The sequence below is a fragment of the Triplophysa rosa genome, linkage group LG9 (assembly GCF_024868665.1).
Source record: "Triplophysa rosa linkage group LG9, Trosa_1v2, whole genome shotgun sequence".
Lineage (NCBI taxonomy): Eukaryota > Metazoa > Chordata > Actinopteri > Cypriniformes > Nemacheilidae > Triplophysa > Triplophysa rosa.
In genome coordinates, this window is record NC_079898.1 from 10,553,937 (window position 1) to 10,625,632 (window position 71,696).

The 71,696-nt window shown below is 38.1% G+C and overlaps 5 protein-coding genes across 8 annotated transcripts in view; 3 read left to right on the forward strand and 2 right to left on the reverse strand.

Annotated features, from left to right (window-relative positions):
* Positions 1–1,091: 1,091 nt before the first annotated feature.
* zgc:154058 (Transmembrane protein 150A-like) lies at positions 1,092–26,035 on the forward strand. Of its 2 annotated transcripts, none has more exons than XM_057342905.1 (8): positions 1,092–1,425; positions 1,595–1,777; positions 6,601–6,648; positions 7,802–7,888; positions 9,569–9,636; positions 16,619–16,746; positions 23,270–23,447; positions 23,824–26,035. In XM_057342905.1, exons 2-8 carry the CDS (start codon positions 1,713–1,715, stop codon positions 24,060–24,062), a joined length of 813 nt encoding a protein of 270 aa, XP_057198888.1. In that variant the 5' UTR covers positions 1,092–1,425; positions 1,595–1,712; the 3' UTR covers positions 24,063–26,035. The 2 variants fall into 2 exon arrangements, with proteins under 2 accessions (XP_057198888.1, XP_057198887.1); XM_057342904.1 differs by having other exon boundaries at positions 1,092–1,394.
* Positions 26,036–26,441: 406 nt separating this feature from the next.
* mat1a (methionine adenosyltransferase I, alpha) lies at positions 26,442–35,533 on the reverse strand. Of its 2 annotated transcripts, XM_057343034.1 has the most exons (9): positions 35,197–35,532; positions 32,626–32,703; positions 32,294–32,416; positions 31,468–31,580; positions 31,238–31,381; positions 29,506–29,724; positions 28,270–28,452; positions 27,965–28,098; positions 26,442–27,761 (listed from the first exon to the last, which is right to left on the reverse strand). In XM_057343034.1, exons 1-9 carry the CDS (start codon positions 35,270–35,272, stop codon positions 27,659–27,661), a joined length of 1,173 nt encoding a protein of 390 aa, XP_057199017.1. In that variant the 5' UTR covers positions 35,273–35,532; the 3' UTR covers positions 26,442–27,658. The 2 variants fall into 2 exon arrangements, with proteins under 2 accessions (XP_057199017.1, XP_057199019.1); XM_057343036.1 differs by lacking the exon at positions 26,442–27,761 and having other exon boundaries at positions 27,961–28,098; positions 35,197–35,533.
* A 5,095-nt stretch (positions 35,534–40,628) lies between these two features.
* Positions 40,629–43,722, forward strand: selenou1a (selenoprotein U 1a). 2 transcript variants are annotated; one of them, XM_057342120.1, is made up of 6 exons: positions 40,629–40,715; positions 41,968–42,147; positions 42,271–42,362; positions 42,449–42,589; positions 42,694–42,858; positions 42,946–43,722. In XM_057342120.1, the coding sequence occupies exons 2-6, from the start codon at positions 42,003–42,005 to the stop codon at positions 43,039–43,041; spliced, it is 639 nt and encodes a 212-aa protein (XP_057198103.1). In that variant the 5' UTR covers positions 40,629–40,715; positions 41,968–42,002; the 3' UTR covers positions 43,042–43,722. The 2 variants fall into 2 exon arrangements, with proteins under 2 accessions (XP_057198103.1, XP_057198102.1); XM_057342119.1 differs by lacking the exon at positions 40,629–40,715 and adding an exon at positions 41,440–41,815.
* A 118-nt stretch (positions 43,723–43,840) lies between these two features.
* On the reverse strand, positions 43,841–50,336 carry sfxn3 (sideroflexin 3). Its single transcript, XM_057342121.1, has 11 exons — positions 50,206–50,336; positions 49,352–49,527; positions 48,735–48,905; positions 48,108–48,206; positions 47,516–47,591; positions 47,122–47,207; positions 46,869–46,996; positions 46,614–46,663; positions 46,482–46,531; positions 46,344–46,391; positions 43,841–46,254 (listed from the first exon to the last, which is right to left on the reverse strand). The coding sequence occupies exons 2-11, from the start codon at positions 49,513–49,515 to the stop codon at positions 46,158–46,160; spliced, it is 969 nt and encodes a 322-aa protein (XP_057198104.1). The 5' UTR covers positions 49,516–49,527; positions 50,206–50,336; the 3' UTR covers positions 43,841–46,157.
* Positions 50,337–51,550: 1,214 nt separating this feature from the next.
* Positions 51,551–71,696, forward strand: part of pdzd7a (PDZ domain containing 7a) — a 21,711-nt gene continuing 1,565 nt past the window's right edge. Inside the window, exons 1-15 of the mRNA XM_057342128.1 lie at positions 51,551–51,609; positions 52,630–52,852; positions 53,086–53,223; positions 53,355–53,529; positions 54,916–55,092; positions 55,657–55,804; positions 57,220–57,280; positions 58,063–58,524; positions 60,454–60,660; positions 61,709–61,884; positions 62,543–62,634; positions 64,186–64,277; positions 65,131–65,202; positions 66,471–67,043; positions 67,829–67,929. Of these exons, the coding sequence (XP_057198111.1) occupies positions 52,669–52,852; positions 53,086–53,223; positions 53,355–53,529; positions 54,916–55,092; positions 55,657–55,804; positions 57,220–57,280; positions 58,063–58,524; positions 60,454–60,660; positions 61,709–61,884; positions 62,543–62,634; positions 64,186–64,277; positions 65,131–65,202; positions 66,471–67,043; positions 67,829–67,929 (2,658 nt within the window). The 5' untranslated portion in view covers positions 51,551–51,609; positions 52,630–52,668. The remainder of the gene's footprint in view (positions 51,610–52,629; positions 52,853–53,085; positions 53,224–53,354; positions 53,530–54,915; positions 55,093–55,656; positions 55,805–57,219; positions 57,281–58,062; positions 58,525–60,453; positions 60,661–61,708; positions 61,885–62,542; positions 62,635–64,185; positions 64,278–65,130; positions 65,203–66,470; positions 67,044–67,828; positions 67,930–71,696) is intronic.

Sequence of the window (71,696 nt, forward strand, 5' to 3'; positions counted from 1 at the left end):
ATTTACAGGGGTTTAGGAAAATTACAGATGGTTCAATATATTGGTAAAACAAATACATAATCTGAGAGTTTATGTCACATCCATAACGCTGAAATTGTCTTTTGCATTACTCTCTATTTAAGTATAACATTTTCCATGATAAATAACAGTGTATCATCAGCAATGCATGCGGTAACAATTTGGGTCAAAAGATTAATTTAAAAAAAGCACATGAATTAATTTGAGTATCTTTTAATGTTCAATGCCCCCCCCTCTGTTTTACTGACAGTATGTTCTGGAGCTGAACTTGATGATCTATGTTATCACAGCATGATTTGAGTTTGTTCCAAAGAGCATCTTGTTTTTCAGTGGAAGCAGGTAAATCTGCCCTCCTATTTGAAGAGTCAACACGGTCAATGTCACAAATTTGTTTACACTTGATTAAGGACCTAGAAATAGAGCAGAATTTAAAATATTTATTCTTCCTTGTAGAATACTTTCCTCTGAAATGTTGAAACGTTCTATTTATCTCCAGGTTTTAAATAAATAAATAAACAAACCCCAGATGTTCCATGCAATGTTTGGACCCCACTTACATACACAACATATAAGAGAGAAAAATCTATTTATATCCATGCATAAATTGTTTCTCAATAGACATCAATGACATTTTTATTAAAAGGTCTCCTGCATCTTGAATATTTTTCCTGAGAAAACACAAAACTCACAAATTGAGACCAACAATGTCACAAAGTCTGCCATCAAAGTCAAGATTTTAGTGTGTATTTCGCATCAAATTTAGGCTACTCAAATTGCTTATTTTCAATCGAAAATATACAAGCAACCATATGAAAACTAGTCATTTTACTTGTTTCATTACACATGTACTGTTATCACACACGATATTTATCAACTGCCCAATGAATTATCACCTACTTTATTCCGATTATTTTAAGCAAGTGCGTCATATGATGACATGGGCTATCCCAACTTATCTCTTCAAGCTTTCACATAACGCACAGTGTGTGATGTACTACAAACGTATAACGTACAGTAATAGTACAGTAGCCTTGTCGATCAAGAGAGACACCATCATGATGTAGGACCGTGAAACCGTGTGTCTGGAGGCGGAGCTGAGGAACAGCTGGACTGTTTTAAGTTTGCATTCACTCCACACGGCGGGACACGAGATCAGACAGAGACCCTGCAAATCTCTCCTTTAGTGATCAAGCCCGACAGCGAAGAGAAACTACAAAACGGAGATACTCAAAAGTCGCGGATTCTTCGTCGTTTGAGAAGTAACGCTACAGCTTATTGCGGATAGATTGTAACGCGTCTTTCATCGATCCGCGGACTGTCTGTGGATTTTACAAAGGTGACGGAGACTCGTCTGCAGGACCATCAACGAGGGGAAGGTGAGATACGGTCGCAATCTTTTTGATACACGTAAGTTACGGCTTCAACTTCACTCGGCCATTTTGCCGTGTTACTAAAAGGACAAAATTCTGCATGCGCTCGAGACCGACGCGACGCTTTTACAGTGTTTCAGTAATACTCCTGCAACTCCTGCTTTAGATTTGTCCTCGTTGTAAATGTTATTCCGTGTTCCTCGCAGGTATATGATGTATAAAATGAGTGGCTGTGAAGAGAGTATAAATGCACATTGATGAGCAGAGGGACGCGGGCTGGAGAAGGAGAAAGAAGCGGACGCTGTAGAGGATCAAGTGTCGGAGATGTCTCTGTGGATGATCTTACCCGTCAGCCTCCCAGCTCTCACCATCACTGGAATATGGGTCGTGTGAGTCTCTCTTTACTTCATGCTGCTTTTAAAAAGTATGATTTGTAAAGCAAAACAGGGACGAAAGGTACAGCTGTCATGAACACTGGGATTACATTATTTCAGAGGCTTATTGCTGTGAATATGGAGTTGAGTAGTCTGGTTTCAGAATTCCATAATAACCACAAATGTACCATTGTATATAACAGGAACCATAGTTTACCATGATATTTGTTGGAAAAAACATGTTTAATTCAACTCTATTACTATATAGTTTTATTATATCAACAATAGCCATAGTAATTTTCATAAAAGATGCTCTCTTCATACCAAGAGAAGTCTGTTATGTCCCTGGAATAACGTTTTGGAACATGAGCATTACAATTTTCAATGTTAATCTTTATATCTCAAGGTTAATGTTTATAAAAGCATTATAGCAGCTGAAATACAGCCCTGATGCCTTTATCTTCAAAAATGACAGCCATATTCCTACTCACTGGGGAGTGGGCTATTTTATAGACCCACTACACATTTGCCCATAGTTGACTCGTCTTAACTTGCCTGAAAATGACGGAGACTTTGAGGTCAATATTATTAACGTGTTCATAGCAGAGTAATAAAGAGAGATGTCATGATGTTCTGGAAGAGAGCTATGCATGAGCGACCTTAAAGGGATAGTTCACCCAAAAATAACAATTCTGTCATCATTTACTCACCTTCAAGTTTTTCCGAATCTGAATAAATTTCTTTGTTAAGATGGACACAGAGAAAGATATTTTGAAGAATGTAGGACAGCAAACAGTTCTGGGGCACTTTTGACTACCATTGTCATTTTTCCTATATGGTAGTCAATGGGGTCCAAGAACTGTTAGGTTACAAGAATTTGTCCAAATATCTTTCTCCGTGTTCAACCAAACAAAGACATTTATACAGATTTTGAACAACTAGAGAGTGAGTAATTCATGACAGAATTTTCATTTTGGGGTGAACTATCACTTTAATGCCTTTGAATAGAGTGAAAAATTAGCCAGAATCATATTTAAGACGTCAGGGTGAAGGATCTCGGCTCCAGGTTGGATCAGTGTTGTTGGAAGTCTCAGCAATATGAGATGTTTTTGCATTTTCACTTTCTTAGAGGTTGACCTGTTTCATGTCCCTTCCTTCCTGTGCAATGCTTCCATTTCTACAGTGAGCTGAAGGTCCTCTTCCTCTCTTGTAGAACGCTGAGAGTAAAGTGACTGAGGTGGTTACAAAAACCCTGTGTGAGGATAGGACAGCATCAGTGACTTCTCATTTACTATGCCAGAGGGAGAAAGGGAGAGAAAGTGTTTTGGTTTATTATTTCCATGACAGTCTGGGAGATGATCCCAATACAACATGGACCAAAGTCGTCTTGCTCCAGAGGCTTTTCCATTATGCAGGCAAGAAAGGGCTTGTTTTTGTAGCAGAAAATAGCATCTCTAAATATGAGCTACAAAGTTAGAATTACCAAAAACAGTTCAAAGTACATGTGAATCTGAAAAAAAAAGTTTGTTTTGTTCTCACGCTTTATTGTTTTAGAATGAAAGTTAGCTGCAAGCGTTTCACAGTACATAGCCCCTAGATACACCACAGTGGAACGTTTGTTTGAGGCTTTGAATTATTCAGGCTACGTTGTAAAAACGTTTCCATCTAGTGCGAGGGTACATTTCCATGCAGAATTTCCATTTGGACCTTCTTTCTTGCGTTCAGTCTGTTGTTTATGAATTGGGAGAACGTGGCTTACTCATGCCACTGAATTGCGTATTCCCACAATGATGTGCTTTTCTCTTTGGGGTTGAAGATACTGTTTATGCAAACAACTCCGATAGCATTTATTCAAAACAAAGGCTTTGTGTGTCATCTGTAAGTTTTAGGCCACAAGCCAACAGCTGAAATGTCAGTGTTGCCGCAGTGGTTGTTGAAGAAAGATTTGAAATGAAGCATTTTGACCCATTTTGTTTGGGATGTGGCTTTTATCAGATCTGAAGTGCCGGTCATTAATTCTCACACCTGCACAGAGCTGCTGTGAATATAGAGCTTTTGGCATTTTAGTGAATGAGATAAGAACATGATATTGAATGGAAGAAGGGTGATACTGCCTTATGTTTTGGAGGTTTTTTCACGAAAACAGGTCTTAACCTTACGGAGTATTTACCTTTGCTAGTTTTTAGTAAGTTCTGGCCGAGGTTCATAGACAAATTAAATGATAATCAATCACTTTGAAATTAATTAAAGAAATCCATTTTGTAAACAAATTAATATACATTATATTTTACTTTTTCTCATTACAACCATATAAGCCAGAAGGATTCAGAAATTAAAATTTTCATTACATGAACCAAAGAAAGAATCATTTTTCTTTTCATGCATTTTTATTTGTGTGCAGTATAACAATATAGGGCTGCAACTAACGATTATTTTGATAATCGATTAGTTGGACGATTATGTTTTCGATTAATCGGATAAAAAGTTTAATTAGATCTTTTGCTTATACAGTAATGACTAAATCAGAGATGGGAAAAGTATACACAACTGAACTCATTTGCCTTCTCCCAAATTGTTGTGGATGTCTCCCTAATTAACACACCAAGGCTGAGTTGATTCAGGTGTGTCATATTAGAAGCAGCTGACAAACGTGGGAGGGGGCGGTTGGCCAAAGAAATCTTTTTTTTTTGTGGCATGAAAAGTGAAATATTTGTCATTCAAATGTAGTGAAGTACAGTAAAAAGTATCCAGAAAAAATAATACGTAAGTATAGTACAAAAAGTTTACTTCCTTACTTCCCACCTCTGATATAAATAAACCCCCAAATCAGGGTATTTAGCCTATTATGTACTTTGCAAAGTGCAAACGCCACAAATTGGGTTTTACTAAAATAATCTTTAATTTTGTCATTTTAAACACCTCTCCCCTTTAAACTTTAAAACTGCGCGGCTTTGAGAGATGCATGCAAAACACGTCTGACTTTAAAACTGCGCACCTCGCGCTGCACGGAGAGACGCATGCACGGAGAGACAAGTTTGACTTTAAAACTGCGCAACTTGTGCTGCACGGAGAGACGCGCGCGACTTTAAAATTGCGCACATGGCGCTGCACGGAGAGACATTTAAAAGGGAAGAAGACGAGCTTGATTTATAACTGCGCAGCTCGCAAGTGACGTCACAGACCAACTAATCGATAATGAAATTCGTTGACAACTATTTTCATTATCGATAATTATCGATTTTATCGATTAGTTGTTGCAGCCCTATATTCACAAACAATATTTGCATATTGCATATACTAAAAAACAAACATTTTTCAGGTGTGAGGCAAAATAATCACAGTTTTAGTTAAGTTTCATGTTATTCCTGTAAATGAATTAAACTAGATTTTGTTTTCTGTTGTTTCTTTTTTCACTTTGAAGACTTTTTGCAACTCAGTTCTGTAGTGCCATACTCTATTTCGCTCTAAAACTAAAACATACTAAACAATGTGTTAAATAAAGTCGCTTTTTAATCTGACACAAAAGCTGTGCGACTCTGTGGCCAGATTGTGTTTAGTAAAAGACAGGCCTTGTGTTTCCTGTGATGTTGAGAGTGACCTTTTAACGGCCCATGTTTATTAACAACACCAGCCAGGGCAGATGGCAGAATGTTTGTTTACCAAATGTAATTTCTCTCAGAGATGCTCCAAGTGTAACGCACGGCTCAGGTGGTCTGTATCTCTGTGGATACAGACACGTACACGTTTACAAGAAATGAAAACAAAGCTAATTGCTGTTTAGCCCATGGCTGACCCTGTATGCTGTCAGATGCAGTTACACTAGACAGATGCCAATGTGTTTGTGTGTCAACACTGAGATTAGCATGAGAGAAAAATGATATCCATGGACAATCCATATATTTTTTATCTCATCCATTTGTGAGCAACTTTGCTTGCTTGAAAGAATTCTTCATACTCTGTAAAAGTTTGAAGGCGAACATTCCCTTTGACCGTTATCTGATGCCCCCGTGTTCATTGACTTCCTTTGAGGGTCAGTGTGACTGGATCAGGAGGTTGTTGTGTGAGCAAATAGTGACACATAATGCCAGCATAAGCTAAAGATGTACCGTCATATTGACTGTATTTCCAGAGCTGTCCGGTTATTTGGTTTTATGTTGCAAGCAGAATGTCACATCAAAAGGACGTGCACCCCTGATTTTATCAGTGAGGACACAGGCCTCTGTGATGTTCAGTTTCCACAGCTTCATTTGGAAACACTTTGATGTTGTCCATAATAAAAAATTGTTTTATATATTTATTTCGGCTCTTTTAAACGTTGGGTCTGTAATGCTTTTTGAGAATGATCTTAGACCTCTGTGGTTTACATTGTTCTTGTGGTCAGCATAACCTTTATTTAGATTTTTTTGACAGAATAATGGCTGCGTTCTAATGTTTTTTTAATACGTGGGGTTTATTTTTGCGTGTTTTTGTCCATTTTGTTTAGATACTTGTTCAGATTGTGTTTAGTGTGAGATGTAACATTTTCACTTCTTTGTCGAAGGATAAAACATATTTACGAAACGCATTTGTCCGTTTAGGGCTGCTGCTGTAGAAACAACATGGCGAATTCCATGTTAGGGGACCCGCGGTGTATGTAGATAGAAATAGCTCATTATAAAGTAATAAAACATAACGCTTCATTATGTAAGGTTTTTATTCACATCTGAACACATAGTTATGTATATTATATTGCATTTCTGTCAATAGATCCTTCAAAAAGTTACACACTGGGCCTTTAAAATTAGTTCAGGTTTGCAGTTTTTCTGACTAATATGTGTGTCATCATTTCTGATTTTCAGGTATGCCATGGCCTTATACAATCAGCACGTCTGTCCTGTGGACAACTGGTGAGAATTCATTCAGTTTTTAAACTCTATTGTCAATTTGTTTATTTGCATAAGCATCGAATGAATTACAAAATGACATATAAATAGTAAATTAAATGTATTATATTGTTTTATTTATAAATTATTAAATGCTAATGATTCATTAATGCTTCAATAAATGAAGAAACATTTACTGTAAAAAATTACTGTTGGGTACTAAAATCTTATCTGTTATCTATTAATAATTTACTATAGAACATATACTCGCACCTTTCTAACACATGCACATTAGACCGAGAACCCCTAGTGATGTCTCCTACAATTCATGTGGCATCATCAGATGTAATGAGTGATGATTTTGATGTGAGATGTTGAACGAATCCTCGCTCATTAACTTCATTTGGCTCAAGGACATATGAGCGAGTTAAGAATCAAAGCCCTTGTTTATTGTCTCTGTTAATCGCAGGTTAACTTGTGCTTCGTACCATGAGAGCTTCTAGTCAAACATTAGCATATGAAGCACAACAGAGTCTAGGCAACTGCAGTTAGGCTTTGCGCACTACTGCATTTTAATTCTTTTAAAGCCGTAATAATGGCACCTGTGTGCGAGATTTCAATCAGATCAATCAGTAAGGGATTTCAAAGATTTTTTGGCTCATGATGAATATATCTCATCTTTAAAAGTTGTGCAGGTCAACGTTTTTAAAAGCAGTTCTGTTCAACAAACAGGCTAAATTTGCTCTTGTTTGTTCAACTTCAGCTGTTTAAGTCAAACGCTCCACCTTCTGCTGAACGCATGAGTTGAGCTTTACATTCCTGGATAATTTTAACACTGGGATCAACTGTACTCTTTCAGGTTTATTTTCTGATGGAGGTGGAGCATTAGCTCGCTGGTGCGGAGTGTGTTAGCTTTACAAATGAAGTGTAGCTACATTATGTTTGTTTTACATTTCCGCATGGTGTAGGATGAGTTGAAATGTCTAGTGACTGTGAATACACGTTTATACTGGAAATGAACTGTAACATCATCCAGTGTGCAGGAGGAATACAACAATTCTCTTCAGATTCACAACCAAATATGGAATGCATTTAGTATCGTTTTTCATTTCTTGCTAGTGAACGGTCACACCTTTATAATGCATGTATGGTGGTTTGTGTGTTTGTTTATATACAGGATGTATAACCAGACGTGTGAGGTGGATCTGCCCTTCCAGAGGGGACCAATCCAATGCTGTACTCTGGACAACATTCCACTCATAAGGTCTGTACGAAATGACATCAGGACAAACTTTTATTTAACTGTATGAACATTTTGAGTAAAATGACTAAACTTGTTTTTTTGGGCACTGAAATCAGACAGTTTAGGGAATAGGGTGCAATAGTCTAAAATGTATATATTAGAGAATAGAGACATTCTTATTTAGGAATAAAATATTGAATAATATAATAAAACATTGAAAAGTTCAACAAATAAACACAGCAAGTTTTCACCCTATTCATAAAAAGCAGCCGTTCATCTTTTTACCCTGTCTCATGATGCAGTAGTGTATGCCAGCACATTCTTATTCAATAGCTCCTTCCTTTCTTCTGCATGCGTCTCTTGTTTTTCTCTTGTGTGTCATTTCTATCGTCCTCCATCTAAAGGCAAAGAAAGGGTCAGAGAGAAACAGAAATCCAGAACCATTGTTCGCCATGACCTGCCTTGCACCTTTAATTTGAGTTCGAGATATTTTTCCTGCTGTGAGGGAAAGACCCGGAGCTGCTCTTCTCTCTTTAACACAACATTCCCATATGACTGACAAACACTGAGGCTTTAGCAAAACCTTTGTGTTCATTTATTTGACTTTACTAGGCTGATTTATCATCAAAGAGAAACCTGACATCACTATATTATGCATTCTGCAATCACTTTGTAGGGCCTAGACGATCAATAGGTCGTCTGTTTTCTGTGCCTTAGCTGTGATTTATAGTTTTAACTTGTCTTATTTATGTGCATTGGGTGTGCCCATGATCTGCATTTATGCTGTATACCACCAGTTTGTGTGTGTGTGTGTGTGTGTGTGTGTGTGTGTGTGTGTGTGTGTGTGTGTGCGCGTGTGTGTGTATGTGTGTGTGTGTGTGTGTGTGTGTGTGTGTGTGTGTGTGTGTGTGTGTGTGTGTGTGTGTGTGTGTGTGAGGGGGGGTTATTTTGACTGCAAGTTTCTATAGTCGGTAGTTCTTATCCCAGACATGTTCTCATGTAGGTGAAAGGTCAGATCACACACACAGGAACTACATACATTTTTGGCTTATCTTGTGGAACACTTCTGTGTATTTATAGAAAGCGTACTATATTTAATCCTAATTGCGTGCATTGGTGTTTGGTCTTCACAGTATGTCAGATAATTGTTTAAGAGCGAGTTCGTTTAGGAACTTGCCATGCCATGGATTCAGTTTCCAGGAATAGTGATAAACTATTCCTTGAATGCACTCTGAAGTGTCTATGGAAATGCATCTGCCAAATGCATGGATTTACATGCGTTTACTTCATAAGTTTACAGTTGTATGTCCTTTTAAAGGCTTCATGTCACAGTGACATGTTATGGCTTAAATTGTCTCCAGTGGTGATAACCTGCATGTTTAGGAGGAAGATTTCCTTTTATGGATGTTTGTATATATTTTCTGTTCACTGCCGATGCTGTCCACTATCGTTTTTTTGTCTTTTGTCATTTCCCATGCAGTATGACAGCTGTGTGGTAAATGGGTCCTCAAGCCCTCTTTGAGTTTTGCCCCCCTTTTCCCAAAAGAATCCCCAGCTGCCAATGTACGTTCCCAAGGGCCAAAGAGGCCAATCCTTGTTTTCTGCCAATGGGACTTTTTTTAATGTGTGTCTATACATGTGTGTGTTGATATTGTGAGAGTCTTTGGCATCTAACCTGTGCTCTGATGCTTTGATCTGCAGTAAATGTGGGACTCTTCCTCCAGAGAGCTGCTTCTTCAGTCTCATCTGTAGCACCGGATCCTTTATGGGTGAGTTATGGCATATGACATCACTCAAAGTCTGATCACCATTTGCATTCTACTCATTTGTGTGCTGCTCTTTCCATTTTCCATAAAACGTGAATTGTGTGAGTCATGGGTGCAAGCGCCCGCTTTATTTTTCACCGGATGGACGAACAGTCCGTGGGGCTTCAGACTGCAAAACCTGCAATCCTAAGAGCTAAATTGCAAATCTCGTTTTATTTAATCAACAGCATTGAATGGATCATTGTAGTTAAGCTCCAGCTTCCTGTTTTTCCACCCGTTTGAACTATTCCTGAACGTTTTTTGATTTTGGAATTTCAGATGAATCTGTCGTTTACTCCTCAGTAAATGATTCCCATCTGTGCTACAATGTTTCACTGTCTAGGCAGCAATTTAGCTCAGGAAATTGCCGGCTTACAGTGTTTGCAAAAGTATAATATTCACCGCCACAGGTTGATGAGCTACAGTATATACAGTAATTATATAACGGACGTATTCTGTTTATGTTGAGATGTCAGGCTGGCATTATCATCCTAAAGCTAGTTTCCTAAACATTTGCTAAAGTATGAATAGCAAATCTTTAAGCATTGCATACCAGAATAAGACGTCAGTGAATGTTGATGACTGCATGTCTTGGTTGATGATGTCACTTTTCATAACCAAACACAGTGCACAAGAATGAATCATCACTTGAAATGATCTGAATTTCATTTATATTCAGGTATTTCACAGTGGAGGAACAAACTGATTCCTATTATATTCAAAACATCATATTAATATTAAGAGTAGTTAATGGCCATTATTTATGTATTATTTGTTTCTTGGTAAAATTTCTAAAACATGCTTTAAAGATACATTTACATAAGAAGCAAGGTTGCACAGTAAGGTGTTGACTCAAACAATTTTGTCAGATTTAAGCTTTTAAGTAATTGTTAATGGACGGCAAAAATTCTATACTAATACATTCTCAGAAAATAAGTGTTATAATAGACTCTTAAAAATGTGAGATTACCAAATCTTTTATAAAACAGCATTATGAAGATTGATGACTCATATTGCATGTCGTACATTAAAACTCTCTCAATAGTTTCATGGCACTTATGAGGCTCATGTCAACAAACAATCATAAGTAAATTTGCTGTAGTGTAGGTGGCCATTGCCCTACTCTGTGCTCTGATACTGCTGCTCACAGCCAAGTGCAAACTATGCAGCAGGTCTGTGAAAAGAAGAACTTGTAAAGACTCATCGGTTCACTGTGACCTTTGACCTGAGCGTCTGTTCCTGGTGGCAGTCCTCCTGCTGAGAGCTGAAGGGTTGTATTGTTGTGTCCAGTCCTCCACCCTGTGATTGAGAGTGTTGTCCTGCTGTGAAACTCCGTCTCTGCCTGTTTGCGTAAGGAAGTCACCGTTGTTCATCCAACAATACAAGAAAGTGTCGCTTGTGAATTCTTTTTGAATATACGTCTTATATAATTCTGGTATCAAACGAAAACCTCGCCTTATGCTACGTGATTTATTACATCGTGGTTCCCGGACAAAGGGATCTTAGAAAAGTTGCTCAGACCAAAAAGCTCATATTGAGATAAAAATCTCAGCAGCCTGATAAAAATGCATGCCGACCGTCCGATCAAGGGTGACCAGGGGTTCCCTAGGGGTGCATTGTTTTCCAAGTGGCAGGTTATATAATACTCTGTGTTCCTGAATCTGCACATGGTATTGGGGAAACATCTCTCAACATATACCAGCACTGTAACTGTGCGGAAACAGGCTGGAGAAGGGTCACAGCACGAACTGACCAAAGCTTGTTAAGGCTCCCAAAGAGCTTGTAACTATACTTTTACCTTTTTATGTTTTTTTAAGTCCTGCACCAAGGTGTAAACTTTTCATATATGATTGTTACATGGAAAGGAAATTGCATGGGAGATATACATTAACATGCAAAACCCAACAGATTTGAGCATTTAATAATGCTTATGTGTCTTTTTCTCTTTTTATCCACTTGTTTCAAGTGAGGCGACTTTTTGAACAGCTATTTATTTAGCATTATTGATTCATATCACATATTTAAGCTAAACTTTTATTAACTCACGGTGTGCACTATAGTGTCCAGACTCACTGAATCGTCGACATATCGTCGACTCGTATCAATTGTTCATATCACAATAATTACAAGGTTTTTTTTGCGTTGTATGTTATTATCACTATATTGAATTGCATTTGAAGAAAAACCTTAAAATACTTTGTGTTCTTATTGATGTTTAAAAAATGTTTATTACATAAAAAAGAAAACTACCTTGAGCATTTAAGATTTTAAGAGATCATTTGAATAAATCCATACGTAAATAAGTTCCGATTTATATTTAATTAAATAATGATTTATAGACAGCTGAATAAGCAAAGTAGATTCGCATTTTGTGGCAGAACATTTACTGATACAAATGTCTATTTAAAATACAAAACTCTATTATGGATAAGAAATTATTACCATATTTACAATAAGCACTATAAATAAATTTACAGCTACGTATATGGTGTTATATAGCTCTCTGTAATCTGACTCAGATTGGTCATTTCCTAGTGGGACATACACTGCAATCAATAGCAACGAGATATCAGCATGTTAAAAAAAACATGCTTCCCTTCATTGGTGTGCCGTACACTTGCTCTTAGTTATACGAGGCACGGAATGGATGCTCGATGTGTCTCTCTAAAACAACGTTTCTCAGAAAATACTAGTTGACCATCAAGGCGTCTGTGTGCTGTAAGAGTCTGAAATAGCCACAGATTATAATGAGTTATAATGAGATTGTCAGTCAGCATTCTGTGGAACTGAACGTGCATGTTCTGTCTGTGCCATTCATCATTTTTTTCCAGTTTGTACTTCACAGTTTGTCTAGAGAATCACTGATGTATTTAGTACAAACATTATCATCCTTTCAGTTAGAAAAGCACAAGATGTGACCTCCAAAGTGACCTAATGAATTCTGTTGTGATGTTGACACCAACCCAATGACGTATTCAAGACACCCCGTCCTTGAGCAAATGTGTAGCAGAACCGTGGCACATTTTTAGTAATGCTAGACAATCCTATAATGTGCTGCGGGTTTTATAGGAGTTTAACATGGTTTTGTGTCTGAGGTGTGGCTGTAGCTACAGAGCAGAATAATAATGGCCTGCGTCCAGTTGACACCATGTGTTTTTGAGACCCCGCTTCTGTGTCCTGCATTCTGAAGCCGAGAGTTTACTTCCAGGAAACAACGCATACAAACACTCGCGCACACGCACAAATAGATAGACAGTTGAAAAGATCTTGGGTTGTCCAAAGCACAAATAGACAAAGTTGAGCATGTCTGGTATTATATTTAAGTCTTTGATAGTACATTTGGACGATAACTGAACAATAGTAGATGGTTGTGTATAAAGAATACAGATGACAGTGAACAATCACTTCGGTACACAGTTTGTGTTGTTGTTATGCTGTTTCAGCTGGATTTTATTAAACACAGTAAATTACATTTGCCTGCAGACATGTTTGTTTTTCCATCCTCGTAACTTCTCCTAAACTGTTGTATCAGACATCTTGTTTTGTTACTGCCACTAAAGTTTCATACCACTTATTGTATATAAAAACGGTCTGTCTTCCCTGTTGAAGACCAATTGATGGTCTGCAGCATATGTTTTGGTTTCTGATTCTCAGTATACAGGCTTTTAAAATAGCTTAGCTTGCAAGATTTGTTTTCTTTTCCTACTATGGTAGACAATAGGGATGTAACGATTCACCGTGAGCCGGTTGAAAATCGGATATAATGAGTGACGATTCAAATCGGTTGAGGTGTGAACTGAATCGCAATACATTTTTTGAACAGCAGGGGCCGCTATTTTCACTGCAAATCTAAACGTGGACATGCTGATATTTCTTAAATGCAAAAAAATCCAAGAAAAGCTCAGACAGTATTAGTTTGTTTATATTAAAGAGACTTTTTCTATTATTAATTTGTTATAAAATTGCAGTTTAGATTTGTTATTTGAAATAAGACATTATTTTATTATACAAAGAAACGTGAAGCATTTTGTAAAAATAAATCGTGAGTAAATCGTGAATAATTCGCATCGTGAGATCAGAATCGTGACTCGCATCGCATCGTGAGCTGAGTGAATCGTTACATCCCTAGTAGACAATAGCGCCCCACAACTGTTTGGTTACAAATGTTCTCCCAAATATCTTGCTTAGTGTTCTAAAGAACAACAAAACTTATACAGGTTTGAGACAACTTGATATTAAGTGAATGATGATCATTTTTATTTCTGGGTGAACTATACCTATAGGTTTTTTTGCCAACAAAACACAGACATATGACTTAGTTAAGACATAAGACTTACCGCGTACGATTCATGTCCGGCATCTTTTAGCGCTGGGACCGCTCCGTCTATCAGTTTCAAAAGATCTCCAAATCCAGCGTTATATCCAGGGCTGTACAGTGCAACACATGCTACGAAAAATTCTGTCTGTGCTAAGAATAAATTGACCATTGTAGCACGCGTGCGATACAGTTCTGTATAGTTTTTGATATGCGTTTTAGACAGAGCCGCTTGTTTGTGTTAGGTGTAGTTGTCGCAGTGCTTGTTTGTGTGTGATATAAATCAATGCTGCACTGCTATTTTAGTTGTTTTTGCGTTTAAAACGTGGTTTCCTGCACTGAGTCCATATTTAGAGCCCGATGTGGAAACAGGAAATGAAAAGCGGAGGCGCTATCCGGCTTTTTAAAAATGTCACCTGCTTGTTTTTCGTGAATGTGAATGAGCTGCACAGTTTAATGCATTACTACACACGCGTGTGAGGCTCGTGCATTTGTCTGCGTCCCTCTATGAGGACATGAACACATGAACTCCAGAGCTGATCTGAGAGTTTATTTCATAAGCATTTCACTGTTAGAGAAATGATATCATCAGTGTTGGGCAAGTTACTCTGATAAGTAATTAATTACTAGTTACTAATTACAAAATCAATAGTGTAATTAGATTACTGTACAAATTACTCTCTCCAAAAAAATACTCATTACTGATTACTTTCTATATCCTACATCAACTTTGATTAGTTAAGTGATTCAAGGATAGACATGAAACGGCTCTTTTAATTCATTCAAATAAATAATATTAAACTAAAAAAAGTAGTATTATTAACTGACTCAAGTATTACAAATGTGAGAATTATAGATTAAAGCACGATTTTAAAGTTAGGCTTTGAATTTTGATGTCAATTCCACTATTGCACACACATATATTACACACAGTAGTTACACCCAACACTGGATATCGTCAATCATACACTCTTTGTGACGACACGTCAAAATAAAAGTCTGGTAAACTTGAACATCCATATTAAAAACACCATTTTATTATAATATATACTATAATGAATTGTTGTATTCTAGCAGTAAATTGATCAACTGTAAACACTAGAGTATACCTATAATTAATAAACTAATATTTAATATATACATACAGTATATATAATAATATATAAAAATCACCTTTGTATCTGCAAAAGGAGGAATTTTACTTCAGTTTACCATTGTACATAATATAATAGAGTATACAACAGTATGTGGACAAATATATAATTATTGTATAGTAAAAGAACGGAAAACACAGAACTCAGAAAATTTTAAACAGAAAAAACTTGGGAAAAACGAAATTATATGGCCCAAATTTACCCAACTGTAACATGTGATAAACTACACATAAATATTTTTTGTGTATATTTTTCTAATATAACAGACATTTTATACTTGTGCTACAACTGTTTGGCCTGTGCTACAAAACTTTAAACCTCTGTAGCACCAGTGCTACGTGCAAAAAAAGTAAACGTACAGCCCTGGTTATATCCACTGTTTATATAACATTCACCACCAAAATGCAGTGAGCAAACAAACACAACTAAACTTCCATCAGCTGAGTGAAGCGGCATTGATGGGTGTGATGCATTGAAGTGCTCTTTCTCTCACGCTAGCGCGTGCTCTTTCGCTAGGTGGATGACGCGTGGCCGTGCTTTTCGGGAGAATGGCCAATAAAAGGAATAGGATCCCTGTTACAAAACTTGGAGTGCTGGGGGGGTGTATCGAGCACAGAAATACTACGTCATACGTCCAACTCGTTTTTTAACAAGTTGACCATGTTAAGCATGAGAAGACAGCACGTTTAACAGTGTAAAGAAGTCAGAATGCATGAAATAGCATGTTACCCCATCTTTAATTGGATTTGACTATTGTCCAGAGGCCAGTTAGTTGGGAAAAGAGTAAGAGTCTGAAGATGGCATCTACGCTTTGGATAAAAGCGTCTTGCCAAATGAATAAAAGTTTTTATTTTTGTTGGAGTCAACAACCTAGTAAACACTCACATACAGCACAAAGACTGGTACTATATGAACAAACATCTAATGAACGACTTAAAAAGGGTAAATTCATTTAGTGTTATTTGTGCCATGCTCTACCAGTTGCGCAATGACTGAGGTCATGGGTTAATTTTCCAAGGAACACACTGATGAAATATACCATGAGTTGACAGTTACTTTAGATCAGTGGTTGTCAACAGGGGGGCCCAGCTGACTTCCAAGGGGGCCTCAAGATGACCAATTATTTAAAATGAAGACAAAAAGAGCACTGAAAACCAAGATATGTCTCATTTTTTGGCCATTTTTATTATGAATAAACATTTTTTCCCAGTTAATGTTAAGCTCTAAAATATTTTATTTGTTAGAAATATTGAGTTTTTTTATTATTGAGTTCAGTGGGGGAGTCAAAAATGTTGAGAACCCCTGCTTTAGATAAAGGGATCTGCCAAATGCAAAATATGAATTCACATACCTTGGAAATGCCACAGGCTTTTGGTGACATAGAAGTAAAACATATCCATTATTATTATTATGGTAGTTGGTAAACCTTTTTAATCAAATTAAATAACAAAACTTCTCTCTCTCTTTCTCCACTCAGTGATGGTTATTGTGTTGCTGCGTTATGCCCATGTGATAGAGAAGCACCAAAACTGTGTATTAAACACAGCGAGTCTCTCCACCGGCTGGATCTGTGCTGCAGGACTCATCATGGTGGGAAACTTTCAGGTACAGACATGACTCTTTACTCTTTTGTATGAACAGTTGTGTAGTCAGTGGTGTACTCATGAACTCTTTCCAGGACTTCAGGTTGGTCATGTGACAGCTAGAGGAAGCCCCATTCTCTTATACATACACAGTGGCTTCCTGCAGAAATACTTCAGTATGGTCTGGCTTACAGTTAAACTGATGGTAACCCTGCTGATATGACCAGCTGAGACTTGAATGAATTTCTGAATGTGCTGGCTGGTTTGTGTGGGTTTACCTGGTAAAAGAATTGAGCAGAAGCTGGTTGATTGTCAAAATGCATCCGGTTGGTTTTATTTTTAACTGCCTTTGAAAGTGGTTCAAGTGATGTGATTGCGAAACATTTCTGCACATGTTTATTTGTGTTTGAGGGCGTATGGTTGTGTGCGTTTTGCATATATACAGTGTCAAATATTTCTGGAGAATGAATGTCGTTCTTGCTTCAGTTATTCTCAACTTCTGTTCTCCGCTGGATCCTCCTCTGGAGAGTTTAGATAAATGTTGTTGTTATGAGATTTGGAAGGCAGGCTTCATAAACCTCCTCATGCCGAGCCCTGCGCTCCTCCAAGCCCGACATCCTTTACCTTTATTTATGAATCTGCGTGAGACTGTGGCGGCCGCGTTTTTGCAGGTCGAAATGTTTGGACGATTGGCTGCGTGCCCGGCCTGCTAGCGACGTGGGGAGGTCGGCCAACGGGGGCATCGCAGGGTTTTATGGGCTGGTTGCCATAGATACAGAGACGGAGACCAACCATTCTCTTGCTAATGTAAGCGTCCATATCTTAACTATGTTCTGCATCAGAAGCAATGCATAAACGTTTATGTGTGTGTGTGTGTGTGTGTGTGTGAAGGAGAAAGCACAGGTTTGTCCATAGATTTATCTTCTTCACTGAAGCATGCTATATTTATGATGTAGGCAGGTGTTTCAGAGTATAAACCTCTGTCTTTGCTGGATTATGAACTCAAAGAATTTGTCTTATCAGCTATTTTGTTTTAAGGACAGTCATTTTTCATCCACTCCCATGCATTTTTGAAATGTTTTGAAATCCAGCAAAGCTACTCCCCTGGATTTCAATAAGCTTAGTTAGCTGGCTGGCCATTGGTTACATTTTTGTGTTTTATATCCTTGCTTTAAATTGGTCACTGAAATCTGCCATTTATCTTAAAGGTCTTGCTTGTGTAGAAGCACTTCACCCGAACATTAAAATGTTACTGTATACACTAAACGAGTATGCAAAAGGAGATATGTTGCTGATTCTTCTCATAGCTCTTTTCCACAAGTACAGTTCATAGTGAACAAGGGCTGTTAGCCTTTAAAGTCACCATAAAAGTCCATTGTTTTATTTTCCAAGCCAAACAGAGCTTTAATAATGTCGTTTTTGTCTTCTACGGAAAGAAAAATACAGTATACAGTCTACATGAGAGCGAGTAAATAATTACTTTACTTTGAGCCTATTATAATACAAGACCACCCGCTCGCTGTGTGTAAAAAGCAACATTGTGCACAGAGCCGAGACATCCGTGTTTGGGTTGCACATGTGAAGTCTGATGTCCATTAGGTCACGTTTGGTCCTTCCCGCTCTGCTCCTCTGATTTCCTCTCTCGCGTCTGGAGGTGGGCTCACAGAAATGAAGCGGTCTGCTCCTGGAGCCCCTCCCACTCTTCTGTTTGTGTAAGAGAAACGTGAACAGAATGTTCCTGCCCACCGCCTGCCACATTGTGCTCCAGAGGCAGACCTTCATTAGGGCTCGCCGACATGTTAAGAGCGGTGCTGCTTGCCAAATAAAACTCCCTTGACTTCGGAGACAGCGGTAGCTTTTTTTTGCTAGTCTGTTAAGTGGATTGTAGAGGAAAAACTAAGTTTTGGGCATTTTGTTCATTTCATGTTTCATAGCTTTGAGGCTGTCCATATGCTAGTTTAATCCTAAAGAAGGCTAAAATGTACATTTATGCATTTAATATGTTTTGGCATTTAAAATGTGCAGGAGGGAAAGGGATGAAAAATAAGAGTGCTTGGTTAAGAATGCCAAAAAGGAACATTTTTTTTTACATTTATTACGATAACAGATTTCAAAGATTCAAAGAAAGATTGACGATCACCGATGAATCTTCCACGGTTTCACAGTTTTCAAATCTACACCTACTGCCATTTCTAACAGTCAAACCCCAAAAGGGCACTTTTGGGAAAAGTAGCATTGCACCATGTCCTCCCAAATTCCATGAAATGGAGGGAAATTTACTGGAAACGTGGGTCAATGAGTCACGCCGTACCATGCTATATGTGTGTGGAGCACAGCAACCGTGATCTGACAGGCGGAAGAGACGGAATGAGCACGTGGCCCAGACGCCACATCTGTACCTCATCAGCCGGCCCGCCTTCCCTTCTGCCGCTGCGGTGTAAGATGATAAGGGCACCATCAGACTCCCATTATTACCATCAGATAAAACATGTTATGTAACACTGGCGGCACTGTTACAGTTTCTTTTTCATTTTGGGAGAGTTTTGATGGAATTCTTTTCCAGTTTTGTTTTTCAGCAATGTTCCGGTGGGGTTCCACAGAACTTAATTTGGGAAAAATAGGAGGTTATAGAGGCACTGAGCGAGTGAGGAAAGACAGATCAGGCTGGAGATCACAGAGGGTGTTCTGTTTGAATAAAGTGAAGGTACAGGTGTGTGGGCCTCCCTCTTATTCCACAAACCTGTCCGAGCTTGTTGAAAAAGCTCTGCCACGTTGCTTCTCTGCTTCCTGGTCAATATTTTCCACACAACTTATGTGAAATTGCCCAGCAGTTATGCAGTTTTTGAGCCAACCTACGGAATCCTGTCCTGATAGTCATGGTTGTGATTTGCAGTATATTATTTAGAATATTTCTTTTATATACAGTATGTCATGTTTTAGATGAACATTTTGACTTCTAAATTTAAAGGTCGTTTAGAGGATGAATCCCTTTCAAGTAGAGCTTATGTAAGATTTCCAGAGTTTCTGTTAGCATACGTGCATTTTTTATACACGAGTGTGAATGTTTATGTTTATGTGTGTGCTTGTGTGGTCCCCTGTAAACATTTAACTGCACCCAGACGTGTTCGGTGGAAAGCAGGTTTCTCGCTCAGAAGTGAATGGATGAATCATTCAAGATAAATGAACCATCCTGCTCTTTCCTGTGTTAAAGGGACAGTTCACCCAAAAATGAAAATGTCGTCATCGTTTACTTACCCTAAAGTTGGTCCAAACCTGTATTCGTTTGTTTGTTCTGCTAAACACAAAGGAAGATATTTGGAAGAATGTCAGTAACCAAACAGATCTTATCCCCCATTTACTGCCATAGTAGGGAAATAAATAATATTGGGATCAATGGGGGATGAGAACGGTTTGGTGACTGATATTCTTCCAAATATTTAAACTTTCTCTTTAGTGTGTGTGTGTGTGTGTGAGAACAGATTTTCAAGGATGGTAAAGGTATCCACCTTTAATGTGGGGACCAGTATATTGTCAAAATGCAGATAGGTAGTGTGAGTGTTTTGGTAGGGTGAGGGTTAGGGGATAGAATATACAGTATAAACGTCATTATGTCTCTGTGGAAAGTCCCCACGGTGTGTGCGTGTGTGTGTGTGCAAACTGTACATTCCTTCTGTCAGCCTGTGAACGCACAGAGGAATGAGACCCTGATGAACTGCAGAGAAAAAGTTACACATTGATAAGAAACACAATACCCGTGATTCAGTTGATCTAAAATGCCATTGCTTAATACAGGTGCCTCTAACGTTTGGAACTTAAGCCACACTTCCAAAAATGAAACATCATTTATCATTATTTACGTCATTTTAAACCTCTATGAGTTTCTTTCTTCTGCAGAAAACAAAAGAAGATATTTTGAAGAATGTAGATAAGCGAACAACGACAGTGACTTGTATTGGTTTTGTGTCCATACAATAGAAGTGAATGGGTTCCGCCCACTGTTCAGTGACCAACGTTCTTCAAAATATCTTCTTTTGTGTTCTGCAGAAGAAAGAAAGTCTTACAGGTTTAAAACGACAAGAGGGTGAGTAAATGATGACAGAATCATCATTTTGGGTGAACTGTTCCTTTAAGATGTTATTTTGCTATTCTGCAAATTGATCTAGTATATTTGAGTTTCCCTACAATGGAGTAAAATTCATACAGTGGAACAAAAAACATTAAACATTTGAAGAATAAACATTGAAAACAACGAAACAAAAAAACATTTAAACACTTAAAGTAGTAAATATGTCCCTCAAGAACTGACAATACAAGGAGAAACAGAGCTAAAAACTCTTCTTTCAGGCAGGCATTTACCACATGTTAAAGCAAGTCCATATGAGCGAAGCATCTTTCCTCTGTTACTAATTTGCAGCTCAAGGCAAAAGAAAAGAAGCTACACTAATACAAAGACTGCCTGCAGTTAACTGTGTGTCTATGCCGTATCTCTGTGTTTGTTTTAATTGAAAAGTGTTAGAAAAGCTCACTGTGTGCTCAGGTTTGGACTTGAAGCATACAAGCTGGACAGTGACTGGCTTTTTATTTTTTTACAGCTTTTTTTAATCTGTCTTGAGTAATACATCATGCACTGGCATTTTGTGTTTCGGTGGCATGGATCACATGGTCACACGCTTCTTCATTGTGCATTGTGCCGGTTACCCACATGACATACTGCTTCCTCCGTCCCTCTCTTTAAAAGCGCATACTTGCATACCTCAAACATTACAGAGTTGAGAACATGTCCTTGTTCTAATGACAGTGTAAGCTCAGAGAACAGCAGCTGTTTAGACACCAAAGTGAAGGGGAAGTCTTTGCCTCGGGGAACTTACACAATATCATTGACTGAACTCACGAGCGCTTCCCTGACAATACCTGGACTTGATTTATTGTTTCAAAAGTTACTGCTGCAACACTTGATACTTTGCTTTTCAGTGTGAAAAAAAAGGAAGTAAGGAGAGTAAATATAGTTTCGGTTTTGGTAATATTATTGGGAAGAAACCTCAGGTAAACCTGTCATCTGCAACATTGTAACTTTTCTGGCAATTCAAGCTGCTTTGTTATACTATTTATTTAAAGTTTTAACGTTTATTTCTATAGCATTTTTATACTCTTGCAGCTGCACATACCTTTAGAAGAATCGTCTACACTAATAAAAATGGACAAATGCACAAAGGTTTCAGACAGGTTAGGGGATAAAAGGTGTGTTTAAAGCTCTGTAGCTGAACGCTGCATAGTATATCATTTTAAAATAGCATGTGATATGGTAAATGCTTTAAACTGTAGTATGTGTTTGTATGAAGTTGTCACTGTAGCTGTGGGTGTTCTGCTGCCCTCTGCTGGTGTGGGAGTTGTAACTATTCCTTAAAGTGATCGTTCTCCCAAAAATGAATAATCTGTCATCAGCAGAACACAAAAAAATATATTATTTGAAGAATGTTGTTCACCGGCACCCATTCACCTGCCTTGGTTTTGTGTCCATACAATAGAAGTGAATGGGGGCCTGCGCTGTTCGGTTACCAGTTTTCTTCAAAATGTCTTCTTTTGTGTTCTGTGTTAGAAAGAAAGTCATACAGGTTTGATATGACAAGAAGGCGAGTAAATTATTTTCATTTTTGGCTGAACTGTTCCTTTAAGCAATCGAATCACAAACATAGCACGCAAAGCAATATGTGGTGAGTGAAGAAAAACTTGCAGCTATAAAAATGGAAAATCTGCGCAAACAAGTTTCCTCTTATGCCCCAAATATGTTCCATGACAATTTTAGGACTGCATGTGGTTTCTTAGCAGGCTGGATCCAGGACCTACTGTACTGGAATCATATTTCCCTACATAGTTCTAACCCATCCCTTCATTTGTTTCGAGCACACAAAATTAAAGCTGTTCATATTTGTGCTGAAATAAGATGCATTGTTTGAAACAGTTTTAGTTTGTTAAATCATACAGACTCAAGTTTCAACATTGGCTATAAATAAGTCATGTGTACTTGACTTGCTAGCGTTTGATTGGTTGCTGTATGAGTCATATGGTTGTTTATTCTGGGTCATGTTAAAGAGTTTAGAGTGGTGGGCTCTGAATGTGAATTTACTTCCTAGACATAGTCAGAAGAAAGAATGCAGGGGAAACAAAATCTAAAAAATCCAGGGCGTTTTTTCCCCAGCAAACTGAATAAAAGGAAAAACTAAAAGCAGTTCGACAAGAGATTGTGTGTGAATATGTGCGTGTCTACAGCAGATCTGACTGTACATATTTAAATAAGAAAACAGTCAAATGCTTTTGTTCCTGTGAAAAACTATTTCTAACCATTCCCAGTTTTGTCATGTATTGTGTATTATGTTGTGGTGTTTCGTGAACAATTTCTATATTTTAGCTGTTGGAACAGCATAAAACATAATCAATTTCTTCATTCATCAACTTCCCCGTCGCTAAACCACATCCCCAGCGTATGATGCGTTGGGTCTGTTTCTATGTTGTCATCTTACTGAGGTGTATGATTGTGTTGCTCACAGGTGGATAATGCGAAGGTTCTTCACTATGTCGGAGCAGGTGTGGCCTTCCCCACCAGCATGCTGTTTGTCTGTCTGCAGTCTGCGCTCACCTACCGCCTGGCCAAGACCCAGGGAGATTACAATATGGGTCACCTGCGCCTGTTAATGACCCTGCTGGCCTTTGTAGCCCTGGTGCTTAGTATCCTTGACACTCATACTCACCTGATTTAGATTTTCTGTTGTTTCATTCACAAGTTTATTATTATTACATCTCATGTTGCCTACTGGTATATACGAAGTTAATGATCTCTTTACGTTTTCTTAATTTTTGCACAGTTTGTAATTATGGTATTTATCACTTTCAAGCATTCCACCCTGTTATCCAAGTTATTTCTAGAAAATAACTTTTTTTTTTATATTACTTTATTAGTAACCAGAAACCAACATTTTGACTCTTAGCCCAGCTAGCCCCTGAGATAAAGCTCAGGGGGGGCTAAATGATCAACCCTGTTACTGTTTAGATTTATGTAATGTTACAGCGCTTGCTATGATTCCTTAACCAAACGTTCCTCCAGGTGGAGTGTTTTTCGTTCAGGAGAGTTTCGTCCTGCAACACACATCAGCCATTTTCGAGTGGGTCTTCTGTATGATAATCATGCTGTTCTTCGGCACGTTCGCCTTTGAATTCGCCGGGATATCCGGTGACACAATGATGGTGCTGGCCCGCAGACAGTCCCTACAGACCCGAGACCACAAAATAGAGTCACTTAGCGTAGCCAATCAGCTCCAGCCTGAGAGCTTGTCCATACTTTAACCTCAGTGCCCTACAATAGGTCTCTCTCTCTCTCTCTGAATGCCAGAAAAACTGCAGAAGGAAAGAAACACAAACTGGACCCTGGATCTCAGACATCCATCTTACATTTACCAAAGAATCCAGCTCAGATTTTGCACATTTTTGAGAGACCAAGTCTACGCCACCTGTGCCGTGTCTGGGGACTTTTGAATCCAGCATCTTCCATGCTGAGAAACTGCACTTGGACGCGTGTTGGAGTTTTGTTTGATCTCATCAGGATTTTGAAATCCTATCCATGTAACAGACTGCAAGTTGATGAAGCTGGAAGGTCAAGACTGAATCAGTGATGTAGTGAACTAAACCAAAGCCTTCTACACTCAAGCATTTTAACATTAAAAAAAAATGTTCTCGTGCCCATTCCAGACATTGCAAGACAATGAATCGAAAATGCTGATCTTCTTTGCCTTTTGTTTTTTTAAGGCGAGAGATATAAAAAAGCATCTCTGACCTACTAGTTGACCCATCAAGGTGTTTTATTTTTCTTGTATAGCATTATGCCGTCTAGTGTTTTCGGTTCAGGAGATTCTCAATACCAGCGTGCCTTACAATGAAGAACCAAATACAGCTTTTTATAGACGTCAATAGCCTTTGAACAGGCATGTATTTTATCATATGCAGCAAATAATAAAACAGCCGAGCTGAATGAGATCAGCAGAAACCTCACGCAAAACAGACGCATAAGCTGATCACATTAGGTCGCCACTAATTGGTGCCATTCCAGAATGAATGTTAGAAGGATTGCTGGACATTGTGACCAAATGTAATTGAGAAGAGAAGATTGTTGTTTTGTCCCGAGGTAAATGTCATTATGGAGGTCTCTGTCACTGTGGGAGGGATCAGAGACTTAAAAGCCCTTTTATAGATTGTCTCCCCCTGGTGGCTAGTTTGACACGTGTTCACAGGTCTAGGACTGAACTTTTTTGTTTCTTACAAAGTGATAATGCAGCAGGCCTGCAGTGTCATAATGTTTATGAAAAGGAAGCTTGTTACACACTAGTCACACTGCCCATGTGGCATTAAAAAAGAAATGTTCCCTAGTCATTATCAAGAGAGTTTGTGTCATTCAAACTGTCAGAATACATTTGTATTAACTTTCCACGTCACCATCTGATGCTACCAGTGCTCTTTTGAAAACACATTTCAGTTGACCAGTTATATATATCTCTGCACTCAGGAATGTCAGATCTTGTCAGAACATTTACAGTCATTTTCTTTCTTGCTCAAGCAGAGTGAAAGTTTTACGATTTACGGTTCATTCCTACTGCAGACAGATTTATAACAATCAAACGCATGGCGCGTATAAATATCTGAAGAACCTACTGTTGTCTCTGTTAAAGTCCTTTGCCAAACTCCATGCATCAGTTTAAGATTACATTCCAGATAGCAAAAGTGCCTTTGACTCAATAAATCCAAAGATCTGAGATTAGAGGAATGTTTTGTTTATTTGATTGTACTGTATATTTGCCTTAACTGAAATGTATGGAAATAAAGAATGAGACATTACTCTATACCTTTAGTTTCTTTTTTTCCTGTGGATAAGCGATTTACTTTAGTTAAAGAAATAGTTCAACCAAAAACTAACATTCTGTTTAGGGGTCAGGAGGAACTGTTCTTTTAAAGCTTCTTGCATCACATGTTAAATTTCACATGTCATTTAGACATTTTTTCATGGCAGGTAGTTCCCGTTAGTCACTATGGACTTTAGCGTTTATCCATACACAAATACAATGAAGCTGGGTTTTCTTGTTTGCTTTACCAGATAGTTGGCTGTGTTGAGTGGCGTGACTTGCAAAGTCACCTCAGTCAGCAACATATACAGCCACGAAAACATTTAAGAGACCATTTTAAAACGATTTAAAATGATTTTCTATTTATAGCTATGTGTTTAGGCAAAATTATCATTTTTGTTTCGTTCTGTGAACTGCTAACAACATTTCTCCCAAATTTCAAATAAAACTATTGTTTCTATTTGCATTTCTTTGCAAAAAAAAATAAAAATACTGCAAAGAAAACAAGTTCAGATTCACTTTTAAGCAATACAACTGCAGTTCATGTATTTTGGGAAAAAAATGTGTTTTTATCCGATAACCTCGATTTTTATCACCGTTTTCATGTCTCTTGTCATGCTGTCAGTCTTTCACATTGCTGTTGGATGATTTAATGTCACTCCTGAGGTTTGATTTTGTTGAAATTCAACAAAAATTGGACTGTAATGGCCCCAATACATCTAGAAATGCCGATTACATGAACATTCATAATGGTGTCTTCATTTTCCATGGCTGTATATGTTAATATAATTGATCTGAGTTGTCCCTTATGTATATAGAAATGACACAAATATAAAGAATTTTTCACACTTTAATTATTCACAATTATTTACATGTCAGATTAATTCCAAGACAAAAGTTGAAAACCTGAGAGGAAAGAGTAAGAATAAAGTTGTTTTTATAGATGAATGCCTCTGTACACATGGAGATACAGAAGTCTATATTCCATAGTGTGATCCGTACATACGTACATCCGTACATATCAAAGATGCAACATCATTTGGCTTTGCTCTTGTTTTCAAATGATGTACACACACGCACAAACACACATGCTTACGCTCCAGTGCTGAAAAATACTATGTAAGTCCAGTACCAATGATCTGTACATGTAAACAAGCAGGCATTAGTTATTCTACTGTTAAGATCCCTATGACATTCTGCAATATTAGTGAGATGAATGGAAAGAAATTGTTTTTGTAATTGTAAGAAAAAAGGCACACGTGATAAGACCCTTTTTAAGACTGTAAGTTCACAAGTACATGCAAGAAACACGATTCTTCAGCAGCATAACATGTGTAAACCTAAAGCAATGGTCCACAATATAAATCTTGTGTCTCTGACAACTTGCTGCCGAATTATCTGTACATGTTTCAAATAAAAAATACAACAGAATAAAAGCATTTTATTTGGCTGTCAATTTTGATTAGAAATTAAATATTGTATATTTAATTCATTCAAGAAAATGTAAATGCAGGAAGACTGGGAGCTTATGTTATACATGATTAGGTATTATGTAAAGTGTGTAATATCCAAACACCCAAACAGAATTTCTAAAATAATGACTTTCCATAAAAGATTTTCCAAAACACTTCACCGTCTGCCATTGGTAAAAAAACCAGATAGTCCCACCCAAAGTAATATCACTGGTTGAGCCAATGCTGCTGTGTTGGGATGCTCAAACAAACAGAGCAATGTTTTTCACCACAGAGCCGCAATATTTCGCTTCTCTGAGAAATCAACCTACAAATAGCTTATTTATAATTGTCTATGAATATTAATCTAAATATGTAAGATTGTATTTAGCAAACTACACTAAACTGTAAAGGGGTCCTTTTATGACAGACTTGCAATTGTGATTTCAATTGTGACATTTACAGTATATTCCTCTATAGTGTACATGCGAGGAGAGCTAAAATAAACTAAAAGAGGAGCGTTGAAAGACAGAGAGAGAACACATTCTTTTACAAAGCTTCAGTGGCAAAACAATGACTCAAGGGTGAACCTGTCACTTCAAACCTTGAGAGGCTTGGTCACCTCCCAGGAGAACTCCGATCGGCCAAAATGACCATAGCAGGCGGTGCTCTGGTAAATCGGCCTCTTTAGATTCAGGTCCCTGTTGGTGGAAATTAAGTTGGTAACTTTTTTTCATACTGAAGAAACGTTAAATCCAAATAATTTCTCATACACATAAACTACAAATGCAGTTTGATCAAGGACCATTTATCATACATTGAAAGCTCAAAATTCCTTTTAGTCTGGGACTAGCCTTAAGCGCATTATCTGTGAAACCGGGGTATAATCTTTTAAATTGTTTACCTAACAATGACACCTGGTCGGAGGTCAAAGTTCTTGTTGACAATCTGTAGCAACTCTTTCTCTGTTTTTTTCGATGAGCCATAAGTGAAGAGTGAGATGGACAGAGGGTGGGCAACTCCAATGGCGTAAGACACCTACAGGTGATAGGAATGAATTATACATGAGTCTTTCCCCAGAATCCTGTTTTACCGTGTTCCTATCACATACAATTGGCCAATAAATTAACCTTTGACGTTTTTGTCTAGACGTTCATGCTGGATCATTGACAGTTTTGTTTACTGTAAGACACAGATGTTGAAATTTACCTGCACCAAAACTCTTCTGCATAGTTTGGCCTTCACCAGGGATTTGGCAACCCAGCGTGCAGCATAAGCAGCAGAGCGGTCCACTTTGGTGTAATCTTTACCAGAGAAGGCTCCACCCCCATGAGCTCCCCATCCACCATATGTGTCCACAATGATTTTTCTACCAGTGACTCCAGCATCTCCCTGAAAAACATCATTATCATTATTGTATGGTTAAAGGTTTATAAAGGTGAAAATGGTTAAAGGGGTCTTATGTGAAACGGCTAAAACGAATATTATCTTTTGTTTTAGATGTAATGCAATGATGTGAATACACGATTTAAGGTTCAAAAACGCTGTATTTTCCACATACCGTGCATGTTTGTATCTCCTCTTTGCCCCGAATCTCTGAAACGCGCAGATTTTTAACAAAGCTCATTGCTCTGAAAAGCGAGGTGTGCTATGATTGGCCAGTTAACCAGTGCGTAGTGATTGGTCGAATACTGCAAGCGTGTGACAGAAATGTAACACTTCTTACCATATTTGGAACATCAGGTTCCAAAGCAATTGTACTGACAGGTACGCCCACCTTACTTGTGTATATATTTGGGCGGTCTTAGTCAAATCATACCACCAACTGAAGTAGATTTGTGGGGGAGTGGTTACACGAGGCGTTTCAGGCAGGTCTGGGTGAGCATTCGCTTTAAGTTAGAATGCATCTTTTGTTCCGACACTTTCATTTTTGCAATTTTACGTGTCTAATATATGCGTGGGCAACTTATAACACACCAAAGACACACAAAGACACATATTCGCACCATATGACCCCTTTAATACAGAGAGTTTGCATGAAAATGGCACAAGGAGAGTGTTCACATCAGTGATGATTTTACATTGTTTGAATCTGGGCATAGACGCATAGAACTAGATTTGAGATGAAGATTATAATTGAAGAATGATTTTTGAATGAATTTTAATGACTTTCGATTATTAATTAATGATAATGATTAATGATATTTTTCTTAATCTGTGAGAAATCATGGCTTCTGAAAACCTGGAATACAGCGCACAAATCATATGGACAACTTTCAGTGTTATATTTGAATGTTTGGTCAAACCTCTGGTTTATGGTAGAACTTTGACAAAAATGAACAAAATAACTTTGCTGGAATGACATAAGGGTGAGTGAACCAAGACAGAATGTTCCTTCAAAACTGCTTATTATAAAAGTTTCAGAAAGACTTTGTTGAAGCTCACCTGAGGTCCTCCAATGACAAAGCGACCACTTGGCTGCAGATGGTAGATGGTCTTATCGTCCAGATATTTTAGTGGCACCACGGACTTGATGACCTTCTCCCTCAGAATGCGTTTTTGCTCTTCCAGCGAAATGTTGTCATCGTGTTGGACCGAGATGACCACTGTGTGAACACGCAATGGAATCACAGCCCCATCCTCCTGCTTGTAGTGCACAGTCACCTGGAATTGTAGGAAATGTAAAGGAAGTATGCAAGGACATCCAAGGCCAACATAAGAAACGATAAAACTTTTGATGTTTCCCAATGAAGAACTCTAAATTAGACCACAGGTTTCAGCTTTCCAGCTGCCCAGCTTGGGTTGCTGGCATGTTTCTGTGATTGACAGGTGCACAGCCGTGTCCTCCAACCCACTAGGAAATGTAAGGACTTGGGGCTCTGGATGTCATGCAGAGGGTCATTTTAAAAGCATGAAAAGAGACCGCCTCACTATCTTGCTCAACAGCAGTCACACCTATTGGCCAATGTACTGGTTCAATGAACACCAGGGCTGATAAGATATCATGGTCAACATCAGTCAACGGTTTGCAACCTGCACACTGTAACTCCAAAGACACACTTACATCAACTGGTGACTGAGTGTGCAACACACTTCTGAACGGGCTTTAAAGCGTATGTAAAACACGCAGTTTCTGCCAATCTCATATTAATCTTGAGTACCTATAGAGTAGTATTGCAAACTTCGTATCTTCGAAGAGTCTTTAGTTTGATCACATTTATAAAAGACAGATACAGCTGTACGATTATTTCCGAAAACAGACGAGCCCTGAATGCGTGCAGGGGGGGCGGAACTACAGCACGAGCACACAATACATCATCCCATTATCCTGCATAACTGTTGATTCACTATAAGTTCATGTGGTTTACCTTATGCACGAACACGCTGATTGCCAACAAAACACAGACATATGACTCAATTTCACTTACGAACACTAGGGCTGATGTGGTTCATGACCGGCATCTTTCAGAGCTGGGACCGCTCCAACTATCAGTTTTAAACGATCTGCAAACCCAGCATTATATCCACCATTTATAACATTGCTCACCGAAATGCAGTGAACAAACAAACACTGCTGAACTTCGCGAACGAAGGAGCACACTGATGGGCGTGCTTTTTCTCCCAATCTCCCAGATTGATGCGTGGGCGTGCTCTTTCTTGCTCTGGCTGGTTGACGCGTGGGCGTGCTTTTCTGGGAGAATTGTCCAATAAGGGACTAAGAAAAGTTGTTACGAAACAGAATTTCTTGTTTGAAAAAAACTTTCCGAAACCAATACGAACGCTGGGGGAGTGTATCGAGCACAGAAATACTACGTCCAACTTGTTTTTTGACAAGTTGACCATGTCAAGCATGAGAATTCAGCAGGTTTAACATTGTTAAGAAGTCAGAATGCATGAAACACTGTGGCACCACTCCTTTAAATTTGTAAAAATGGGCTTTGGCGTGTAAATAACTACAACATAATACAGATTACATACAAACGATTAACTAAGGAAAATTCTATATCAATTTTACTAGTACTAGCTTTATATTAAATGGCAATGTAAAGCAAGCAAAATACATTTCGAAGAATAAACAATGCAAAGTTTTAATAAAAGTTTTCAACTGGCAGATGTGGCAAAATTGTCTACTATAAATTGTTTTTGTTTTGAAATGTTATACTGTTACATTACTGACCTGGGTTTTAGAGTCTGGGCGGAGCCATGGAATACTGCCATCCCGTCGCAGCTCTGCCATTTTGGTGTTGAGTTTGTGGGCAAGGACGATGGTGAGTGGCATACACTCCTCTGTCTCATCCGTGGCATAACCAAACATGAGCCCCTAAAACACAAGGCAATGTGTAGGAACTATGTTTAGCATGTATCATATTCAAGCTCACAGTTTTAACGCTGCTTTTGTGATCTAACCTGATCTCCAGCTCCAATGTCTTCCTCATGTCTGTCAATGTGGACACCCTGTGCAATATCAGGAGACTGCTGCTCTAGAGCCACCAGCACATTGCAGGTTTTGTAGTCGAAACCTGAACATGAAACAGTAGATTTTTTTTAATTCAGATGCATTAAATAATTAAATATCTTCAGAGACGGTGTCATCAGACGCAATTTAAGTTAAATTAAAACTCAACAGTTATTGATTCTTTGCAGAGGTCTACCGGAAGTTAAGTTTGGGCCACATAACGTTTGTTATGGTTGTTGCCGCTGAAACAGTCTATATAATGGTCGTCGTGAATACCTGATTATGATTGGCTCGAGAAAAAATTGTTTAAAGAATTGTTTCAACAGGTCACTTCGCCATTTCTGACCTGGAATCTCGCTTGCAGCTTCACTAGGCTATAACAGAGATGCACGTACTGTGCAGGCAATTTGCACACCTCTCTCTCTCTCTCTCTCTCTCTCTCTCTCTCTCTTAATAACTAATTCAATTAAATGCTATATTTAATTCAAATAAATGCAATCATATCGCCCCAATCTGTCAGAGAGGGCAAACCGTAATTTTTACCTGTTCGATCAAAAATTGTACTGCAAACATCAATAACAGCTGGCGTGTTGGCTTGTTTTTAATTTAGAAAATGACCATGGAATAAACGGAATAATCCACAGTTAGCTGTGCATTAAAGGATTTTATGCCCAGTGTTGTGCATTAAAATCCTGTAAAGCACAGCTAGCCGTGGCTTATCTTTAACTTGATGACAATGATCTTTAAATGACAGCGAAGCACAAAAAAGAACCTGACCTTTTTCAGAGTTGTCGTAACCGATGTGTTTGATAGTCTCACGTACAACCTTCTGGTAGTCTACGTTGGCTCGAGATGTGATCTCACCGCACAGAAGTACCATGCCAGTCTTACAAACTGTCTCTGTAAAATAAATCAATATGTTTCATTGGTCGCTACAACCCGTGACAAACACAAAGAATTGTATCCGCAAATGAAAGGTGTAAAATCAATTACTATGTGAAATTTGGACATGAAGTTCGTTCAAATGTATGCAGTGACTGTATGGCCTGACTAAATCCAATGGATTTTAATCAAAACATTTTGTTTGTGAATCACAAAAGTTTACTCACCACAGGCCACCTTGGCATCTGGGTCCTGCCTCAAGTGTGCATCGAGGACTGCGTCGCTGATTTGATCACAGATTTTGTCTTGTTAAAAAAATGACAAACTATTAAAAAACTAAAGTTAGTATAACAGATTAAATAAAACTGAGTGTAATGGTAACTAGTAGATTTTTTTTATGGTACGACTCTAGAACATCATGCTTCAATATACACAAAATCCCAACAAAGCAAAGCCTTAGCTGAGCAGCTAGAGGACAATACTAGTGCTCATCTCCTTTCAGAATCATTGACTCTATATTTGGGCTGAAAGCTGAGGCAACAGCTTAGATGGGTTACATCAGAAACAACACTGTCAAAATCAACATCCCATGTGATAATGCAAGACTGACATACAGGTCGAACTTATGAGACCGGTTCAGTCTAGATCCATTTTTGAATTGGTCTTGCACATGAGTATTGATTGATCTGCTAAAATATGTGCTGGTGATGGATGTTTAGCACGACTTTGCCCACACTGTAAAATAATTTAAGCCTTCACAACAACAAAAAATCTTAGTACTAATTTCCCCTCGCTTTTTCTTGTTCACTCAACTTTTTGAAATAGAAGTTGTACTGAATTAAAATAATGAATTGGAGATACAAAAAATAATTCATTGGGATAACTCAGGATTATTAGTTGTACGGACTTAAATCAAGTACTGTAATTGGAGATACAAAAAATAATTAATTGAGGTAATTTAGGATTATTAGTTTTCTTGAGAGGTACAAAACAAATATGCTTAAGTCATTAGTTGTCACAACATAGTCAAGTTCACATAATGAACAACATAAATTATTTTTGTTGGCTGAACATAAATAAAGAATATAAATTGGTTATTTAAAAATAAACAAATATTTTTGTCTTTTACTACAGTTTGAGTAAAGTTTGATCAAACAACTGCTTGAACAGTTTGAGTTACGTTGGGTCTGCACTTACACCTCAACATTCAACACACAAACCTCAACCATGGTAACAATCAAAAACCATCATTCATTAAAAAACCTCTAAACACAACAGATAACACACAGTAACAACAAGATTAAAGCATAAATTATTCCAGCAAGAATTAAAACACTAATCTTTAAAAGAAAAACAAATAAGAAACACCGAATTGAACATGCTGCAGTGCATCTTGGGAACTTTCAAACTCTCGTTTGTTCATTGTACATTGACGTAACTCAATTTTTTACATTTATAGAGGTCTTTTTGAGTGAACTTGCAAAGAATTTGTCACACAACTCATATTTTAATGAAGAAAATGTTTGGTTACAATGAATGAACTTATTAAAAGAAGTTCTGTGAACTTTTTCATGGACTTTTGCTCAACCAGCACAACAAAATTAGTTGTTTGAACTTTTTTTGAGTTGGGTTTTTTACAGTGCACATTAACCGGTTAGACAAGTTTCTTGTAGAGGGAATTAGTTAAGAATTAGGATTTCATCTGTAGTTAATTCTGCAGTCTGGTACATGAATCTCTCCATAGCACTTTGGCCTTGTAGAGTGATGAGAGAATAGCAATATGGTTGATAAGATATGTGAGGTCTGGTAGGTTCCCACACGATACAGAAAAAATATTTTGGTGAACAGGTGTACCAATGAAATGGTGACTCTCATTAGATCAGGGGTTTTCAAACTGGGGTCCGGGGATCCCCAGGGGGCCTCCAGAAGGTTGCAAGGGATCCCCTAGAAAATTGATAAAAGTCCACAGTGTTTATCAGCTTTTTTTGCTATTGATAGCTTCCAGAATTGTTTATATTTGAATCTTTCTAGTGAGTTTTTCTCACTATAGTTTCTTTTTTGAGACTCAAAGTGAAATTGTTGCCGACTATTTAGGTTTAGAAACAATGTGTTGTCTTTATAATATCCTATTTACTATTTATCTAACAAATTTTAAACGTTTCTTTACACAGAAAAAATATAGATTGATATATATTTTAGAAAAGGGGGTCCCTAACAAAAGGTTAATCATATTTGGGGGTCCTTGGCATCATAAAGTTTGAAAACCCGTGCATTAGATAACTGTGTAAAGTATAATTTGGGGAGAGTGCCATTGTGAAGTCAATATAAAATACATTGCGTAGTAAATATGTAACTGAGAAAACTCTTCCAGCGTCCGGCTGTAATATAACACGCCTTAAAATACACAACCTCTGATTGACAATTTTTGTCTACTAGACTTTCACTCAATGAAATACCTACCGAGCACATGGTACTTACTCAAAGTGTGAATTACCTGTGCGTGTCGCTTTTGAACCACATTGAACTGTTGCTTAACTTCCCTGCTTTATGCTTTAGTGACATGTTGAGGCAGGTTAAATAATTTATAAGTATGCACTTGCTGTCAGGCATTTACAATGAGATGAAAGTAAAGACAATCTAATATAGGGTACTTAAGAGATACTATAGAGTTACTTACATGGCTGTATAATACTAATGAAACAAAGGGAAGTATTTAAGAGTACACTGTAGAAGAACAACACCACAAGGAGACTTCCTTACAATCTAATTTAAAAGTGCTGATAAAGTTGAAAATTCACCTGGATGCCCTTCTCCCACAGACTCAGAAGTGAACATGAAAGAGCCATCATCTTGCACATCATTACATCCTTCCATGTTTACCAGCAAAGCTTCAAAATCACGTCTGTCAAATCTGTCAAAATCTGAACAATCTGTCAAATGTTCCTCAAAAGTAGGCGAAGAATGCAAAGCTCCTTATAGTCCTGTGGGTCTCTAGGACTTTATGTAGAAGATAGAAAGAGAAGATAGAAAGAGAGGATTGCAGAAAGAACTGACTATAAAGCAGACAGCCCTGTCTCAAAGCAAGTTGGCCCCTATATATGGCAGAAAGAAAACACGCACACGCACGCACGCACGCACGCACACACACACACACACACATAGCCTTACTCATTCACTCTCTCACAAATACACACACAAACATGTGAACGAATGGGGCAGCCCATACCAGGGGGTGTTATTTTGGGGGAGGAGATTAAAAGTCTCCGAAAGTCTCTGTTAACCCCTTGTGCACTAAACGCAATGGATACGCGATGTGTTTGATGATTTATTAGACTGATGGATGCGATTAAGTTTTCCCTTGAAACTGTGCGTCCTCACATCATTCGGCTAAACATTATCTTTTTACAAACAGGTGATCTATCTGTAATAAAACCCTGGCAGCTTGCGCTAAGTGATATGAAAACTTAAGGGGGTGTGGTGAATGTGTAGATGTGATTGGAAGACACAGAACTCCTCTTATTTTAAAAGGACATGTGCTTGGCAGAAGATGTTTTTGTGGTTATATAATAAATTAATTGAAAAACCTTTTAAAATACCCAAGATAATGATCTAACATGTTCTTGCAACGGCTTGTCTTCTTCGACATCTTTTCTTTGTCAAGGACTGAAATTCTCAAATAAATTAGGATTTCCCAATAAAATGTTTTCGGGCATGTTATGACGTAATATTCAGTGGGTCAGATGTAAAGGTACTTAATGCAGCAAAATGTACTGTGGTTGAGGAGTTTACTCTTTACCCAGAATCTACAGGTGTACAGTTCAGGGCCACACTGCTATACTACAACAAGGAGTAACTTGCTGTTGTTACCTTCATCTTAACTATATGAATTGCTTTCGTTTTGCAGTCTTATTTAGTCACCAGTTGACTGTCAGTGAATTTTATTGAGCATACACATGTAATGTATGAAAGAAGTCATTTGGCAGATTATTGCTGACAAAAACCCCCACTTATTTATGGGAGAGTTATTTTAATCTAGATCGATTACTTTTTCTACATAATTTGTATTGTAATAAACTGTCAAATGTGTATTCTAGAGGTTTAGACCTATATAGTTTGTCATGAATAGAATAGAATAGTGAAAAGTAATCTAAAGTGTTCCACTGAAGGAACGGAGACATTTTGAAGATTCTTCTATGACTGACTGTTTAGCACCTGATGCTTTAACTTCACTATTTCATAAGAGAAAGAATAGCTCACTTAATGATTTATTGAATAACACTAATAAAAGTGGTTAATGCATAATGGAAGGCATGTTTAATCTAGCTTGATTTCTTATCTTTACCTAGACGCTTCCAGTAGAAATAACATTTAGTTTGGTAATTGTGTGGTGTATTAATTCCCCTCTTCTCAAGGACACAACGAAGACAGGATTATGATCTTAGGTCCTTTCGAGATTTTAGGACAGCCCAATCAAATCAAACCTACAGTGTTTGTGTTTGAGCAAGATAAACTGTCCACTTATAGGAAAGTAGAAATATCTATAACTCTAGATGGTGTCAAGATCAATATAGATAGTTTAGCGGCAACAACATAAACAAACGTTATGTGGCCCAAGCTTAATTTACGGTAGACCTCCGTAGAGAATCTATAACTGTTGAGTAGTTTTAATTGAATTTAATACAATTAATGTACAATAAAATATTATTAAGAACAATTATATAAATTAAATATAAAATATTTTTTATATTACAACCAAACGCAGACCAGAAGTTAGTGGATTGTTTTGGTGTTGATGGTGAACGAATGTAATGCCAAGCTGTGAAGACATGTTTTAACAGACAATTAAAAACAATATACATCTTAAAATGTGGTCAAATAAGCAACACAGTGTTCCACATAAAAGTTGTGTTACTTGTTTTGGACAATATTTGAACAAATGAGTAAATGACGTGGGATGAGACAAAGGTCAGTTTCTTCTTGTACCTTCAACCAGACAAAAATGTGGCACGTCAGGTTAAAATTCAGGTTAAAGGGGGAATTAAGTCCAGAGTAAATTATTCTCACCCAATTCAATAGAATAATTAAACAATTTATTATAAGTAGTATTTATTGTGTAATTATTAAATGATTCATTTTAAAAAGTAAAAAAACTTGTTTGTATTTAAACCTTAATGCATGGCAATGAAGCATTGATTCCTAATGCTAGTTTTTGAACATATAGATAAACAGACAAGCATGTAAGGCCACGATTCATGGACTATGATCATTCAGTTATAGTGATATCCCAGCAATCTGAAAACCAACTGGACCAAACAGGATTAGATAGACTGATGCACAAGCAGGACTGTCCATTTTATTGCTATTTTAAAAGTTTGACCACTACATTAACCTAACTTCAAACTTGTCATCAGCCTAAGCCACTGCTGTTTATTAAGTGATAAAAAATCCTCATAACATTAATATATTGATATATTTATTCTAAATATATCTCTTTTAATAATATTTCAGATTTCTGAAATGAGGGTTAGTTTTGCAATGCACTCAACTTTACATCAGCCATGGTATTAAATAGATTATTATTTAATGTATTTACATTGTCTCAAGGTTGTGATGGATGTGGGGCAGAATTGTTGTTGTTGAGGTGATAAACGTATGTTTATGTTTGCCGTTACGCTCTCGGGACAAACTACACGTGGCTGCTGCTGGTTGGTTTCATACACAACCAGTTAGCTGTCCTGCCCCTTTGTCAAATGTGATCTACTTCGATATGCGGAATAGAAAAGGAGGTGTGCTGTGCGAAAGCCAATGGATAAGAATGTTTAGTAGGTGGGGTGTATATGCCTTTTTCTGATTGGTTCTTAAACCCAGACAATCCTGCACAAATGTGTTAGAAAAAAACTCTTCATAAGTGACCCAAGAAGGTGAACTAGGGTGAAATATAGCTGAGCTGGTGCTGGGTATGAAACATAAGCTGCCTGTCTGTGTGAGCTTGTATGAAACGGAATTTAGTTTGTGCCTTCTAAGTTTTACCAGCGAGCAAAATCATGTTCTAAGAATGTTACAAAAGCATTCAAATGTCACTTTTTTTATTTGTTCTAAGAACGTTTTTCTTGGTTATGTGAACGTTACATTCTATCATTTTGAAACCATTATAAAAACCTTATTCCTAATGTTATGTAAAAAATATGCTGTTAAGAAAAAAAATGAACAAGAACAGAAAAAACACAACCACTACAACTGACTTACAGTCACACAACCTTAGATGAACACTAACTGCAACACATGAACACATAAAATCTGTCAAGATCTCACCAGAAGAGAGACTCTCAAACACCAACTCCACAAACACCATTACCATCTTCACTTGACGTTTAACTTTGTTTCTGTCATATATCTACAAAAGCTCTTATTGACAATTAATAGCGGTTTAAATCCTGATGTTTTACTTTGTTGAAAGCCACCATTATAGTGTGCAGTGTGGACAGCATATGAATCGCAACAGTGGTGACAATCAACAAAATATTCAGATAAACACATCAACTCACTACTAATGTCGCAAGCAAAACAATAGCAAAACTAAAAGCAAATAAAGAAAACAGTAAGATCATCTGCATTATTTATTCATGATGCAATGCATTCTTGATGTGTGGGTATCTACATTAATCTTAACTTTTAACCACATTGTTAGCCAAAGTTCTGAGAACAAGTGCTGTGAGAAATCACATTAAGAAAATGTTGTTCTAATAACATTTTGCTTTAACATTACAAGAACCTTCTTCAAGTACAAAGTACATCAAAAGCACGTTCTAAGAATGTTGTTCTAATAACGTTTTAACATTGTGAGAATGTAACGCAGACATTAATAACTTTATAAGAACCTTCCATAAACAGTACTGTAGGAATGTTTTGTCCATAGTCTTGATCATTACTGTAATCAATCAAATTCTGCATTAGACTGCAACCACATCTGTTTCAATTAAATTGAAATTATATCCTTAAAGGAGGCTTCCCTGTGCTTTCCCATAGGATCTAGTGGTCCGCTGGAGTGCAGCAGCTGCAGGATAGGGTGGGATGTTGGGGGAGCTTTCATCTCAGCACATTCCAGCCCACAGCAGCCAGAAACACTTGGTCTCCGCTCCTCTCCTCTAAAAATAACCATTACCACCAAAACAGAGCTGGTCCAGATCCACTAACGGAACTGTATCACCTTACATAATCGAGTTTGTAACACTTGTAAGCAAACACACTTACAATTCAATAAACCTATACGAAAGACACATGAAAACGACAACAATTTGCAAAGATGTGTTTGAAATTAACAGTGAGCTGGGAAGTTCACTGTTGTGGAAAGACTAATAGTGTAGGCCTAGGCTACTTATAAAAACATACAAATATACACATTTAATTTGGTTTACAAATGATGTTTTTCTTGTTTTCAAATAAATCATGTGGCAGGTTATATTAGTATATTATACACAGGACTCTAATGGTTATACGTATGCTCAAAACATCAGTACAAAGAGTAACAGCATCATATTAATGTGGCATACGGCTGTGTACAGTATAGGTGTATAGGAAATCTTTGGAAGTAAACAGTTTGATCCAAAGTCAGAGTTGCAGGGAATCTATCTGACCCCAGCTGGTCAAAATGCAGGCTGCTATATTTGTCTGTAGAGGGCAGTAATATCCCACAGCAAAAATGTTCATAATGTACTAGTATATTTCTATGGACAGATCATTTTGTACTTTTTAGTACATTAGTATTCAGATCATTGAGACATCGGGTGCATATATACTACAAGAATGTAATTAACTTAATAAACTCAGGGTCCTTCTCTATGCTGTTGGAAAGGTTATAAACGAATATATCAACACACAGTTCTTTGCTGGGGAAATCTTTCTGGATGTGTGACTTGCAAACTGCAAGGTGTCTAAAATGTTTCAAATTGAATTAAACTAATTTAAAATTGCATTAAAATGCAAAAAAAGCTAAAAATACCGTAGGTTTTTGTTGTTTTATAACAAATATACATCTTTCTCCAACGAATATACATCTAGCCAGAGTAGCCTATTTGAATGAGTAAACATTTGTGAATGGAAGGAGCCAAACATTGCTGAAAAAAGACACGTTGTAATTGTAAGATTATTATACAAAGCCATTTAATGTGTGTATTACGCTAAGAATAAGCATTAGGAAATTTGACCAACAGTTTTGACTATCATGTTTTTGTCGCCTGTCCCTTTAAGAGATCGGGACGCCTCCAGTCTCACTCCACGATAGCGGTTTGACAACATTAACAGACTTGAACTGCGAGTGGTGAGTTTGATTCATTTCTTGTGTTAACGTTTTTTGAAACCAGTTTTAATGCACACAATATTGCTGTTTATGTCGTCCGTGCTTTTATCTTGCATTGTTAAAAATGTGTGTCTGGCGAGATAAACATGCTAGCTCGATGCACTTAAAGGCCTGTGGCGCAAAATATTGAATAATGTCCGTGCTACCCGCCATTTGTACACTAGTGTTAACATTATAGGTTAGGTCCGAAAAATTAAGCTTCGTGCTATATTAGTCGTTTTGACAGGTCGTTGATACATCCGTGAACAATAAGTAACCTTACAACAAAGAATAGCGATGTCTTACCCTTTACGTTACACAACGTGGCTCTGTGTCAAAGTTGTGGTGACTCGGGTGTAGTTACAAAACACTGGAACATGCCCCATACTGTCATTCACAGTAACGTTACAGTGAGCATTACACAAAAAAAGCACACAAATTCAAGTAGACCTGACAATGAAATTTGACTATACATTTAGAAAAAACCTCAGCAACATGAAAACTGAGGATTTGAGGCGCCAATACATTATATTAAAGTACGTTACTTATATGTTTGAACTTGAAGTAGGAGATATGACTTGCTGTTAATCGCAAAAAAATGTAAAATATATACATAATATCAACCATACTTATTTACAATTATGTAAAAATTGTTATGTGATAATGTTTTTGTATACAAATAAGCAAACATTGAGGGGCACTATTTTCCTTTCCTCTCCAGAATGTTCCTCTGAGGTGGTGGCTAAACTCACCCTGGATATTTACAATGGCCTTTATACTATTACGCTCTATACATTTGACCCATTTGTGGCCAAGAAGAAGCATATCTTTTAATGTAAATCGTGCTTTCAAGTACAGAATCTCTGTAAACTCCAGGTCAGCTGTGTCTCAATGCAGACTAGAAACAGGAGGGGATAAGACAGTCACAAAGTGTGTTCCACTGACCGTCTCATGCCAGCCAGTATTCAAGACATTAGTGCCTTTCACTTCTGTCAACTTTGTGTGTTTTCGTTCTATTTCCACAAATCGACAATTATGGAGGGAGAGCCAGAAAAGCCAGTCTTCCATTAGGAAGACAAAAGGTACAGGTCTTGTTCCAGCAAGATGTATTTTAGCGGATAGTTGAGTTATTATAATGAAGATATGTTCAGTTTGAAATAAGACTATTGAAACAGCAAGACCTGTTTTCAGTCACTAAAACAAAAAACATTTGTTGTTGTTTCACTCACCGCAGTGTCGACGTCTGTCCTGGAGGGCCAGACGCTTGCTATGGGCATGTGGTCACTAGGCCTTGGCGCTGTTGGTGCTGCCATCGCCGGCATAATACTGGCCAACACTGACTACCTGCTGACCAAACCAGCACCTGCTACACTGGAGTACCTGGAGAATGCTGACCTCAAAACCATAGATGACGGTAAGAAATATCACCAAAATCCAGAGACGGTGAATCTAGGGAATTAAGTCACAATCAGGAACAAAAATGAAGCAATCACAGGTTAAAATGTTTATTTACTGTTCTTCATTTGTATTCATTCAGATGAGAAGATTTTTAAAGCTAGGAGTCTCTGGGAGAAATCGGGCGCAGTGATCATGGCTGTGCGGCGACCTGGATGATTTTTGTGCAGAGAGGTAATCTGATCACATTCCTCGTAATACAATTTAGTCAAATCCTCTGGTCCACTGTGGACAGTGATGAAGCGGTCGTGTATCTCCAGGAAGCCTCTGAGCTGTCCTCTCTGAAGCCTCGGCTGGATGAGCTCGGGGTCCCTCTGTATGCTGTTGTTAAGGAGAAAATAGGTTCAGAGATTCAGGACTTCAAGCCTAACTTTGCTGGGGAGATTTTCCTGGATGAAACGGTTGGTAGACTGACAGTATTAAAACGGAGCATTTCTGATTCCTGAAAGTATTACTAAATAGCACGTATTTTGGTGTGTAATATCTTATGTGTATTTGTCCACAGCAAGCTTTCTATGGGCCACAGCAGAGGAAGATGGGTGGGCTTGGTTTCATCCGCTTAGGGGTTTGGAAAAACTTTATAAGGGCCTGGAAGTCAGGTTATCAGGGCAACTTAAATGGAGAAGGCTTCATCCTGGGAGGAGTGTTTGTCATCGGGTCTGGCAAACAGGTGATGTTTTAGATCTAGGTCATCCATTAGCTCATTGCATACTGTATACCATTGCAATCTAAGAGATTTTTTGTTTGCAGTTTTCAGGGGGTTCTTCTAGAACACAGAGAAAAGGAGTTTGGAGATAGAGTCAGCAATGAGTCTGTTTTGGAAGCTGTTAAGAAAATTGTGGTAGAAAAGTAGATTGTCTAAAGTGATCTGTCAAGTTGGATCAGAATAGAGCTGAAGGAGAGTCCTCCCATATTCTTGAATCACAACTTGTGAACCTCATTTCTCCTCTTCATGCTGTGAATAGAGAAACGCTCAGTTTATATAGGATTCATGGCACTGATTGTAACACTAGAACTAATTGACAACACCACAGATGTCATGTGGCCTTGTTTACAGGAGGTTTAGGATGCACAATCAAGGATTATATTATGAAATTTAATATTGTTGCACTTTAGAAGTAGTTTATCATGAATCATTGCATGGTTGTTGTGCACCTCACTGGATTTCTTTAGCTGCCCGCTGCTGTACTGGTGGTTTAATGGTGGTATGTGTATTAATGATAGTCTGACTCACAACTCTTAGAAGAGAGAGCAGATTTGAGGCCAGCACATACTCTAATACCTGCTGGTATTTGGTCAGTGAGCAGCCAAAGGTTTCAAGACAGGTGGAGTTTACAATAAGCAATAAACATGCTACTACACTGGAAAATTTGTCTTCATTAATGTTTTAACTTTACACTTATTAATTCGTCGTCAATGTGTGGAATCTCAATTTTATATCTGCGTTTCCTATATTATATCTATTTTACTGTGTGTAGAGAGGTTTTAATTAGGCTAAATCACCCATTGTTTTGATAAATGATAGTAAATTGGTGGTTAAGGTAAAACAATGTAGTTTGCATTTGGTATAAGTAAATCATTGTGTTCATGGCTCCATGTGTTATCTCTGTACTAAACAGAAAATATGACAAAAATGAGAAAATACAGGCCCAGACGATTCTTTGTTTCTTTATTACATTGTTTTAGACAAATACACATGAAGATATAACAAAATAATAGCAAATGCTGTAGAAACTAAAACATGCAGTGAGCACCAATAATAACCATAACAATTGTGCTAAAGTGGGTCTTTCTGGTACAATAATATTTGTTACCTCACTATACATATATTGCATTTGCATTTCTATGCTCCTTATAGGCAACAGGCGATCTATTAATAAATAGGTGCTGTAAGTGTCAAGCAACTTTGCATTAAAACATCAAAGCACTATTCTTTGGTAAGGTCTAATTTTTGTAAAAGGGCATTTGGTGTTACAATATTAAATTCAATTTTGAAATACATTTGGATCCAAGTACGAACAAATTTTCTTGATCATTCCTGATAGACAAGATCATAAAATCACAATCGTGCATAAAAACGTATACATTACTGACCAGTGTAGATTTTCTACTAAAAGATCTTTCGGGGGGACTAGTGCAGTTTACGATCATAAAACATCAACCTGAAGCAGCACTCATCACAAAACAAGAGGATTTGATACTGGTAATAATAAGATGCTCCCAAAAGTAAGCTGGGTCAGTGTGTTTTTGCTAGTCTCATACTGAAAAGTTCAGGACCTCTTGGTATTTCATAATAAATATTACTGTAAAGCAGTACTGTATAGTTGGTGGTGCATGGCCAAGTGAAGTGAACTAGATTGTGGGTTATTCAGTGATGAATGAGACTTGACCGCATGTGGTTGAACTGGTCTGAGGGATTTCAATTTTAACAGGGCACCCAAAGAAAAGACAAAACAGTTTCATATAAACAACAATCTAATTGTCATATTTGCATAATATAGTCAACATTTCTATACATTAATTCTAGAAACATTTTTGTTGCACAAGATCATCAGTGTAACAGGGAATATGTGCACAAGTTTTAATCTTCTGTGTGCTTATGCTTAATGAGTAAGAGTAACATACAATGTGCTTACAGATGTTAGGCCTAATAATGTTTGCCTACATGGAGTGTTCATGGCAAAATAGTAACAGATCTCAAGTGCCTCCCAGAGTACATGAGGAGAATAGCAACTCATGAAAAGCATGAAAGCTGCAGGGAAAGCAACACTAAAGGTTTGTTACCATCAACCACATATACAAATCACAAAACCAAACAACAAAAACTACACATTGTAACATTACCACAATATGTCAGGAGAAAGTTTGATCATTTGAGCTCAGGTTAACAAAAAGAATATAGGGTACGTTATTGAGCCAAATACGTTTAAAAAAATATATGGTACAGGCTGACATCATCCAATGCAATATTGGTGTAACAGTTTACAGACTCCCTGATGATAAATAAATCTGATTCCTGTACCGCATCATCAAACATAGTAGCAATGCTCTCTATTCATATACTGTAGCTTGCTATTATTGATTAAGATTTTTAGTGCCTCTTTTTTTTTACCAGGCATACTCTGATCCATTAGATTAGATATGAAAATTATTCATACAATCACAAAGTGATCACACTAACCAATAAACATTATTCTGACCACTAAACCATTCTTCAATAACGATACACAAACAACAATGTCTACATGACCAAACATCAGTTACATCTCAGAAACATCTGCAACAACTTCAAAACACACAGGCCTATAAGGGTATATAGACAGAAACCATGATCAAGTACAGTACTGTATAGCTTTTAGGAAGTACAAATGTATATCAGTAAAAGTTGCCCAATAGTTTGAGTGTTTACGATGAAAGTCAAGCACACTGCATCTACAGTGTAAGTGCACTTAAGTGGCACATACTGAAGGATGTAAGGTGGATGAGTTTTATTCTGACAAAAGCAGGCTTAAATGCAAAATTAATTTCCACTGTCATCATGTTAGTGAGCTACTAACTTAGAAACCTCAGAGGATTTTGAGTCAAAGATCACAAAAAGCATCTTACACAGAATATGCAAGCTAGAATAAATACAAGTAATGAAGGATAAATGGAGTGCAAAGTTACTGCATGACCCGAAGCAGTTTATTAACTGGAAAAATTAAACGTGAAAAACCTGTGATAGCGCCTAAGCATCAATGCAGCGGTTAACATTCAAGCTTCTTCAACTAAAATAACTAAACACAGCAGCAAATTCTGGCCTTCATTCTATATAGATATGCGGTTTAGGATTGTACAATAACATGGGTAAAATTCAAAAATATATATATAATTTAGAACAGCAAAACAAAAATAAATGTTCTACTCTTCAGATTGTGCCCACTAACCTCGCAGTGGAGTACATCAGTATGGGCTGACACCTACAGGGCTCTACAGACCCTTGTTAAAATAAACAGTGGTGATGTTAGGATTGCTCTGTCGTATCCTCTCTTGCAGCTCAGGCTCCAGACTGCTCACCTTCATAGAACTTCGTAGGGACAAAACAGAGCAATGCATTACCACACTCATCATGTCAATCAAAGCAGGAGACAAGGTCTATTATATGTAAGCTCTCACCTCTTCTGTGGGAACAGAGCACAGCACAGCGGAGTGGCAAACACAAGACTGTGGGGACAGGTATTCAAAATTATGAATTCATTAACTGTAATAAAGTTGCTTCAACCAACAACAAAAATCACTGCCTAAAGAACTCACCAGAATCCAACAAGCCCAACTTGTACTGGGGCGTTGAGAACTGGGAACCGCTGAGAGACAGAAAGAGATTTATGATGCACAGTTTAAACACACATCCATAACTCTAATAGTATGTGTGTTTGTAGTCCTTACTTTCATGAAGGCTTTCTTCTCTAAGGCATTCATGATTACTGGAGGAATAGCTGTACGAAAAAACAAATGCGTAAAAAAAAGAAAACTCTCTCAAACACTTCATTTCATATCATAATACTCTCTTTCTGACTGAACGTTATGAATACACTATGAACATTTTGCTAAATACAGACTCCTATATTTATAAAACCTATACATTTTAAACATGCTAAATAGAGAAAAACAAATACTGGTTGATCCATGCACTGGTCTTACCCATGGCTGGGATAGCCATGCCGATACGAGACACCACCACCTGTACGATGGCTTGCTTGGCAGCTTTAGCTGATTCTCCGAGGCGTTTTCCCTCAGCATCAGTGACAGGAATACCATATTTCAGCTCTCTGTTATTCAGAAGAGAACTCATTTTAAAGAAAGAATGAATCAGATCTACTGAAGTTAAAGTATTACTAATGAAGCCTAATGATTAAAATCCTCAACTGACCTTGAACATTGTTTTTAAACGCACCTTTGTCTCATGAAGGGTATGTTGATACAGTTTGCTGCTGCCACTGCAGCGAATGGAACAAAACGGCCGATAATAGCTGGCAAGTGCTGGGGAGAGATAAGACATCTTAGATAAAATAACCACGTCACTACTGCCGCACCTAAAAACTGAGAAACTCGTCCTGAACAAGTAAAAATAGCACAGTCAAAGATCCTTTCTATAATAAAGTTTCAGGAGTACAATTGCCCAATGATGAAACCGTGCTAGCTAGAGGCTACATTTCTGCAGGCTAAAACAGATTTCAATAATCGTCAACCAAATTTCAAGAACCAGAAAATAAAAATAAATTATTTGGCATGGTTTATAATTATATGGCGCGATTAATAGTATTGTGCTAGTTAGGTAAGGAACACACCTTGGTCATAGATTTTAGGCCAAGGGCTGTTACTACAGCTCCTGTAGTAGCACTGACGTAAGCTGCTCCAAGTTGACTGCAAACATAAACACACATATACCAGAAAATCAGTACCAACAACATTTCGCAAGAAGCTACCAAACTAACATTTTCCAAGACACAAGCTCCTGAAAAGTGCATCAACGATGCTGAATAGTGCATCATGTGGGTTCATCTTTTAAGCATGTGTGATACACTTTCAAGCTATTCAGGAAAGGCGGAACAGCAAAGAATACAATAGGAACGACACGAGCAATGAGATTATTGGATGATAAAACTATAAACAAGCACATGAGCAGAAGTAAACCGATAAACCGGCACGATCTAAAACACTGACACTTCTTCATGAGGAGCAGCAGTGGAACAGATTCCACCACGTTTATCATCATTGCAATGTGGCTCATGCGACAGCTGTCAGGAAGCTCAATGGTGCAATATACCAACAGGTGTTGTCGGAACACATCATCACACCATCGAGAAGTGGGCTGCCATGTGGCCTCCATATAGAAACCTGTCGCTAGATTGTATCTAGAAGTGATCTTAGCCTTCATACTTCACGGTGAGCGGTGCGTCTCCACTGCGGTTAGTGTAGTTGACTATGGCGTTGAAAGACTGGTTAACCCACTGCCAAAACACCACTGCTGGGGTGGTCCTGAAAAAAGGAAACAGAAATAGAATGAAAGAAGCATAAGCAATTATGCTTTTTTCCCAGTAAAGGATTCAAATAGTTAAGTTAGAGACACGTGATTAAAAACTCTTATGTAAGCAAAGCAAGTCACGAGGAGTCATCCCAGCAAAACCTTGTAATTTGAATCAGATGTCGGTCTGTCAAAATGACTCATTCATAAATGACTCACTGATCTTGAAAAACTGAAAACTACTTTGTTTAAAGCCTAAAGAATCCTGTTTTAAAAGCAAAGATGCTACCAAAATCCACTTAAAATATAATCAGCATAGAGAGTACAAAGGCCTAAACCCATCCACCAAACACAGGCTTATGCTAGGAGTACTGCCTTTTCCATGATGACTCATTTGTAAAGTATTCCACCAACTGGGCGGGGATGGTGAAAGATTTCCTTCTTTTTCAGGCTCCAATGCGTAACGGTTTTTACACTTTAGCACACTTTCTGCATGTTTGGTGTCCAGAAAAGCAGATGATCCAGTACTACAGTGCTCGTACCTGTAAAATGTAAGCATGCAACCCGTAATTGTCATGTTCATGGGCACTTGTGCAGACATGCGTCCAACTAGCAGCATTTTCTCCCCCGTGTCTGGGTGGAAAGCTGAGTCGTAGATGTATTTGGCCCTCCATAGTTGATCCTCTGTTAGCCCAGCCTTCACGACTCCCAGCCTGTGAAGAGAACCAAAGCTTTATAAGCAAGTCTCCTGTTTTAATAACTTTAATAATTAAGTTGTTTATTTAATAACAAATGAGCAGTTATTTGGACTGCCCTTCTTAAAATAAACTGACAAACATTTTTTATTTATCTTTCATCACGGTTCCTTTTTTTTTTAAATCAATGAATATCAGCCTTACTACTATCTCCTGTATATACATAAACTCGGCACTGCTTAGTTTCAAACAACACACCCGTGCTATTTTAGGAGGCGATTTAATAAGAAAAATAACATTTATTGTATACGGTTTCCTATAAAAAAAGTCTATAATATGGGTACAGCTTCTATTTTAACATAATGGACAGGTTTTGAGCATCAATAATTGTAGCATCAATAATTGTAACTGCAAGAACAATAGAAATCCTTCTTCAGAAACCTTTGTGGTTAAAGCTTTCAGACCTGTAGTTCTCCACAGTAACTCTGGCATCTTCTAAAACCTCACTGGAAAGAAGCACGTTTCTTGGGTCCGTCACCATGAAGAAATGCTGAGCCCGGCCCATAAATGTGCTCTGGTCCCATCGTGGCTCTTTAATATTGATATTCAGAGGTAAATCTCCAGACATCCTATTTGACTTCTGTAAAAAACACAAACAAATGTTCTCTTACAAGGTCATCTTTTACCTAAAACCCCCAGAAACATCGCGATCATTGCTATCAAGAACGAAAGTAACGTTATAGCGTTTAACAATGCAGGTGCACACAACAAAAGCTTCACAAAAAGCCCCAAATGAATGAACAACACCCAAATTGTCAGTACTGGAATCAAAATGACCAAGTTAACGTTATCTGTGCTATACACGTCTGTTAACCTTACAGATAAATATGAAAGATATGCAGTGAGACATGCCAAACGGGCATGAACGAGTTTTACATCGGAGCTTAAACATCTTAAATAATTGTTAAAACATCTTCTGAAAGCACCATGTTTATCTTGTTTGAAAATGGAAACACTCGCGTCTGCAGCTTCTGTAACGTTAGTAATAGTTAGCGCTAGCTGCTTTGCTGGTATGATGGAAACTGACAAGGACAATTTATACAGAATGCAGTTTCATTTAATTCACCAGTTGAGAGTTGTGAGTAGAGATGTGTGCTATTTCCATGCCCAAAGTAAACCATGCAATGACAATAATTCCCTTTTCTCCACAACCGGCTAAGCTAACGTTAGCTAGTTACAGTATACTTTCAGTTTCATAAACGCACAACCGTAAACCGAGAGAAGCATTATTATTTGTTCGAAGAGCCACGGCACATACCTGCCTACACGACCACGGGTAACGTCCAGGTACACCTTAAAACACCTTCAAACAGATGACCTCAGTGCTTCCCTCTATGAGAGATGACAGCGTACTGCTCGCACTTCCGGTCTAACAAGCATGAAAAGTTCGCGAGATGCTTGAAGTGGTGAACTTGCGCGTTTTGTGTGAAGAGGCGGTGTTTGCAAAGTGAAGATCTGCGGTTGGCTCGAGAGACGGGGCGTGGAAGAGAGCTGCGCTGTGATTGGTGGATGGCTCCAAAGACGGGCGTGGAAGAGAGCTACATTATGATTGGTTCTACTTGCATTGATCACCTGAACAGTAAAATGATTATTTTTGTGTCATTCTGTGAACATACAACAATAATTATTTTCCCCCATTTTCAAATAAAAATATCGTTTCTATTTGCAGAAATAAAAACAGGAGAAACAAGTCAAAATAACAGAAAAGATCCTCTGTGTTTGTTTCAGACCTCAAATACTGTAAAGAAAACAAGTTCATATTCACTTTTAAGCAATACAACAGTAGTTCATGTATTTTGGGGAAAATGTGTTTTATCTGCTAACCTCGAATTTTATCACCGTTTTCACGTGTCTTGTCATGCTGTCAGTATTTCACATTGCTGTTGGATGACTTTGTCACTCATGAGGTTAGATTTTGTTGAAATTCAACAAACACTGGACTTGAATGGCCACAATACATACTGATTAAATGAAAAATTGGAATGGTACGCTTGGTTGTTCAAGATGCAAGTTAGGATATTGAAAATAAAAAAATCTGTATCAAAACAATCCAAAGCAATAATAATACGTATTTGAGTTGCGAATGAAGAGCACAATACAGCAACTGTACAGCTCGAAATAGTTAGTTATATTGGAAATAGTCTACAGTCCACTTACGTATAAACCGAAAGTCATTGCCCTTATATAGCCACTATGGGGCAGTATAATGCTTTAAAAGCAATTTCCGACGCTCTGAAAGGGATTACAGTTTATCCTTTAAACAAACTCACCAGGACATTTTTTCATTAGGTCTCACATTGGTTAAACACTCATAATAACTATTGTAATAACTATTTAACTATGCTACATAATTCAAGCACAAAAGAGTGAAGTAGAAATCTCGTAAAACGTTGCTTTTAGAATCTAATGTCTATAATGTCTTACCTTCATACAAACGGGATTTAAGAGATTTATATGGATCTGTAAATTGCTCCACAAGACCACTTAATATAATACACTTATGCTATGAGTGACGATTGTCAACCACTGGACCGAATGAGTTTGTGCTGTGACATCCTGAGCTGCTCCACATAATCCAATCAGCTTGCTTGAGAGGCGGGTTTAAGGAAGGCTAATATTGTCTTTGTCTCAGGTGAGGTCATGCAGCACAACATGGAGACAGGTAAAGGCATTTAACTTGATCTAACTTTGTTTTTCTTGCTGACCAAGTGGGATATCTAAAATAAGATATGAATGAAATTATTGGCAGTGGAAGAAATTTCCTACCGATTTATTGCTGACTGCATCTCTGCCTCGAGGACTTCAATCCATGGAGGATGGCAAGATTATATGACATTATTTTTTTTATCTTTGTATAGTTGTGAGATTAACTCGCGCTGAGTTGAATGATTTACCTTTACCTGTGAATGTTGACCTAGTTGCTTATGTTGACTTGTGACGCGTTGGCATGCGCTTTGCGCAACCTGTTGCGCTGTCCGAGGTGCTGATGATGATTTGCGCCAGGTTCCACTTTATTCTGACATCAATAATGTCATCAGCTCACAAATGTCACTTTCTTTGCTAACAGGAGTGTTTTTATATAAGCTTTTCACTCAGCTCAGTATCTATTGCTGTGGAACTAGTGCAAGACTTAGCCTTCCAGAAAGCTATAATTGCAGATATCACTTTACCTCCCATGGGAAATTAGTCATTGCGCGGCTGGGTTCTTACAGATCTTTCCCTGCCGTCTTAGATCACTGGTGAGTAAAGGTGAGACACTGAGACCAGATGACTGACTTCTGCCATGCAAAACTTCACTTGCAGTGAGGAAGAACTCCGTCCAAATGCATCTGTCTAACCATCAGACTTTCTCCTCAATGAAAAAACATGAGTCACAATTACAGGTCCTCTGTGTGGCTCTCTTATCTTTACTGAATCATGCACAAAAGGATATGCTGCTGTTTTGGTCTGCGTAACGGAACAAAGGAATATGCTTAAGAGCTGTTTTATTGGTTAATTATGTCGTCCTATGGATCACTACACCCTATGAAGACACATATGTATTATGGCTACTAATCTACAGTGAACAATGATGGATCCGTAGCACCATTACAGTGCAGTTTCTTTTTGTGGAACTAATCCTTAGGACTCAAATCCTCGTGACCGGACCTCTAGTTTGTCCTCTCCACCTTTCCTTCCTCAGGCCCTGGATGAGGGTTAGAGGGGAGGTCACCGCTTTGCCATGGCTCATTCGTCTGACACGGCACGCAAAGACATGACGAATGGGGCTCATCCCAATGCCCAGCCAGGGCCCTCGGGCACCTCTACTCTACCACGCTACCTGCACAAGAAGCAGCAGCGGCAGAAGGGAGTAAGATCTTCCTCCCCTATGGGCAGAGTCATCCTCATTAATTCACCTGTTGATGGTGAGTCTTCTTTAAAACTTTATATTTTACATTTTTGCATTTGGCAGGTGCTTTTATCCAAAGCAAATTACATTGCGATTGGGATCACTTTATCAATGTGTGTTTATAGTTTATAGGACCCTTCCGTTAAGGAGCATAGACATCAACAGAATTTATGACAGCAGCTGTGTGCTGCATTAAGAATTTGTTTTCAGACAAACGTTCTGTTTGTGTTTGATGCCGGGGCACTGTAGGAGGGGATGACAGTGAAGACATCCACACAATTACTGTGGACAAAAGTGAGGATGGCAGGCTGGGCTTCAGCGTGCGTGGAGGCTCTGAACACGGCCTTGGGATTTTTGTCAGTAAGGTGGAAGACAACAGCTCTGCGGGTATTCTTCACATCATAACAATTTAAAGTGTTTAGAACTGATTGTAACAAACACTAACCTGTTTTTTGTTTGTATATGTATGTATAAGCAATAGACAAGTCTATTAATTGTGTCCTTATTGGACGGCACAGAACTGGCTGGCTTGACTGTTGGAGATAAACTTGTGGAGGTGAATGGCATTAGCTTGGAGAACATCACAATGAGTAGTGCGGTGAAGGTCCTGACAGGAAACAATCGTCTGCGAATGGTGGTGAGACGCGTTGGGAAGGTGCCTGGCATCCGCTACTCAAAAGAGAAGACAACATGGTAAGAGAGAAATTTGTAGAACTTTGTACATAATATGTAAATGAAAGCATTCAGGCTAACTACATTTGGTGATCTATCTTCTACACTTGACCTCTCACCCTCACACCGACCTGGATGTTTTCTAAACCACTTTAGAACTCATGTCAGATGAGAAGCGGGTGTTTATCCTTGAACATTTAAAGATTCCTCCGGTGGTCAGTTTAAACACTGGGGGTTTATTGGTAGGTGTATTGAATGATGGCGTTTTATTAGGTTAACTGAACTGAGAAGATAAGCAGAGCTAGTGATGTGATGCAGCCCCCCACCTCCTTCATGACTAACAGGGTGGAAACCCTGTGACTCTTGGTCTTCGCTTGTTATCTTTTCCTTCAGCTTCTGTTTCAGCATACAGTGGTGGTTGAGTTACATCAGTGGTCTTTTCAGGCATTTCATTAACCAATAGTAGATGGGCCAGTGTACTACAGAACTGTACTGTTTGTGACCAGAAAAAAGCATGTGTGTAACAGTACATTTAACTTAAAGGGATAGTTGACCCAAAAATTAAATAAAAAATAAAGAAAATGAAAATTCTGTCATCATTTACTTACCATCAGGTTGTTCCAAAACTGTATAAATTTCTTTGTTCTGCTGAACAGAAAGGAGGATATTTGGAAGAATATCAGTATCCAAACAGCCACATTGTTCCCCATAGTATTTATTTTCCCTACAATGGCAGTAAACGGAGGATGAGATCCGTTTGATTATGGTTACTGACATTCTTTCAAATATCTTCCCTTGTGTTCAGCAGAACAAAGAAGTTTATACAGTTTTGAGTGAGAAATGATGACAGAATTTTCATTTTTGGGTGAACTATCCCTTTAAAAGTGAAGTGTAATTATCTTTTATCCCAATTTAAAGGGATAGTTCACCCCCAAATAAAAATATATATCTCCCCTTATGTCATTAAAAACTTTTATGTGTGGAACACAAAAGAAGATATTTTGAGAAATGTCTCAGTGGTTTTGTGTCTATACAATGGTAGTCAATGGGGGCCAATGTTGTTTGGTTACCAACATTCTTCAAAATATCTTCTTTTCTGTTCTGAAGAAAAAAGAAAGTCATACAGGTTTGAAATGACATCAGGTTGGCTAAATGATGAAAAAATATATAATTTGGGGTGAACTATCCCTTTAAAATGAAGAGTGATTAGCCCTTGAAGTTATTCACAAGTTGATGTGGCACTTAATTATTTGAGAATCTCAACCAGCCCAAAAAGCAACACTGGCTTTGATAATGTGATGAATTTGGGACTAGACTATATAAAAAAATGACAGATTCAAATTTTGACTGCAGTTATTGTGTTTCTGGTTACATATAAACATATACTGTATGAATGTCCACACGCAGGGTAGATCTGATTCACCGAAGGATGGTAGTGGAAGAGAGCGGTCGCACCCCCTCAGAAGCTAGTTCAGATGGAGCCCTTCGCAGAATAGTGCACCTTTACACAACCTCAGATGACTACTGCCTGGGCTTCAACATCCGTGGTGGCAAAGAGTTTGGCTTGGGCATTTATGTCTCAAAGTAAGAGATACAGTTGTCTGTAATGTACATGTCTTATTGCTTTCATTTTTTTTCTGACAGCCATCATCTGGGTGTTATGGGACATTGTGTAACTTCATTATTGTAGTTATTTTAGTGTTGTCAAATCAATTAATCACGATTAATAGATTCCGAAATAAATGTTTATGTTTATATATGTTCGTGGTGTGTGTATTTATAAGTATATATAAGTGCACACACATACATGTGTACAGTATAATAAATATTTACGAAAGCAATAAGGTACGAGAGGCTGTGCTTTATCTGGAACTAACCGTTTTATAAATAAATATATATACATAATGTATATACACAGTATATAAAACTTGTTAACAACACAAGGTTGTGGGTTCGATCCCAGGGATTGCACATGCCTATGTATAAATGTATAGGATAAAGCGCTGCCAAATGCATAAATGTAAATGTAAATGTAAAACTCATATTTTTTATATGTAAACGTTTATGTGTGTAAATATAGACTATTATTCAAATTAATTGAATAATCAATTTGACATCACTATATAATTTACTTGATTTTGTGTTGAGGCTGGACCCTGGCGGCCTGGCAGAGCAAAATGGAATTAAAATGGGGGATCAGATTCTGGCAGCCAATGGTGTGAGTTTTGAGGACATCACACACAGCAATGCAGTAGAAGTACTAAAGAGTCACACTCATGTGATGTTGACTATCAAGGTGAGAATAACTTTGACTAAAGCTAGAAAATAATGTAATGACATGTTTAAGTTACCTGTATATTGCTTTACTATCAACAGAATCCTTTTAACAGAATTGTAAGAAAAAAAATAGATCACAAAAATACCTTTTTTAATATTTGAAAGTGTATACATGAATATGTATTTCTCCTACACAATGAGATTAAATTTAGAGAATGCAGAAACTTTTACTCAACTTTGAAGCAATGTTTATACTTAACTGACACTTAGCTGTCATCATCTTTAGGTTTCCTAAAGTATGTCATAATTCGGAGAATAGTGTTGTAAAACTCAGTCAAGTGTCAAGTGTTGGCATAAGTGCCAGATTAAGACCTGTCAACAATGTTATTGAATGCTGAGAAACATCAACCCCTAATTGTATAAATACCTGAAATAGAATGGTGATAATATTTAAACATATGAGAATATTTTAAGCGGGTTTATAATAGATTTCCAATGAAAATGAGAAGAGCAAAATAAATGATTTCCAAAGTGCAATGGCATATTAATTGCCTGCACATCATGTTAAACAGCGCAGCCTCTTGTTGAGTCAGGGAGTGAGAAAGCATAGCGAAGCAGACAGCTGGCATTTAGCCTTCACATTCCTAGTTGCTCACTTTACTCAGGCAGAGCTCAAGTTCCACCTGTGAAAAACAGCCAAGGGATGTGCATTATTCACCAGGCTTTGGAGATCAAGTTATAATCAGCAGAAAGCCTTGTTTTATGGCCTTTTCTCATTGCCACACAGTATGGCTTTGAAGTAAACCTCTGGTGGTGCCATACAAGGTGCTAAATGCCTGCTGTCTTGGCTATTGATGTCATGTTGTAATGGTAAGTGTGTTAGTTCAGTCTCCTTTTAGGATCCAAGGGCCCTGCTGGTGATAAGTGACAGTGTTATAACTGAAGAGGAATATATCGTAAACCGAGCAAGTGACTACACTTGATGGAGCGTTTTCTTTCCACTGTACAACAGTCTGTTTGAATGTACTGTAAAGTAACACAACAACTGTATGACATAATTGTTCTCCATCATATCTTATTTTCCTAAAAGATACAGAAGGCTGCCACCAACCATAATAATCTTAATAATGTTCCAGTTTTCTTTAATAATAGACTAATGTTCTTAGGGCCGTGTGATCTCATGAGCATGAACACTTGGGGCATCTTTCAAAAATGCTTAACCTGACGAATACTACAAGGTCATATTCTTCAGCCTTGCTTGTTGTACAATGCTATTACAAGTAATTGAAACAGTTTACTCTGCAGAATGTTTTCACAATTTATAATATCAAATAGAGCATATTTGCTCTTGCAATGTTTTTTTTTTGTACTTATTTTCTTTCTGTGTGTAATGTGTGTTGTACCAATGACACATTGTTTAATATTCTGATCTAGGAGGCTGGAAGATACCCTGCGTATAAGGAGATGGTGGCAGAGTACAGCTGGCTTAATAAATGTATGTAAACCTGTACACTTCACACATTAAGATATCTAATTTGTAAATTGCACTTTGCATGTTTAAAAACAGGTTGCATGCTCTTAATGGCATACTGTACATGTGTGTTCAGAGCAGTCCATGTTAGAAACACAATATCCATAATTAAATTGATGATGTGTTGGCACAGTCCCTGTGCAGATTAAAGCTGAGGGCAGACTGGCCACATGTCAAGCCTGGTTATTTCAAAGCCCTTAAATTCTCTGCTTTCCATTTAATATGGTTGTGTCCAAAAGGGATTAGAACGCAATGTTCAAAATGTACATGTTTGTAAGGGTTATTCTGGGGTATTTTGGTTGCAGGATGGATATAAAATAGAGAACTTGTGTAATTCTGCTCTCTATTTGAGACTGTTAATGCCAGCATGTGTTCATCTGATGTTTAAGTATATTGAGACATTTCTTGATATCTATAATGGTTTAACGACCCAATGAAAGCAAATGCACTTTCAGGAAAACGGACCAAAACATTATAACAAATAATCGTAAATATTAATGATTTTTTCATAAATCAAATTCTCTACAATGAGAATGCAGGTAGTTTCGTGGCTGTGCCCTTTTTATAACCAGTATATCTCACTCAAATGTTGGTTTTAGTAGGAAATACATCAACTTGTCTGTAGACTCTTCTGTACAATCACATGCACAATGACGTAAAGGACAGACCTCCTCTGATGTGCTTGGAGTGTTCTCTTTGCTCTATTAAATAAAATATTAAATGAAAATCTCTTTTCTCTCTGTCAGTGGCTAATGGGGGTCAGCCCTCCTCCTCTCAGGGATCCGACTCCTATTCCTCCACTTCCTCTCTGTCTTCCGGAACGCCAGTCAGCTCCCTCAGTGGCCTCTCGCAGGTCATGTTCCCCCCTGTGTTTGGCTCGGAGATGGTGGATGTCTGTATTTCCACCGAGGACCGTTCACGCAGGCCCAGCTCAGAACGGACAGAAACCGCAATGCAGACCGATCCACAGGAGCTGGAAGCATCAGTAAGAGCTAGTAGGGTCATAACCACAGAGACAAGTCGAACAGTGGGCGAAACTGTTCTGTTGAAAGATACTGTGATCCGGAGTGGGCACACCCATTCTCATACAAGGACCTTCTCTGCTGGAGATAAAGAGGCTTTGGACTCGCCAAAAACTGCAGTCCTTGTGGCCCTGAGCAAACCTCGTAGACCCATTCGCAGATCTCAGAGTCACATCACTATATCAGGTACGTGTCACCAAAGAGAGTTAAAGGCACAGTGTGGAAAATTAAGAAGTATCCATTGACAAAAATGCAATATAATATACATTACTATATCTTCAGAGGTGTATAAAGACCTTACATAATGAAGCGTTATGTTTTTATTATCTTAGAATGAGCTGTTTCTATCTACATACATGGAATTCACTATGTTGTTTCTACAGTAGCTCTAAACGGACAAACTGCTCTACAGTGTGCGTTTCATGAATACATTATCTCCTTCAGCAAAGATGTGAAAACGTGACGACATCTCAGTCCTGTGTCAGCCACTGTAGTGCTTCGAAAGGGAGGGGTGGTGTGAGCCATTGGTTGCAATTTGCAACCTCACCACTAGATGTTGCTAAAATCTACAGACAGAACTTTTAAGAATATAAAAATAAAACATAGGATCTGTTGGTTGAGCCAAGTCAATAGGATAAAAATATCAATGAGTTTCTTAGGTGTGCCATTTTGTTTCTTTAAGACACTGATAAGCAGAAAATACCGAATTTTCCAAAGTATGCAATTTTTGTAAAAAATAATTATCACATTAATTTTATAGTCTGTAGTCAACACTATGTCCGTTTTAAAATTTATTTTAGGGGAAACATTGGAGACAAAGTTGATACTTCAAAGATAAAGCATGACTTATATCAAAGAGCCTTCTTTTTTGTCCTGATAGTACCAAAGAGCTGACATGTTTATACTTATACAATGAAATCAATCTGGTCTACTTAAAGTGCATGGTCTCTTCATACAAGTTTGGAACTGGAGATTTTAACATAAAAAACCTTAAGCTTTAAACAGATATAAAAAAATTCTGAGTTCACCAATGAAAGCTATAAATCAAAATGAGGAGAGATGTACACAACCAACTCCTATCTCCTATCTCATTTGAAGTGCACAAGGTCACGGCCATATCAGTGATGAGGTCAATTGAAATACAGTACAGCATGCTGTGAAATGTCATCTCAGAATAGAAAATGTGTTGTCGAAAACCAAGAACTAACCAATAGAGCTGCCCTGGAGTCACATTGCTGTCTGTTTGTCAAATATCTACTGTAGGGTTGCACTGCTATCTTATCTCTGCATTTACATGACCTCTTTGAAATGCATAATACATCAGTATTACCAAATGGAATCACCCTGCGAAAGATGAACAGTTCAGAGTAAAGAATCTGACGCTATAAGAAATGTAGCCTCAAAATCCACAGAGCAAAGTGTACATCATCTTGTTTCATCTGCCAGAACGAAACAAGCTCCACCTGACACCGCAAAGACTAATAACCGGCGTGTTTGTAAAGACAAGTGGCCTTTGTCAAATACAGTATATTCAATCATAACAGCCTTTTGTTTTATGTCACTATTTTTATACTCATTTAAGGGATATGTGTATAATTATGTCTTCAGAGATGTATAAAGAACCTACATAGTGAAGCGTTATGTTTTTATTATCTTAGAATGAGCTATATCTATCTACATACACCGCGGGTCTCCCCTGATGGAATTCACCATGTTGTTTCTACAGTAGCCCTTAACGGACAAACTGCTCTACAGCGCACATTTTGTAAATACATTATCTCTTTCGGCAAAGAAGCAAAAACGTGACATCTTAGTCCTGTGGCAGCCACCGTAGTGCTTCGAAAGGGAGGGGTGGAGTGAGTGGTTAGTTGCAATTCGCAACCTTACCACTAGATGTCACTAAATATTACACACAGCACCTTTGACTCTCCATTTCATGGGTCTCTCTTAGTAAACATCAAAGCTGCAATGTTTGTGTTAGCATACCCATTTGCTTGCATTTATTGTTATGAGTAGTCATTTATTCATCATAGATCCAGTGTCCATCTTTGTACTACTTAAACTTCTCAGCCTAAATGTGATTACTTGACATGTATCTGTTTGAATGTTGATCAGAGGACAAACAGAAGAAAAAGAAACGTCAGAAGGATAAATTGGAAGTTGAGGGAAGCACCCTGCAGCGCTCCAAAACCTTTGTCAGTCTGCTTTTTAAAAGTGGTCGCAGGAGGGAGCGATCTTCCTCAAGGGACAGGAAGGTCACTGGGACAGTGGACGGACAAAGAGGAAGGTCCAAATCCCCAAAACATCTAGATAATGAACCGGGTGAGTTGAATCCACCTACAGTTCAACATCTTTTGATGAGAGCACGCTCTGTGTGATATATGAATACTGGGGAATTTGCAGAGAGTATATGCAGATGAAGCCAGCGAGCGGCATAATGAGTTTTTAAGGAGGCTAAATGAGAGAAAGCAGCTTTACTGTATCTGTAGTGTTATGCAGTAATTCCCTTCGAGTGGCCTTGAATACGGCCCCTGGGGTTTTACTCAGCCAATGATGAATTGCATTGATGCCTGCTGAAGCAACACACAGAGACACATGCACTTCAATAGGCCTCCAAAACTTTGAAAAGATTACAAAACTTTGAGTTATACAGCTTCTCGGCTGGTCAGAGTGCATTGTTTTGTATGTCAACAAGAGATGATGGTGTAAATGTTTATGTACTCTGGTGAATTACAGGGATTATTTGATGGCACCAGAAATGTTATAAATGATGCTCATGTAAACATAGAAGCTTATTGCAGGGGTTCCCAAATTTATTATTCCAGGATCTACCTAGACAGGGTTGTCAAAACCCAGCAGAATATTTTTAAATTGAATACAACACAAATTCATAGCTAATCGACACGATTTTACAAGGCGTCTTATTTGTATGAATTATGTGTTTTAAAAAATATACTGTACTGCAATTTGTGAATCTAGTTTTTGTTGAAACTAGATTTTAGTATGATTCACAAGAAATATATATATACTGAAGTTTTCTTTGAGAGTAATTTCTTTTTCTTGTCATTTAATGTGTGAAATTTTTATTACTTATTACTTAAGTTTAATTGCAATAACAAAATTCCTTAAGGTGGAATTTAAAATCATTGTCATTGCTTTAAACTAAATTTTGTCATTCGTTGCAAAAGCCAAGCGACTTGTAATTTGTTTAGAATACATACCATATTGAAAATGGAATGATATAATAGTGATTTCTCTCAAAGGTTCATCCAGTATTATTGCTTTTATTGTGTAACTTTTTGCATAAGAATTGCTTTCATCTTTACTGTTATTCAGACATCTGTCCTGACTCTAGCTGTCGTGTTCACAGGTAAAGAGCGAGGTCGACCCAAAATCAGCCTATTGAGTTCTCCCAGAGAGACCCGAGCTGGTATGAAGGCACACAGCCCTATGCCCAGCCCAGAAACAATGAGCATGATGGAGGACATGGCCCACAAACTGCTCAATGAGGATGAGGTGGCTGCTGTCAAGAGACACTGTAAAAGAGTGAGTCAGTGTGGAAAATAACTCATATATGACTTCAGAAAGATTAATCTTAAATTTTATGAGATTGAATGGTGTGGGTGAATAAGGGTTCTGGAATACATGAAGAGTTCAGATGCAAAACCCTCTAAAAAACACCTTTGTCAAAAATGAGATTATGATGTTGAGTGAATGCTCTTCACACATATATATATGTTACTCAAACAATTTTGCTTCACAACTCGCTAAATACCACAATCTGCCAGGTCTAATATATCTGTTATTGCTGAAAGTAAATGTAGGAGCCTGTTGAAAAATGCTAATTTAAACAAAAAGCCGTCTGATGGATTTAGAGGGTTTTGCATCTGAACTCTTCACATGTAAATAAATGTTGTTGTGGATGAGAATTGGTCGTACCAGAAGTCTTTCAAGCCTTTTATTTCTAGTGAATCAGTGCGCCTGCAGAACACACTCACAAAAGACAGATTTGACTTGTCATTTACAATTAAGATCACACGTTCTGGATCCTCTGAACTCTGCAGTTTGAAGTCACACTTATTCTACAGAGAGATCAATGCAGCGGTTCTCAGATGTTCTGAGAACTCTTATGAAATACAAGCAAATGTTAATGCTGAGGTTAAAAGAAATGTAACTAGGGCATCTTTAACTTTCTGTTTTTTAGTTTCTGTCGCAGCGTGTGGTTGAGGATTTGGTGCGCCCCCTGTTGGCCATCTTGGACAGGCCCGAGAAGCTTTTGCTGCTGAGAGAGATCAGGTAACACAAAATCCCAAGGGCGAAATTTTGATTTTGACATTGGTGGGGACATAAATAAAATTGGTCTGCAGAGCCACATTATCACAAAAGTTTAGTGCCGTTTACTTGACTTATATAAACAATATAATATTTTAAAGCTTTTTTAATATTTAACCTTATTAATGTTACACAAGTCAAAAACAACAAATATACAACAGGTCCATTTTATTTTGTTTTTTATTTTTTACTTTTTGTGATGCCAATGAAAATTCTGGCAGGGTAAATAACATGTACTTTTAAAATCATGTTTTTAAGCCTAATCACATGTGACCCTACCTCTGCCTCTTCACCTTGGCTACAGCTTGGCAAGGCTGCTTCTGCCACCTGATAAAATGACAAAACTGGTGGTGCATGGCATCTGAACAATTCAAGCTCTCATTTTAAACACACACTTAGAAACTATACTGTAGATTGTCAACCTAACATTTGTCACAGTACTGAATTTCACAACTAACATACTGCTATGTCATTATTATCATCACTATTGACCTCACCAGTGACCCTGCCACACCACGACATGACAGGACAGCTTCTGTCACCTGACCTGACAAAATAATGCATTTCATATGACAGTGAGGAAAACATGGTTTAGACATATATAGATTACTAAAATTATTAAAAATGCCATCATTAAACATTGGCAATTGAGAAAATGTTCTGGGGCTTGGCTTACTTTGGTTTGTTTTAAAATATCTCCGAATTTCTACTTTTCTTTTTCTTGCTTCCATCCTCGGCCCCACTTAAAAAATCTTAATTATCACGCACGCACGCCCAGTTTTTTTTATCAGGTTCATGATTCACATTATGTTGCTGCCTAAAACATAACCCTCACACAGAAAACATGAGCTAATAACTAGATTACACAGAAACATGATTTGCGTCACGATTTGTACGCATTTTTAACTAATAAAGACATATGAAACATGCATATTGTCATGCATTGGGAAAACACTGTCCGTGACTCAGTATGTGAGGCAACTTGCCCCATATTTCGTCAATAAAATTGTTGGTAAGAATGTTTTTTCCTCACCTGCACAGCCTGAATAAACATGCACATTGCGTTGTGTTGACAGAGCTATGGCGCTTCGTACAAACGAAAGCAGCCTACGTCACACGTTAGCGAGAGAAGTAAAAGCCAATCATAAAGCGACCTGGGTTATAGAGGCGGGACTCAAAAAAGCACAGCCAACCCTGTTAGCGACGTGAGCTACAGAGGATCCACAAACAGCTGTTGTAAAAGATGTTCAACTTCAATTAAATGATTTCTGGAAAAAATAAATGTTGAATAAAATAAGTAATAGGTAAAAAACACAAGACACAGATGGACATCAGTGGTTATATATACATTTTTGGTCGAAATGATTGGTAGAGACAAATTAGTGTTCCCTGGATCGAGCCCTTGCAAAATCCTCTATAATATTTCATTCAGACGCCTTCTGAATGCATTCATTCTTTACATTCAAATGTTGTATGTCTGTATCTAACATATGTATTTAACTTTGTTTCATCTAGAATGATCATCCCTCCTTCAGAACTGGGACGTTTTGACAGTATGGTGTTACCCTTTGAGCTTGAAGCCTATGACATACTAAAAAGTCGTTCTGGTAAGAAAAAAACTCTGTTAAAGTGATAGTTCACCCCAAATAAAAATTCTGTCATCATTTACTCACCCTCTTGTCATTTCAAAGCGGTATGACTTTCCGCAGAACACAAAAGAAGATATTTTGAAGAATTTTGTTAACTGGCTTCACTTGCATTGGTTTTGTGTAAGTGAATGGGGGCCAGTGCTGCTTACCAGCTTTCTTCAAAATATCTTCTTTTGTGTTCTGTGAAAGAAAGAAAGTCATAAAGGTTTGAAATGACTTTGACAAGAGGGTGAGTAAATGATGATAGAATTCAAGTGTTCATCCTCCTGAAGACCTGATTGGTCCAAATGTTGTTTTCTCTTTAATAACATCTTTACTTTATATCAATGTACTCTGGAAAAAAATGAATACATTTCTTCATTGGTATTGTCAGGTGTATGTATAAATATAAGTTGATCCCACATATACATTTCAGAATCAGATTCCGATTCTGAAATGTACTGTATATGTAGACACAACATAGGCCTATACAGTATGTACATGCACTCTCAAAAATAAAGGTGCTACAAAAATGTTCTTTACAGCGATGCCATAGAGGAATGATTTTTTGGTTCCCCAAAGAACCATTCAGTTACAGGTTCTAAAAATAATCTCTTACATTTTTTAAGTCTAAATAACTTTTTTAACTAAAAATAATTTCTTTACTTCTTTCAGATGTTAAAGGTTCTTAATGGAACTATACAGTCAAAAATAGTTCTTCTATGGCATCGCTTCACACTTTTATGTTATAAAAATGAGCAGTGTCTCAAATACAGATCCTGGAAAATCCTTTCAGTGTGATGCTGTTTACTTAGTGTTTGTGTTTTTTCAGTGAGATCTCCTGTTCTGCGTTCTCCTCGGCATGGTGGAACACCCCGTCGCCATTTAATAACACCCATCCCAGGTAACGTCCCCACCACTGTGAGCTTGTGCAAGTCTCTCTTCTCTCAGTGCTGTGCCATGTCCCCACTCTGATCTCTGTAGGATGTTATATAACCAGAGGTTTAGACTCCCACTCTCCCCCGCAACATATTTCATAACCTAAAATGAATGTCTGACGGAGATAAACAAATACACACATACATATTTAATCTGCACAACCCCTTCCACACACACACACACACACACAAACCAGATTGTCCTCTATATTAGTGAGAACATCTCATAATCTACTATTGATTTTATACTGGAATACTGATATTTTATGACATAATAAAATTGAAAGTTTGGCCAAATTATAACAATTTTCACCTTCCAAAACATCCTTACAAGCTGGTTTTTCATGTTGCACAAACACAAAATCTGGGTTACTGTTATAGTGAGCTTTGATCATTGTTTGCTGCCGTTTGAGACACACGTGCATCATTTGCAGGATGCCAAACACACATCACTGACAGAATTAAATCGAGGCGTCAACACTGCCCGGTCTGTTTCCTTCTGCTGCTGACACTGCATATGACCTAATGACATCTGACCTCATGACATCTGACCTCAGAGCGCACAGTGTCTGCCGTCTTTGTCTGCAGCGTTCGCCCAGTGGCTGCATGTGCTTGTGACTTTTGAATGGAAGTGGTTTCTGAAATGCAAGAAAGGTGCCTTGCTTTGTTTAACCTTCAAGCACGCGGCCCACGCAGGTCTGAGGCTTAACGCAACTCCTTTGTACCATCTACAGAAGAGTAATTCAAAACCCCCTTGCTCTCCAGGCCCCTGAAATCCGAGCGAGATCGTGCGTGTACGCAACACCACACCGTAGCTTACTCAATGGATATGAATGTGCGATTGTCGCTCAAATTTCTGGATGAAAGGGAAAGTGTGTGCGTGAGAGAGAGAGTGAGGTTTTGTAACATCTGCACTGATTTAAACAGATGTAAATGAGTTCAGCATTTTGAGCGTCATGTATGAATGTAAAACATTCAAAACTATCCAAAAAAGGACTGTGACGGTAATGTCATGGTGCTATTATACATACCATGGTACGGAATTATTACCATAGTCATATACCATGGTATTTAGTAACTTGTAACTATGAAGGTGTACCAAGGTGTCCAGAAAGCATGTTATAACCATGTGGATTATAAATATATTTTGAAGCAATTGTCATTTTTGTAACTGGTAATTGTGGTGAGCGAGACATTATTCTGAGTTTTAATGTCCACCTGTATCCCGTCACAGACTACAGGGGCGGATTTCAATTGCAGCCAGTGCAGGACCTGCAGAGAGAGCGTCAACTCTTAGAAGATCTAGAACGTCTGCGCTTCGCAGGTCTACCGACCGGCCGTCTCCCTCCTCCTCGAGTGTTCACACCTCTCCTGGATGTACCGGTGGACACATACATCTCAGACTCAGTCAGCCATCGTTCCCTGAGCCCCGCTCAGCCTAACTGGCCGCAGTCAGATTTCCCTCACAGCTCAGAGCGCCATGGACATTCCCCTCAAAGAGACAATGCTTTCCCCCAGACATCACACCATGACTCTTTATCCAGCGGGGGGGATTCTGTTCCAGAGCGTGGAAGGTCTCCTTATAGGAATGGTCATAGAATGAAAACCCAGAATGGAAAGGAGGTGAAGTACACCGTGATGAGCGCACACAGACGGAGCAGAACACCGCTTACCCAGGTGTTTGGGCCCAGCTCAGATCAGGACTGGAGAGGAACTGTGAATGGACACTCAAACAGCAAAGAAAACTTTTCAAAGCAGGAGTATGAACTTACCACGGTTTCTATCTCCAAGACCAAACAGTCCTTGGGTGAGTTACTTGAAGACACTTGTTCTGAAATTGCGCAGGAATGCATTCACAAATGACAGCATAAATATGACAAAGATAACTGATAAAAGGTGAATGGTCTTATCAAGGCATCCATCATGACCCTGCTGAAAAAAACAACAGAAACCCAATAGAAAACATCACATTAAAATACCACAATGAACCATTAGCTTTTCCCCAAATTTCTTTTAGTAGTGTGTTTTGGGCATTATTCCAAAAGGGTGTAATGGCGTTATATTGGTTCTCATTGGCCAGATAACAACCCACCAATAGAATATACCACATACCAGTTTAGGCACTAGTTTCCATTAAAACCAATACATTAAATCTGGTACATTTTCTGTTGTTTGAGGCAGGGTTATATTGTTTTCTTCAACCGTGCAAAGTAACCCATACTCTCTTGTGAGAGAAAATGCTTAATATTTTGTCAGTGAGTAAATTATGGGGCAATTTTCATGTTGGGGTGAACTATCCCTTTGACTTACTGATGTAAATATGTTTCCATTTCTCCCTCACCAGCAGATGGCAGTGATTTGCCCTAACTAGCAACAGCTAACCACCCAAACCCTAAACAATGAGACATTTATAATACACATGACATATACAATACATTTAATCTTGACCAAATCCAGTGTAATTAAAATCAAAACGTTCTTCATGCATCAAAGTGAAAAATCTTGAGAAATACAGGAATGATTTATAGATATATTGAACTAAAACCATCAGTGACATATCATATGACTCAGTGATTTCTTCTCTTTGTGCAGGCATTAGCATCTCAGGTGGGATAGAGTCAAAGGTGCAGCCAATGGTGAAGATAGAGAAGATCTTTCCAGGAGGAGCGGCCTCCACAAGTGATGTTCTGAAGGTAAAGGATCCCCCTCATACAACAGGTATGGCGGATTCAGACGGTACGCGGTGGAATTGCCGCCTTTCTCTCTAGTTGAAGCGTTTTGTGCAGTCTAGGCGGTGCTCGCGTCGTGGTGTTGATTACAACCAACAAGGTCCCACTTGTATTTGCTAAAAACGAAATAAAACAAATAAAATTCTGTTTTCGTCATTATTGGTTTAATTTCACTTACTGTCTTCAATGATTTAATAAACATTTTTCGTTTGGGCCAACTAATGTTGCTTAAATCGATTTGCCTGTGAAGCGTCATCACTTGCACGTGCTGAGGTAAAGGATTTGTGGGAAATACGATTTTGTATCAGGTAACCCAAGTAACGTTAGGCTAACCTAAACAATGCATCCCAGGCACAGGCTTTTGAAAGAAATGCAAAATCTTCTTATTTGTGTATGAGATTTTCGACGTATCGTACAGCTCTGGGAAGTCAATAACTAATACATAATAATACAAGTTGAGTAAAATGTTCTATGATTGGCTGGTAATAATCGGTTCATTGATTGGTTAAATCCGACGCGGCTCACAATAAGATCAAATATTTTTATCTTCAGCGGCGCCTGCCGCAAAGAGTCGTGCCTGTGGAAGCGGCAGGATTTTCGGTGCACGAGCACGGTTTGCGCTCCGCCAATGAAACCGCCTGCGTTTTGCCGTTTACCGCATGTTTCCCATTGAAAATGAACTGGACAAATGCGACTGCCGCGTACCGTCTGAATGGCCCATTACTCAGATTCACTACAGTATACTGCAAAAACGTATATGGCACAGACTCTTATGAAACCATCTGCTTCATTGAGTAATTTCTGCCACAGAGTTACATCATTTGTGCTGTATTGATGGGCTAATATATTTGGCAGGTGACCTTGGCTGCTGGCCTAAGTGATGCTGTTGATTTTATTTTTGGTTATAGCTGCCATTCCGTTTTATTGGATGAGAGCAAAGACATTTTTCTAGGCTGCAACTCATTCATCATTTATGAATTACATTGACCAGGCTAGTACTGTAAATATATTGTTCTGAGACGACTGCTTTTAATCTTTTTACGGCCACATGTTAACACAGATAATGTATAAAATCAAATTTAACAGCTATCGCTTCTCATATTTCTTCACTAAACATTTTTCATTTGATTATTTTTGTACCAAAAACGTTTTAGTTTTATTCCTCATCCAACAGCATGCACAGAACAAATAGCTAGTACTTTTTTAATTCTTGGTACTTTCTTAAATTTAACCATACTTTATTTTTTTATTTTTTTTACATAAGGGTCATAGAGATGCCTGTACATACCTTGAACTTCTTTATTATTGATATGCTGCCGTGTGCACAGTTTCAAGAAATGGTATGTGCACATGAAGTTAAATGAGCTCTTGCACATTCGTCACGCATGACCACCCGTTCTACGATAATGTCATTTTTAATACATGCACCCATGCACTTGTGCAGATGCATGGAATATAAACCAGGCTAAAAAGCAAGCCCAGTATGGCTTATACTTGTTGGGGCACTAGCATTCAAAACACAAGATATGCATTTGCAGGTCTTTCGCACACTTGTGCCACTTACATACCACCTGACCTGTGACATGTTGCCCAAAACATCCGGCCCTGTATCTGAGGCCGAATATAGCCCAGAGCAGTTGACTTGAATACCTTGCACTGTCAACAGCACCTCTGTGACCCCACATACAAGGTTAAAGATCCCACGTATGTGCGTACGAACGTGTACTTCAAGAGAACACGTATCGCTATCGATCACAGCCTATCAGGTGACGGCGTTTCCCTGACCTGCTCTGAGAGGCTTGTGTTGCCAAACTCGAGATCAGGTTTCAGAACCCTTCAGATGACAAGACCATCCACAGGTGCAAGACTGGTGAGTGTGGACTCCTGGGTATTTCCATTTATAACAAAGACTGATTATTTCACATTCCCTTCAACAAATGTGACAATGTTGTCACACCGCAAATTCGGCTATCTTCACTGTGCCCTGCAGATTAACAAGACTGTGTATTTAAGTGTGTTGTGTGTCCTGTTGACATACTTCCTCTTCCTGTTGTCTAACTGATAACTGCATTATCTGAACAGCATGCACGCTTCAGCAGCGTGGAGGTCGGGTTCCTATCACACATCGACTGCAGTCACATCCCTCTTATCCACGGTTTTTGACGGCAGAATGAGGTCAGGTGTTGTGTATGCGTTTGGGCTTGGGTTTGCGTGTAGAAATGAGTCAAGCTCTCTCTTTTTGATGTTGATTGTCTGAGGCCTAATTAGTCTTTGCAGCAACATCTTCATTATTTGCTCTCGACTCGCTGCCCTACTTCTCTCCGTTGTTCGGTTTATGAATAATGATGGTTTGGGTTTAATAAGAGATTATTTAACATAAAAGAGATTTAGCTAGATTTGAACATTTTCAACAAGATGACATCTTTCTGCTTTTATTTGATGGCACAGTGAAGAGGGACGTGACGTGTTTTTGGGTGATTTCTAAAACTTTATTAATTTGGTTGGTTGCTATGGTGTTGCTAGGGTAGGTAGTTCTATGGTGTTATGGGTGTTTCTTGCTGTTGCTAAGTGGTTGCTAGGCTAGGGTGTTCTGAATGGTTTCTTAAGTAAAAAATGCAAGAAGTCAACCCTAGGTTTCTACACTCTAAATATGCTAGGTTGTTTTTAACCTATGGTTGGGTAAATCATGGACAAAACCAGCCGCTGGGGGAAAGTTCAAAAAACACAAAAGATATTTTGAGAAATGTACATACAATGGAAGTCAATGGAGGCCAGTTTAAAAAGTATGTTTTTTTGCTTCAAATTCATAATCTTAGATATAAGCGAGCAAATTATTTCCTTACTAATACATGTCAGCACTCCGTCTGAAAGGAAATAATTTGTCTCCATGCAGCTCTAGGAAGGTGCTAAACACTTCAGTCCCTTTCGTCATCTTTCTCTCACTCTCTATGAACACACACACACGCTACAGCACAATAAAATGTGTTATACCCTGATAACTCATCTTTCCTCCGGAACCACGAAGCTTTGATGTGTTTGTGGTTAAAAAGGAAGACAGCATGCAAAAAAATGATGTCTCTGTGGCTCCTTTAATGTAAGAGGTGTGATGTTTTCAGGCTCTTTAAAAGCTATAAAGGGAGAAAAGCACAAAGTAACATTGAATTTAATGTTTTGCATTTCTCTTCATAATAATCTCCTCTTAAAAAATTGAAGAGAGAATATTTGTTATCTTAAAGGGATAGTTCAATTTCTTTCATCGTTTATTCACCCGCATGTCATTAGAAACCTGTTTGACTCTCCTCTGCAGAACACAAAATATATTTTATATTGACTTCCATTGTATTGAAACAACATACAAATCCAGAGAGAGATATACAGATTTTGAACTCCGGTGAAATAAATGATGTTCTATCCTTTAAATGAATAAGAACAAGTGCTGTCAAGCTTTAGTGGCAAAAATCATAACATCATAGCATCAATCGCCCTTTGTCCTAACTCTCATAACAGTGTTTGTTTTGATGGACCAATGAAGCAGAGGAGAGATTGAAAACAGACCCTGACCTCTAAGGACGGGTGTAGTGACTTTACTAGACAGGTGCATCCTGGCGAGAAATCACGACAGAGAAGAACTTGTGTGTTTGTGAGATCAGAGGCACTTTTGACTTTATTTCCTGGCAGGAAAAAAATCATTCCAAAGAGTCTACGTATAGATTTTGGGTTCGCCACTTGTA

Coding starts and splice junctions, on each gene's coding strand:
- zgc:154058 (XM_057342905.1), top strand. CDS start 1,713: ATGTCTCTGTGGATGATCTTACCCGTCAGCCTCCCAGCTCTCACCATC. Junction 16,747..23,269: donor TCATGGTGGGAAACTTTCAG/GTACAGACATGA, acceptor TGTTGCTCACAG/GTGGATAATGCGAAGGTTCT. Junction 23,448..23,823: donor CTTTGTAGCCCTGGTGCTTA/GTATCCTTGACA, acceptor ACGTTCCTCCAG/GTGGAGTGTTTTTCGTTCAG.
- mat1a (XM_057343034.1), bottom strand. CDS start 35,272: ATGGAAGGATGTAATGATGTGCAAGATGATGGCTCTTTCATGTTCACT. Junction 32,417..32,625: donor AGATGCCAAGGTGGCCTGTG/GTGAGTAAACTT, acceptor TTTATTTTACAG/AGACAGTTTGTAAGACTGGC. Junction 29,725..31,237: donor GCCCAGACTCTAAAACCCAG/GTCAGTAATGTA, acceptor CTACAATTCCAG/GTGACTGTGCACTACAAGCA.
- sfxn3 (XM_057342121.1), bottom strand. CDS start 49,515: ATGTCTGGAGATTTACCTCTGAATATCAATATTAAAGAGCCACGATGG. Junction 48,207..48,734: donor TGCATGCTTACATTTTACAG/GTACGAGCACTG, acceptor TCCTTTTTTCAG/GACCACCCCAGCAGTGGTGT. Junction 47,208..47,515: donor GCCTAAAATCTATGACCAAG/GTGTGTTCCTTA, acceptor ATCTCTCCCCAG/CACTTGCCAGCTATTATCGG.